Source organism: Hipposideros armiger, unplaced genomic scaffold (genome assembly GCF_001890085.2).
Source record: "Hipposideros armiger isolate ML-2016 unplaced genomic scaffold, ASM189008v1 scaffold_1396, whole genome shotgun sequence".
In the NCBI taxonomy this organism is placed as follows: domain Eukaryota; kingdom Metazoa; phylum Chordata; class Mammalia; order Chiroptera; family Hipposideridae; genus Hipposideros; species Hipposideros armiger.
Window position 1 is genome coordinate 130,926 of NW_017732746.1, and position 69,197 is coordinate 200,122.

A 69,197-nucleotide genomic window follows, 5' to 3' on the forward strand; every position below is an offset into this window, starting at 1 on the left:
TCCTTCTTATGTCCTCTTTAAGTTCCTGAAACATTCTTATCATCAGTGTTCTAAACTCTGTCTCTGAAAGGTTGGATACCTCTGTTTCATTTAGTTGCATTTCTTGAGGTTTCTTCTGATCTTTTACTTGGGACATGTTTCTTTGTTTCTTCATTCTGGCTGTTGCTCTGATTGCTTCGATGCATTAGATCACCAGCAAGCAATTCGGTTTGCCGGCTCCACTGTTTCTCCAGACGCCCCCAGCCTCACCGAGCCGAGCAAAGAGAGTCCTCACTATTTTCTCCTTCCAGCTATTGTAGAACTCCTCTTCCCGGCAACATAACTCTGGGGTGGTAAGCACGGTGTGGGGCCGGAGGGTCTCGCCCCCAACCGGAGAAGCCTCCCCACGCTGAGGTGACCCTCACGGGGTTCACCCTCTTTAGTCTCCGCCCCTCCTACCGGACTCGATGTGGCCTCCTCTTTAAGTCCTTCGTTTAGAGGTTCTGTTCATCTAGGGTCCAGGGGACTTCCGAGGTTGAATATCTTATAAATTATTTGTAATTTTGTGGTGATCCTGGGAGGTAGTCGGCACAGCATCTGTCTATTCCGCCATCTTACCGGAAGTCTTGTAGCTTTTTTTTTTTTTAAACATCACCAACAGGTTTTATTTGTCACTGTGAAAAGTCTGAATTTCAAACAGATTCTTGGACTGGGGGCTCATATGCATCAGCTCGTTCAACTTTAGCGCCTGTGTCATCCCCAGTAGCTTTTCCAGAACTGCTACCTTCACCATGAAGCTCCATGAGTTTTCCCAATTCAAATTCGGCTTCTTCAGCATTTTGACTTTTCTAACAAAGGCATCATGGAGCGGATAAATAGATTGGCAAGCCTTTTCTATGTCTTTTCCAATGCTATCTGGAATCAATTTATTGACCACTTATTCAAGTCATTTGTCTGCACCTCTCGGGTCATCATTTCCATCATCTTCTTCCGGATTTGGCGGACCTGTTGATGCTGAGCATAAGAGGTCTTCCGAATCCGATTGTTGCGTTTTTTAGTGAAACCAACACAGAATAAACGAAGCAAATAACCGTCAGTAGTCTTGACAATCCACATGAGCTTCAATCATAGTCTGCCATTTTTTGACCATGGAGCACATTTTGTCATGGGTAAGATCCACGCCATGGAAATTAGTCAGGCAGTTTTTGCCCTGAACATCTTCGGTTATTAACTTGAATTTTCTAAATGCAACTTCATCATTCTGCAGATCAGCGAGGCTCACTTCAAAAACACGACCCTTGAGATCATCAGATGCAATTTTGGTTCGTTGAGTTCTCGTGACTAGTGTTTTCCCAATATTTCTTATATTGAACATAGCTGGTGCTTTGACATCATACCAATCTTTCTTAGAAAATGGGTCAACCACTTTTTTCTTGGCTCCCTTTTTGCCGCCTTTCGTAAGGTGCTTATTCTTGCCGACTGCCATGGTGCAGCTCCAAGGGACCTGTAGCCTTTTTTTTTTTTAAGATTTTTATTAGGGAATTGGGGGAGGGGGAACAGACAAGTTGCTGTCCTTTTATTCTTCTGTCTAGCTGTGGAAGTTGTCGCTTCACTGGCCCATGTTGGTGTTATCATTGCGCTCTTCCCGGGTGAGGCAGATCGGTCGCCGGCTTCTGGACCGCCGCTCACGGCGGCTGCTGGCCGCTCACGCTGGCTGCTGGCTACATACAGTAGCCCATGACAACCCACTGCAGCAGGGGCTGCAGCCTACGCCGTCCCCGGTGACTCACGGCAGCCCAGCTCCAGGTTGAGCTGTTGTTCAGCATCGTAGCTGTGGAGGGCAGTGTCACTGGCCCTCATATGTGGGACCCGAACCGGGGTCCTCTGGTGTCCCAAGCCAGCTCTTAACTAATGCGTCACTCGCCCGGCCTGAAGTTTGTTGGTTTTGACTCCTTTCATCCATTGCTCCACCTCCCCACCTCTGATAATCACCAGTCAGTTCTCTGCATCTATGAATTTAATTTATTTTTTTAGATTCCACATATAAGTGAGATCATATGGTATTTGTCTTATTCTGTCTAACTTATTTCACTTAGCATAATACCCTCAAGGTCCATCCATGTTGTCAAAATAGCAAGATTTCATTATTTTTTATGGCCGAGTAATATTCAAGAGGTGAGAGAGAGAGAGAGAGAGAGAGAGAGAGAGAGAGAGAGAGAGAGACGTTTTCTAATCCATTCATTCATGGATGGACACTTACATTGTTTCCACATGTTGGTTATTGTAACTAATGCTGCAATGACGAGTGGGATGCATATATCTTTTCCAGTTAGTGTTTTCATTTTCTTTAGATAATTACCCTGAAGTAGAATTGCTAGATGATATAGTAATTTTACTTGTAATGTTTTTCAGGAATCTTCAAAACTTACTTTTAAGTTGTTATTTTGAAATAAATATAGATTCACAGGAAGATACAAAAACAATGTCATGTGTACCTTCACTCAGTTTCCTGCAAGAGTTATATTTTTATGTAATGATATTCAAATACTTAAACCAAGAAATTGATATTGGTACAATGTATGCATTTAGTTCTGTGACATTTTATCACACGTACCATCTCCTGTAACTGTCACTGTGATCAAGAGCCATAAACATTCAATCGCTACAAAGATTCCCCCTCATGCTACCCCAATATCCCTAAACCCTGGGAGGTCTAAAACTACGGTGTTTTTATTCTTCAACAACACTCAAAACAGCCTTATATTCAATATTTACTGATTAAAGAAAACATTTCTGATGTTTTAAAAAATAAGAAAAAAATATCCCCCCAAATTTTCCAGTATTCTGTGTGGTGAATTTATGGTGATTTTTTTGGTTTGCATTTTTTACATTTCCTCTTTTCTACGGGTCCATGTCTATTAGCTGGTTAGGGCTGCTATAACAAAAAAGCACAGACTGGGTGTCTTAAACAACAGAAATTTATTTTCTCACAGTTCTGGAGGCCAGGTGTCCAAAATCAAAGTGACAGCAGGGTTGTTTTTCTGGGAGGGCTCTATCCTGGCAACAGATGGCTGCCTTATCACTGCATCCTTACAAGGCCTTCTTTCTGTGTGTAAAGAGAAAAAGAGGGAAGTGAAAGGATTAAGAAGTACAAATTGGCAGTTACAAACAAGTCATGGGATGTGAAGCACAGCATAGGTAATATAGTCAATAATATTGTAATAACTGTATATGGTACCAGGTGGGTACTAGACTTATGGAGAGGAATTACTTTGTAAGTTATATAAATCTCTAACCACTACACTGTACACCTGAAACTAATATAAAATGTTGAATGTCCACTATAACTGAAAAAAAAAATGACCAAGGAGGAAATGAGATGTACCAAATAAAAGCCTTCATTCTCTAAGTAAGGTAAAAATAGTAAAAGTTTCTCTAAAAAATAGTGTTAAGGAGAAAAGCAAATTGCCAAATGATGTAGAGGGTATAATGCTATTTACATAAATTTTTTAAATATAGAAAAGATTATTTAGTGTTTTACCTTTCATATTATGTATATGTATATACGTGCACATGCACACACACACACAATTAAGTTCATGAACTTGTTGTAATGATGTTGCTAAACTTTTTTTGATATCAGAGGGATTATTCATTATGAATTTGTACCAACTGGGCTGTTATCCAAGTTTACTACTTGAAAGTGCTGAAAAGGTTGCGTGAAACAGTTAGACGACCTGAACTTTTCGCCAACAATTCATGGCTCTTGCATCATGACAATGCACCAGCTCACACAGCACTGCCTGTGAGGGTGTTCTTTTTTTTAAAAAAGATTTTATTGGGGAATTGGGAGAGGGGAACAGCATATCGGGGAAGGGGAACAGAAAAGTTGCTGTCCTTTTTATTCTTTAATCTAGTTGTGGAGGACGTTGCTTCACTGGCCCATGTTGGTATTATCATTGCGCTCTTCCTGGGTAAGGCAGATCAGTCGCCGGCCTCTGGATGGCCGCTCACTGCAGCTCTTGGCAGCTCACGCAGGCTGCCGGCCACTCATGCTGGCTGCCGGCCACACACGGTAGCTTATGGCAGCCCACTGCAGCAGGGACTGCAGTCTACGCCATCGTTGGTGACTCACGGCAGCCCAGTTCCAGGTCGAGCTGTTGTTCACCATCTTAGCTGTAGAGGGCAGTGTCACTGGCGCTCATGTGGGACCCGAACCGGGGCCCTGCTGCTCAGAGCTAGAGTCCCAAGACAGCTCTTAACCAACATGCCACTCGGCCGGCCCCTGTGAGGGAGTTTTTAGCCAGTAAACAAAGAACTGTATTGGAACACCCTCCCTACTCACCTGATCTGGCCCCCAAATGACTTCTTTCTCTACCCGAAGATAAAGGAAACATTGAAAGGAAGGCATTTTGATGGCATTCAGGACATCAAGGGTAATAAGACAACAGCTCTGATGGCCATTCCAGAAAAAGTGTTCCAAAATTGCTTTAAAGGGAGGACTAGGCGTTGGAGTCAGTGCATAGCTTCCCAAACGGAATACTTCGAAGGTGACTGTAGTGACATTCAGCATTGAGGTATGTAGCATTCTTTCTAGGATGAGTTCGCAAACTTAATTGTCAGGCTTCCTGTGTCCTCACGCGTGCGCACGCGTATCTGTGTGAGTTGTGGGTTTCTTATATATGACTTTTATTATATTGAGGTAGTTTCCTTCTATTCCTAGTTTTTTGAGTGTTTTTATCATGGAAAGTGCATTAAATTATGCCTTTTATTCCCCTGCGTCAATTGAGATGATCATATATGTGGGTTTCTCCTGCACTCTGTTCATGTGGTGTATTACATTGATCAATTTTTGTATGTTAAATGTATGTTTCACATGTTCTCATATTCCAGGAATAAGTCCCATTAGGTCATGGTATATGAGAGACAGAAGAGAGATACGGTATTTCCCCATGTATAAGACGCACCCTTTTCTGAAAAAATTGGGGTCTAAAAACTGGGTGCGTCTTATACAGTGGTTGTAGTTTTTTTTACTTGCATTTCCTGCTTTTTCGCGCTTGTTGTCTTTGCGCTCATTGTTTCGCACTTGCTACTGGTATATTAGGTTACGTTTTGCCATGTTCTGCCCAGAAATGGCTCAGAAAAGATTTTCGTACAGTGCTGAATTCAAGTTAAAAGTTATCCAGTTTGCAAAAGTGAATGGAAATCGTGCTGCTGAACGTGTTTGGTTCTCCTCCAACTGAGAAAACAATCTGAGACTGACTATGGTTGGGAGTTTTGACAGTGATGAGTTGTATGAATTTTACGATGACTAAAACTTGAGTTCAATAACTTTATGTAATACTTTTGTTTTTAAATTTCGGGCCCCAAAATTAAGGTGCATCTTATACATGGGAGCGTCTTATACATGGGGAAATACAGCATCTCTGGTGACTTTTTGTCTTCTTTAAGGACATCAATCCTATGGGATTAGGGCTCCACTCTTCTGACCTCATTTAACCTTTATGACTAAGAGGCCTTATCTTTATATACTGTCACAAAGGGGTTAGGGATATGAATTTTAGGGAGGCACAATTTATTTTATAATATCATGTTTTATTTAATATATGGAAAAGTAAATTTTATCCAAAAAATAAGTTTTGATTTTCCCTTAATTCCTGAAGAATATTTTTTCTGGATATAGAATTCTGAGCTGACAACACTTTTCTTTTAATACTTGAAAAATGTGCTACATGCCATTGGCACCCATGATTTCTGATGAGAAATTAGCTGATATTTGAGTTGTTTTTCCCTTATGGATAAAGTATTATTACTTATTCACTCCCTCACTGCTTTCAAGAATTTTTCTTTGTCTTTAGTTATCAAAAGACTGTGATATATCTTGATGAGGATTTCTTTGAGTTTATCCTGTTAAGTGTTTTCTTAGCTTTTTCAATCTATGTGTTTTTATCTTTTGGAAAATTTGAGAAATTTTTAGCCATTTTTTTTTTCTGAATGATTTTTCAGTTCCCTGTTCTCTATCTACTTTGGGAATTTAATGACAGAAATATTAGATTTTCTTATAGTCCCACAGGTCATGAAGATGCTGGGTGTTTTTTTGTTTTGCTTTGTTTTTGTAGTTTATTTTCTCTCTGTTGAAACTGGGTAAATTATAGTGGTCTGTCTTGAAGTTCACTGATTGTATTCCCTCTTTTGTCTCTATTACACTATTAACTCCATCCAGTAGTTTTCATTTCAGGTATTTTATTTTTCAGGTCTAAAATTTGAATGTCAGTCTTCATTATAGCATGTGTTTTTTTGTCAATGTTTTCTACACCTTTGCTGAGACTTTCCATTTTTTTATTTATTCCAAAAAAGTTTGTAATTGCTCATTGAAACTTTTTTTTTAAATGATGGCTGTTTTAAAACAGTTGTCAAATAATTCTAATTTGTGTTATCTAAAGTTGAAATTTTCCTGGTTCTTGGTATCATAATTATTTTTTATTGTATCCTGGATATTTAAGGTTTTGAAACCCTGGATTGTATTAAAATCTTCTGTTTTTTCAGGCACCTCTGACATGCTGGAGAGAAGGAAAAGAGCTGCCATCTTGTTGCTGGAAGTGATGGTGAAAATCCACGTTTCACACTTGAGTTTACAACACTCCAGTGGGGGAGGGATACCTTGTTATTGCTGGGTGGAGTTGGAAGCTCTCCTTTACAACCAGGCCTCTGCTTACACTAACCTTTCCTGGGGTTGTAAGGTCTTGTAACTGCTCACCACATGGTCTCTAGTCACAGGGTTGAGAGTAGCAGTTTACTAACGGGTGTGATGAAAGTCCCAGCTCCTTCTCTACTACAACCGCATTGGGATGGGAGGGAGTGCTTCATTATAAGTGGGTTAGGGTAGAGCTCCAGGCTTCCCACTTAACTATTGCTGATGAGTGTAAAGGTATGGCCAGTTTTTCTCTGTGGTGTTTGGTTGGAGTAGGGCAGTTACTGTTGAAATATTTACTGTTTTGCTAGGCTGCCCCCTTCCTGTTCTTTGGCTAGGGAAAGTAGATACAAACTAGATGCCCCGTCAAACTGGGATCTGATTATTAATGGACTGGCCTACCTCAAGGCTTTCCCCAGGGATAAGAATCAGTAACTAGGTTGGCAGGGAGGACAGATACTGAGGATGCTAGCAGTCAAAGAGTTGCACGCTGTACACTGGGTCCAAGATGACTTGCACACCCTGTTCAATGCACAGTTTTGGATCACCATGGATAGGAGTATTTTAGAACACCAGTCTCACTTGATGATGCCACATGTCTGTGCTTACATTAATAGTAAACCGTGTAAATATTCCCATTACAATTGTAATAAAGATGAAATTGGGAATGGTGTCACTATAAACTTTTACTTTTATTTTAGTCCAGTTTTTCAATTATTTACTGTATGAATTTTGCTGTAGACTTGCCTAGGATATTGTTCTTCATTTTCTAATGTTTTAATAATTTTAGTCAATTTTAATATATACCTGGAATTTGTTCAGTAAACAATTATTTCCTAAATGAATAGACTATTGCCCTGATATCATTTCTTGGAGAGAATATTGTGACTTCCCTGACTTCACATGCCATCTTTCACACTTGATTTGAAATGCCGTTTCTATTGAACATTGTATTGCTACATATGATATATTCTCTATTTTGTTTTGTTGGTTTATTTCACCATTCCTGGAATAATACCACACTTTAAAAAATGCCATAGTTTTGTTTTTATTGGTGTTTTGAGGCAAATCTCTGTGTTTTATGTGAAATAAATTCAAATCTGGGTTTGGATAAAGAGAGACTTTAATTAGAAAAATTATGCAATAAGGAGAATTCTCTGATCTCAGAAATCTGGGAGCATCTCAAAATCATAAAGACAAAGGTTTTTTTTTTAATAGGATAAAGGAGGAAGCAGGCAGAAATTAGCAGAATCTTTGTAAGGGAAGCTGGACAAATAAGGGGAAATTATCAGTGTATTGTGACAGTAAATGGGTCCCCCTGTGGTCAGTCAGCTCCCAAGAGAAGTTGATAAGTGGGGCATGATGTTTCACTATTTTTAGGCTTGTTCAGGCTTGGGGGTAAGCAGGTATTATTTTATGTTAGTTTCAGATGTACAACATAGTGGTTAGACATTTATATAGTTTATGAAGTGATTCCCCCCAAGTAGATTAGTACACCCCTGGCACTATACATAGTTGTTGCAGTATTATTGACGATATTCTCTATGCTGTACTTTATATCCTTGTGACTACTCATATTTTGTAACTACCAATTGTATTTTTTTCTCTTCACCTTTTTTCACCCAGCTCCCCAACACCCCTCCTTTTTGGCAACCATCTGTTTGTTTTCTGTATCTATGACTCTGTTTGTATTTTATTTGTTCATTTATTTCATTCTTTAGAGTCTACATAGAAGTGAGATCATATGATATTTGTCTTTCTCAGCATGACTTATTTCATTTAGCATAATATCCTCTAGGTCCATCCATGCCGTCAAAAATGGTAAGATTTCATTCTTTTTTATGGCCAAGTAATATTCCATTATATATGGAACACACACACACACACACACACACACACACGAAAAAATGTAAACACATTTTAAGAAAGGAAAACTGTATTAAAATTGCAATACTCAATATATACTGATAACAAGAGATGAGTACAAATCACATTTGACTTCTGCTATTACAAGAGGTGCTCAAAATGGTTACCATCAGTGTCCAGATGCTTCTGATTATGGTGATCTACTGCTTGAGCAACGTTGACCAAAGTGTCCACTTGTATACATTTTTTTTGGCATCCCTGATACACACACACACACACCCAGGGTGTGTGTGTGTGTGTGTGTGTGTGTGTGTGTGTGTGTGTATAGTCACATTTTCTTTATCCAGTTGTCTACCGATGGGACACTCGGGTTGCTTCCATATCTTGGCTATTGTAAATAATGCTGCGATGAACATAGGGGTGCATATATCTTTTCAAATTAGTGTTTTGGATTTCTTTGGATAAATACCAGAAGTGGAATTGCAATAAGGTGGTTTTCTTTTTAAATTTTTGAAGAAACTCCAAACCATTTTCTATAATTCCTGCACCGATTTGCAATTTCACGGACAGTGTACCAGGATTTCCTTTTTTCCACATCCTCACCAACACTTGTTGTTTGTTGATTTGTTGATGATAGCCATGCTGACAGGTGTGAGATGATATCTCATTGTGGTTTTAATTTGTATTTCTCTGATGATTAGTGACATTGAGCATCTTCTCATATGTCTATTGACCATCTGCATGTCCTCTTTTGAGAAATGTCTATTCAGGTCATCTGATCATTTTTTAATTGGATTGTTTGTTTTTCTGGTGTTGAGTTGTATGAATTATTTTTCTTTTTTAAGATTAAGTGGCTATTTGTATTTGTTATATTGATGTAGCAGCATTCAGGATCCAGACGGGAGGCAGAAACTTCACCAATATTTAAACAGGGACTATTTCTTGTTCCCTATTAAACATTAACAAATATTTTTTTAACTAGTACAAGGCAGTAAGAAGACTTAAGCAGTATTGTAGTAGCAAACACAGAATGCAGCTGTGATCCGCACACCCCTCCCCACCAAAGGCAGAGGAAGAGTAAAGAAGGAAGGAACTAAGAATGTAGAAGTTCCCACCCCACCCAAGGCTGAGATTAAGACTTCTTGGGAGAGGATGTGGCTAATTTTAGAGAAACTTGCCAGACAGTGCTAGCCAGTGCTCGTTCATGAGGATGGCTTGTCAAGTGGCCAAGGAATGCTGAAAGATGCATATAGGTTCTTTACTCAGCTTGGAGATCCAAGTCTTTATTTGAGAAAGTCCTGAGTCCTTAAAAGTCCTACTTTGTTGTTGTTGTTGCCATATTTTCCCATTAATCTTTACCATTGTAGGGGAGGAAACATAATTTTCCCTTTAACCTTCTGGGTTCTTGGCTAAGACTTCTCTGTAATAAAAGACAAATGAACAGGAGAAAAACAGAAGTTTAATAACATGTATGCCTCCTATATATGTGGGAGATACCCAGGAAAACTGAGTAACTCCAAGTTGTATGGATTTTTATGAATTTTGGATATTACCTCTTATCAGATGTATCATTGGCAAATATTTTCATCCATTCAGTAGGATGCCTTTTCATTTTGGCTTCCTATGCTGTGAAAAACTTTTTAGTTTGCTTTAGTCCCACTTGTGACTTCCTGAGACCCTGCCTCACCCAACTCACATACTGCATGAGGTTTTATCAGTGACTGAACCTTAAGAGAGCTGGCAGGTGGCAGCAGGCCCTCGGGGTATCCTGGCTTTTTATGGCGCTTCCCCAGGTGCATAACTGGTGGCAGCCATTTTTGATACATAGCATGACCTCTCCCACATGACTCCAACTTTAGCACAGGCATCGAACAACCACAAATCACTTTGCAGCTCCTACAAGGTAGTCTCTGCCTAGTCACAGGCAGCAGGTAACCTGGATCTGCACCAGAGCCTCTCCCAAGAGGCCCTAGAACCAACATACTTGGAGGTTGGTTTCAGACCACAGCAGAGCACTGCCCAATTAGCCCCACAAGTAGCACACCCAAAGGGCAGTCTCAACAGGTACCAGAGCCCTGTGGGACAATTCCCACTCTGTGGGGTAAGCACCCTAAACAGATGCCCATAAGCTGTGGATGTGGCCAAACTCAACAGCTAATCAGCCTGAGGGCCAATACACCCACTGATGTGCCAATAGCAATCAAGGCTCAACTATAACAGAAGGGCACACACAGCCCATGTAAGGGACACTCCTGAAGCACCCGGAGCAGGTGACCAGGGAGAATGTGTCAGGGCCCCACAGGGCACCTACTATATAAGGTCACCTGGCCAAGGCTGGGAGACATAAAGGATTTACCTAATACATAGAAACAAACACAGAGAGGCAGCCAAAATGAGGAAACAAAGAAATACATCCCAAATGAAAGAACAGGAGAAGACTCCAGAAAAATAACTAAATGAAATGGATGAAAGAAACCTACCAAAGACAGAATTCAAAACGATGGTGATAAGGATGCTCAATTAACTTAGTGAGAACTTCAACAAAGAGATATTAAGCATAGGGCTGGCCGAGTGGCGCATTGGTTAAGAGCTGGCTAGGGACGCCAGTTCTGAGCAGCAGGGCCCTGGTTCGGGTCCCACATGAGGGCCAGTGACACTGCCCTCTACAGCTAAGATGGTGAGCATCAGCTTGACCTGGAGCTGGGCTGCCATGAGTTGCCGGCGATGTCGTAGACTGCAGCCCCTGCTGTAGTGGGCTGCCATAAGCTACCATGTGTGGCTGGCAGCCAGCGTGAGTGGCCGGCAGCCGGTGTGAGCTGCCAAGAGCTGCTGTGAGTGGCCGTCCAGAGGCCAGAGACCAATAAGCCTCATCCGGGAAGAGCTCAATGATAATACCAACATGGGCCAGTGAAGTGACGTCCTCCACAACTAGACTGAGGAACAAAAGGACAGCAACTTGTCTGTTCCCCTCTCCCAATTCCCCAATAAAATCTTTAAAAAAAAAAAAGAGAAAAAGAAATATCAAGCATAAAAAAGGACATAGAAAACATAAAAAAGAACCAGTTGGAAGTGAAGAGTGCAATAACTGCAATGAAGAATGTACTAGAAGGAATCACCAGCAGACTAGATGAAGCAGAGGATCGAATCAGTGATTTGGAAGACAAAGTAGCATAAAACACCCAATCAGAACAGCAAAAAGAAAAAAGAATAAAAAAAATGAGGATAGTTTAAGGGGCCTCTGGGACAACATCAAGCGTAAAACATTTGCATCATATGGGTACCAGAAGAAAAAGAGAGGAAGCAAGGTATTGAGAACCTATTTGAAGAAATAATGACTGAAAACTTTCCTAACCTGGCAATGGAAATAGACATACAAGCCTAGGAAGGGCAGAGAATCCCAAACAAGATGAACCCAAACAAGCCAACACCAAGACACATTATAATTAGAATGGCAAAGGTTAAAGACAAAGAGATAATCTTAAAAGTAGCAAAAGAAAGGCAACCAGTAACTTATAAGGGAGCCCCCATAAGACTGTTAGCTGATTTCTCTATAGAAACTTTGCAGGCCAGAAGCAATTGGCAGAAAATATTCAAAGCGATGAAAAGAAAGAATCTACAACCAAAACTATTCTACCCAGCAAGGCTATCATTTAAAATCGAAGGGCAGATAAAGAGCTTCCTAGACAAGAAAAGGCTAAAGGAGTTCATCATCACCAAACCAGTATTACAATGAATGTTAGAGGGACTTTTTTAAGATGGAAAAAAAGATAAAAAATATGAATAATGGTAATAACTACATATGTATTAACAATTACTGTCAATGTAAATGGATGAAATGCTTCAATCAAAAGACTAAGGGGGAGAGGGTGTGACCGGTTAGCTCAATTGGTTAGGACATCGTGCTGACAACACCAAGGCTGCTGGTTTGATCCCCGCGTGGGCCACTGTGAACTGTGCCCTCCTTAAAACAGTCAACTATGCCATTGTAGCATGAAAGCACTGTGTAACCAATGACCATGGCTGTTCCCCCCCCCAAAAAAATATTAAAAAGCAACTTAAAAAAAAGAAGACATAGGAGGGCTGAAAGGATAAAACCCTTACATAGGCTGCCTACAAGAGACTCACTTCAGATCAAAAGACACTTACAGACTGAAAGTAAAGGAGTGGAAAAAGATATTTCATGACAATGAAAAAAAAGCTGGGGTAGCAATAGTAATGCCCCAAAAAATGGACTTTAAAACAAAGGCTATAACAAGAGACAAACAAAGACCTGGTAATCCCACTTCTGGGTATTTATCTGAAGAAACCCAAAATACTACTTCGATTTTGTGTGTATCCATGTGTTCATTGCAGCATTGTTCACAATAGCCAAGATGTGGAGGCAGCCTGGGTGTCTGCCCATGGATGAATGGATAAAGAGGAGGTGGTACATATATACAATGAAATATTACTCAGTAGTGAAAAGAAATGGGTTCTTGACATCTGCAGTGGCATGGATGGACCTGGAGGATATTGTGTTGAGTGGAGCGTCAGACGGAGAATGACAGATGCAATGTGATTCACTTATATGTGGAATCTAAACAAAATAAATGAACAAATAAAACAGAAACAAACTCATAGATACAGAGGACATTTTGATGGTTGCCAGATGGGAGGGAGTTGAAGGGTATGTGAAAAAAGGGAAGGGATTAACAAGTACAAATTGGTAGTTATGAAATAGTCATGGGGATGTAAGGTGTAACACAAGGAATGTAGTCAATAATATTGTAATAACTATGTATGGTGTCAGTTAGATACTAAATTTATTGGGGTGATAGATGGGTGGGGAGTTGGGGACAGGGTGAAAAAGGTGAAGGGATTAAGAAGTACAAATTGGTAGTTACAAAATAGTCATGGAGATGTAAAGTACAGTGTGGGGAGTATAGTCAATAATATTTCAAAAACTACGTATAATGTCAGGTTGGTACTAGACTTATTGGGAGGATCACTACATAAATTATATAAATGTTTAAGCACTATGCTATACATCTGAAACTAATATAAGATAATATTGAATGTCAACTGTAATTGGAAAAAATAGTCACAGGGATGTAAACATTCCCTACAGCATAGGGAATATAGTCAATAATATTGTAACAACTATATACACTGTCAGGTGGGTAATAATAGACTTATTGGGGTTATCACTTTGTGAGGTATATAAATTTCTAATCACTGTTGTTTTGTACACCTGAAACATAATATTGTATGTCAACAGTAATTAAAAAATAAATTTTAAAAAATAGCAGTTATTGAAATGCATAAACCAACTCAAAACAGCTCTGATGCTTTACATCTAACAAGTCATCTTTCACCACAAACTGTAGGAATGTCAAATTTCAGCTACATTCTTGCCCTGCAAAATCCTTCCAACTTTTCCAAGCACTGAGGCCAGATTTCTTGGTAGAATATTTAATTAAGAGTCCTCAGAAAACTCTAAAAAACATTATTTTTAATTTAGAAGTATATATTTCTACTCTGTTAAAATTATTTGTAATTTATTATTTTTTATGTAAAATGAATTGCTATTGATGTGTACACTTAAATACCCAGAAAAGGGATTCTGTTTCTGGATTGGATTCAGTCCTTGGGAAGGATTCTCCCAATTCACTTTTGGGCTTAGAACCAAGATGTAAGAATGACCATGTTAGTGAAGTAGTTTCAAGGAACATCTTAGAAAAGAGAAGAGCAAGTGAGAAGCTACAAGACATTTGGGCCAAAATGTTTTTTTATAGAAAATAAAGACTTTATTATTTTAGAGAAGTTTTCATTCACAGTAAAATAGAGGAAGATACAGAGATTGTCCCATATACCCCTTGGCCCCCCACATATGTATTCTCCCCTGTTATCAACATTGCTCACCTGAGTCGTGCATTTGTTACAATTGATGTTACAATTACCCACACTGACATATCCTAACCACTCAATATTCATAGCTTACATTACAGTTCACTCTTGGTGTTGTACATTCTATAGCTTGCATAATTTTTAATCTTTTACTCTTGCAAATGTAATGGAAAGAACCTTTTTGTAAATACCTTCTTATGAATATGAGAGTGTTTCCCCAAGGTAGATTAAAATAACTATTACTGGACTCTAGGTTATGTGCATCTTAATTTTTCATAACGTGCAATAAATTGCTGAATATAGTATTTATATCAATTAACTCTCAGATCTGATGGGACTATCCATTTCACCTTGGTCTAACCAATGTTGAATGTTATCTAACCCTGTAGATTTTTCCAATATAATGTCTGCAATATTAGCTTATTGTGTTAATTTTAATTTTTATGATTGCTGTGTATTTATTTGCAATTTGTTTTTCTTTTGCTATTAATTACCTATAATTTTTTTCTTTCTAATATTTTGTTAGCCTTATCATTGAATTTTAAAATGTCTTTGTACAATGCAGATATTAATCTCTTATTAACATTGCAAATATTTTATCTTGTTTTCAGGCTTTCTTAAAAAGTGTTTTTTTGTCATCTACAGACTTTTATTTAAGTAATAAATCTTGTCAGTTTTTTTCTATGCCTTTGGATTTTGATTAAAAGGATGTTGTTAATAAAAATTTAGTTGTAGCCTTTATTTTCTTTTGACATTATCCATATGTTCATACTATTGTCCACTTTTTCTGGTAGAAGGGATTTTCAACATTGGGGATGCCAGAAGAGAATGTAAAACTTTTTGTTAAAAGTTACTCTCTTTCTTTTTTATCATTAGTTTCAGGTGTCCAAAACAACATAATTATTAGACATTTACAGCCCTCACAAAGTGATAATCCCATCAACTCTACCACTCCCCTGACATTGTACATAGCTATTACAACACCATTGAATATATTTCTTATGCTATATTTTACATCCCATGGAAAAAAATATATAATTATAGTTGACATTTGATATTCTTTTATATTAGTTTCAGGTGTACAGCATAGTGTCAACTATAATTGAAAAATTTTTTAAAAGAAAAAATATGTGAAGGGGAATAAGAGGTTCACATTTTCAGCTATAAAATAAATAAATTGTGGAGATGTACAGCATAGGGAATATAGTCAATAATATTGTAATAACATTGTATGGTGTCAGATGGTTACTAGACTTATCATAGTGATCACTTATTTAGGCATATAAATGTTGAATAACTAAGGTGTACAGCTGAAACTAATATTGTATGTTAGCTATACATATTTTTAATTAAAATTTATTGGGGTGACAATGGTTAGTAAAATTGCATAGGTTTCAAGTGTACAATTCTGTACTACATCATCTATATATCACATTGTGTGCTCACCACCCAGAGTCAATTCTTCTTCCATCACCATATATTTGACCCTGTTTACACCCTTCTCCCCACTTAATCTCTGGTAACCACTAAACCATTGTCTGTGTCTAAGAGTTTTTGTTTTTTTGTTTGTCTTGTTCCTTTTGCTTTCAGTTTTATATCCCACATAAAAATTTTTGTCTTGGCCATGTTATCTATATTTTAATAAATTTTTTAAATTAAAGTTTATTGGGGTGACAAATGTTAGTAAAGTTACATAGTTTTAACAAAAATTTTTTAAAGAAAAAAAGTTACTTTCTCTTTACATCTTATATGTTGCTATAGAAATTTTCTTGTTTCTAATAGTGGAAAGGAAGACATCTGTTTTTAGCATCTGCATAATGTAAGGGAGTTTAGAACAGAGTTTCCCAAGCTCAGCATTATTAATATTTGGGGGATGTAATAATTCTTTGGTTGGGGCTGTCCTGTACTTTGTAGAATGTTGAGCAAAATCCCTTGCCTTCACCCACTACATGCCACTTGGTACCTCTTCAGCTGTGAAACCAAAGATGTCTCCAGAAATTGTCTGCCAAATGTTCCCTGGGACAAAATCATCACCCAGGTGAGAGCTGCTGCTCTAGAGCCTTTAACATATTAATCATAGTTATTTAAAATTTAGTGTCTGCTAATTTAAGTCTGATTGTGTTCATTTCTTCATGGGTTGTTCTTTCTTGCTTTTGTTTGTGTTTCATATTTTTTGATTGAATGTTGAACAATGTGTGCAGGAAGGTAGATATTGAGGTATATATTATTTATTACTGGCAATAGGCACACCTTTTCTGCTACGATAATTTTGAGGGATCTTGAGTCTGTCTAGGTGGAGTCATTGCATCCTGGCCTTCACTTTGTTCTAGTGTTGTCATGTTATCTTGTGCTTATCGTGCTCTATTTTGACAGAGGTTTTTTAAAACATTTTTTTCATTTATTTTTATTTTTATGTTGCTCCACCTTTTGCTGTAGACCTTCTTTATGTGATTGCACCTCAGAGAGGGTCTCTCCACATTCTTGCCACTCCCTCAGAGATTCTGTACTCTCATGATTTCCCACATGGCCTTTAGCAATTCATTTAAAAATGTAGGTGAATTCCTCTTTACTATTTGTATAGCATCCAGATTACTTCCTTTCATTCTCCACTATAGGCAATTCAGTGCCCCTGGTAGTCTCTCATTGGATGAACCTGTTTTTCATTAGATTTTTAGGCTACTGTTACCTCAGCTGTCTTGTGAATTCAAGAAAATGAATGATTTTGTAGTTACTATGGATTTTTCTTACTGTTAGGTTAGAAGAGATACTCGTTTGCATTTTTTATTTCCTAGAAAGAAATACAGATCCCCTGTATTTTCTTCTGATATTTAAATAAATTTATTTTATTTTTAATTTAAATCTATTACCACATAGTCATGTAAATTCAAAGTTTCATAAAATATCTATTTATAAAACATTATTTGCAGAGTAAAAGCATTTGAGCTGGACATCTAGGAATTTATTATGGTATTACTTTAATGATTTAATAACTAATTAATACATTTGTTTACTTTTCTGACACATCTTTTTACCCTTTTTAAACATAGAAAGAATTTGGAAGAATGATAAAAATAAACACTCAAATACCCTCCATCTGGATTCAATAATTATCAACATATCGTTACATTAAAACCTTTCTCAATTTACATACACATATACATTTTCTTGCTGGAACATTTGATAGTCATCAGGTGACATCATGAAACTTCAATAATTCTTCAACAAATATTGAAGCATTTAAAGAATATTCCTTATATAACCACAATACTATTATCATTCCCAAGAGAATTAACAAACATTTCATAATAACTTTTAATGCTTAATACATATTCAAATTATCCCAATGGTCTCCAAAATGTCATTTATAACTATATATCTGAACCAGATTCTCAGCAAAATTGACATTGAATATGATTTTATATAATTTTTCTCTATTTTAATGTAGGGAAGACTCTAGTCACTTTTAAAAATGATAATGACTTTAAAAGTGTCCAAACTAATTGGTTTGTTGAATGCCCCATGCTTTTAGTGGCCATATGGGATATTGAATAAAATCATGATTTTTCTCATTTTATCATATCTTTTACATTTATTGGCTGATATTTTAAGTATCACTATGGATGCATGGATTTTAAATTTTAATATGTTGTAATCATTTATAGTAATTTTCTTTGATGTTCAAATTGATTCAAATTTGGTAAGTGGGACCTCAAAGGGAATTTCTTTTAAGCGTAACTGCTCTGGATTTAGCTCTTTTGTAGATCACATGCCGAGGATGAAATAATATGTTTTGTACAAGTACATGCTACAAAATGTGCAGTAGCAATATACACCTTTTCCTACAGATCACATTATAAATTATAAAGATGTAGACGTTCTAGTCATAGAGATCTGATTTTACTCTAACTAAAGAAACTAGGTTTTTTTTATTTCATGTAAGCTCTATGAAATCAGGAATTAAATCTGTTGTGAGCTGAATGCAGCACATGGTGAGTAATAAAAACATAATTTTTGAGTAAGTAAATCAGTAAGTTTTTATGAATGAAGAGTGAAGAAAGTGAGGCATGTAGATAGGGGTAAACAACAGTCCTTGTTGCCTGGCACTGAGGAGTTGCCTGGGACATAGGACTTTCAGTGTTAAAACTAGGAATGTCTTGGGTAACTGGAATTAGTTGTTTACCCTATATGCAGGTATTGGAACATTACATTCCTCTCTTATGCTATTTTAAGAAAGTCATTTGAGTATTCCTTAGTAAATATCTTCGACTTGAGGAACACATTTGTATACAAAAAGGTTGAAGTAGAGGGCTTAACCCAAGGCAACTGGAGAATTGGGTCATAGTTTTTTTGACTGTGCTGAGAGTGAGCTGAGCATACTGTATAGACCAGAAAACCCAAATTCTTCAGCAACTGAATGTCAAACTTTCTCCCACAATGGTGTCATGAAGAGTTACTTATAACAAACATGAAGAAGTATTTTTTATACTCTTTGCCCAAAAAATGATAGTTCAGAATTTTCCTCATTTTCCAGGAGACAAGACCATCTGGTGTAGCTGTTCATTATAATTCTTCCTGAGAAAGAAGGTGTAAAAATGATACTGTGTTCAAAAATGCAACATTCGTACACTGGAAACAATAAGACATTGGTAAAGAAGTCAAATAACCTAAAGAAATGGAAAAACAACTCATGTTCATGAATCGGAAGTCTTAATATAGTTAAGACGGCAATACCCCTCCCCAATTGGTCTACAGACTCAACACAATCCTTATCAATATCTCATTTAAATATTTTTCAGAAATTGGCAAGCACATCTTAAAATTTATATAGATCTTCAAGGGGCACAGAATAGCTGAAACAATCTTGAAAAAAAATTTGTAGAGTCAATCCCCCAATTTCAAACTTGATACAATATAGATTAATAGAAGAGAGTCAAGGGTCTAGAATTAAACCACTGTATTTATGGTGTATTAATTTTGACAAGGGTCGAGACAATTCATTGGGGGATAAAAAATAATATTTTCAATAAATGATGACAGGATAACTGGATATCTATATATAAAAGAATGTGCATCTCACATCATATTAAAAAACCTCACACCATTTAAAAAACTAATTCCAAATAAATAATATACCTAAACATAATAGCTAAAACTATAAAAATCTTGAAAGAAAACATATCTGTAAATCTTTGTGGCCTTGGGTTAGGCAATTCTTTAGATATGACACCCAAGGAACAAGTGAACAAAAAAATAGAAAACAACTTTTGTACATCAATTGATACTATCAAGAGAGTAAAAGTCAAACCATGGAATGGGAGAAAATAATTGCAAATCATATAACTGATAAGAAACTTGTATTCAAACATATAAAGCATTCTCACAGCTTATCAATGAAAGACAAATGACTCAATAATAAAGGATTTGACTAGATATTCCCCCAAAGAAGATATGCAAATGGATAATAACCACATGAAAAGATGCTCAACATCATTAAATATTAGGGAAATGCAAATCAAAACCATAATGAAAAACTACTTCATTGGGGCAGCCGGGTGGCTCAGTTGGTTAGAGCACATGCTCTGGACAACAAGGTTGCTGGTTTGATTCCCGCATAGGATGGTGGGCTGCTCTCCCTGCAACTAGATTGAACATGGCGACTGGACTTGGAGCTGAGCTGCACCCTCTACAGCTAGATTGAAGGACAACGACTTGACTTGAAGCTGATGGGTCTGGGAAAAAACACACTGTTACCCAATAAAAATAAAAAATAAAGTAAAATAAACACCTTTTAAAAAAAACTAATTCACACACCCTAAGGTATAAGAAAGAAAAACAATAACAAGTTTTGGGGGGATGTGGGGAAACTTGGAACCTTCATATATTTTGGTCTTGCTCCTAGGGACAATTGGAAAGAATTTGGAGGATTTTTATGCAAGTGGCACACGATCAAATTTTTGTTTTGAAAATATAACTCTGAATTTTACGTGGCAGACTATTGGAGGAGTGAGGAGAGTAGATGAGGAGACCACTTAGGAGGATATTGCAATCCAGCCAAGGAAAGAGGTCAGCTGAAATTAGGGAAAAGGTGATGGTAATAGAGATGATGTCAATAGGGTATATTTGTGAACTACTGAAAAAAATTGTGGCACAATTTAGCAATGGATTGGTTTGGGGTGGAACAGGATAGGGACAGGATAAGTTCCCTGATGTTCCAGGTACAAGGAAATAGATGGAGATGCCACTCAAAGAGATGAGAAACTCTGAAGAGGATTAAGATGGTGGAATTTATCATTGTAAATTTTGTTATGAATATGTTGGGCTGCTCCTGAGAAATCTAAGGAGAAGGGTCACGTAGGCAAATGGAAATAGTGGTGTGAGGCTCATAGATAATTTAGGGCTACAGAAATATATTTGGCCATCATTTCCTTCTGCATGGCGCATTCAGCTTATGTAGACAAGATTGCCTATGAGGAAGGTATAAATGAGAATAGTAATGTTTCCAGAATCAAGACAGGTACAGTAGTTGAAATGTAAAAGAGATGAAGGAAGCTCAGCTAGAGAGATAGCAAAAATTCCAAGGGGTGTTGACACAGAGGAACCAGGGACACATGTGGAATATTTCAAAATGGAGGAAGTAACCACAGCATCCATTCCTGCTAAGAGGACAGAAGATATTTGTCAGTGGAGGTCATTGGAGGCTTAAGAGAGAGGTCTCTTGGTGGAATAATGGAGATAAAATACAGTTTTGAGTATGTAGAGAAAGACAGGAATGAATACAATTTTTAATATTAATAATTTTTAATAAGAGAGACTTAGTCTCTTGAAATTAAAGTAGGAAAAACGCTGCTGCAAACAGGAGTCTGAATATACTAGAGAGAGATTGTAAGAGCAATGATATAAATTTGTTGAGAAGTCAGGAGGGCTCAGAACCAAAGTGTAGGTGGAAGGATTAGCCTTAAAAAGTAGGAAGCACATTTTGTCTGTGGTAACAATATGGAATGAGGGAAGAATGAAGCAGATGCCAAATGCCTGGTGTTTCAAGAGCACAAAATTGACCTAGTTTCATCCTGCTGACTTATATTTTCTCTGTGAAGGAGTTCGTAGGAATATCCACTGGGAAGAGGAAAGAATTAGAAGGATGAGACCTTCAAGGAGTAGACGGTTTGTGAAGTAGTAGTTATAGAGGGTAAACAAGCAAGTGGGTTAGACAAATGCAGAAAGCTTGCCAGGCAGGGGGGCAGGGGTGGGTGGGCACAGTGAAGCTGGGGGAATGTTGAAGAGGATAAAGTCATTGCATGATTCATGTAAACCCCATGAGTCTCACTTTCTTTATCTCCAAAAGGGAACTTCAAAATACTTACCTCCAAGTGCTGATGTGAAGAACATGTGAACAAAAAATACAAAAGGTTTGTAAACCTGAACATAAAAATGTTTGGTATGATCCACACTGCCGGGATCCTGCCCCTGTCCTCTGTAATTACCCTTCCTGACTTTTTGGTGTGTATATGTGCTGAAAATACCAGGAATGACTGCAGAATTAAAAAAAAAGTCAAATCAAACAATACTTATTTCACTTAAGTTTTACGACTATATCATGCATTTATGTTCTTTCTATAGTGGGGTGGCTTAGGATGATTTAGGATAAAGGATGGTGCTGTGACTCTGAGAAGATTGAGCACCATTGCTTCAGATCATTAGTTCCTGCTTGTTGGGCTTGCTTATGAGGAAGTGCTTTGTATCCTCTCACCAAGTAAAATTAAAAACCACATGCACCAGGGCCGGCCGAGTGGCGCGATGGTTAAGAACTCGCTTGGGATGCCAGAGGGCCCCGGTTCGGATCCCACATATGAGGGCCAGTGACACTGCCCTCCACAGCTAAGATGCTGAACAACAGCTCAACCTGGAGCTGGGCTGCCATGAGTCGCCGGCGACGGCGTAGGCTGCAGTCCCTGTGGCAGTGGATTGCCATGGGCTACCGTGTGTGGCCAGCAGCCAGCGTGAGCGGCCAGCAGCCGCAGTGAGTGGCTGTCCAGAAGCCGGCGACTGATCTGCCTCACCAGGGAAGAGCGCAATGATGGTGCCAACTTGGGCCAGTGAAGCAACATCCTCCACATCTAGAGTGAAGAACAAAACGACAGCAACTTGTCTGTTCCCCTTCCTCCAATTCCCCAGCACTGTTCCCATCCCCCCAATTCCCCAATAAAAATCTTTAAAACAAACAAACAAAACCACATGCATCATGTTGCACAAAGATGGTGCTCTGCATGTGTGGGGAATGAGAAGATAGTCACACGTAAGGGTCAGGCGAGCATAAAAACACGGTGAATGAAAGTAGGCAAGACCTTCTTTCATGACAGGGAAATGCCTAGATTTAGTCCAGAAGTCAATCCAGTGGGCATCACCTACGATACACCCAGGTTGTCCAATGTGATCAACAGAAAGTATTCAGTGGATCAGTTAGTGAAGTGCTCTGGGATCTACGCATAATCTTACCATGCTAGGTTTGGAGTCATCAGACATGGCCCTGCTGGAGAGGGTGTACTTTTCAGACTCAGCTTTGGTTTTCTTGACCCCTTTCAACCATTTCCTGTATTGCTCCCGGACCTGCAGAGGCAAAGCACGCTGAGTCAGCTCACTGAGAGGAGTGAGGAGGGAAAGAGTCCTGAGAGGGAGTCGGACAGTGGTACCTGCTGGCTGAGGAGGCAGTACACCAGGAAGATGAAGACGCCCTGCAGACTGTTGATGATGGTGAAGAGGTAGGCCATGGCGCGGGCAGCTGGGCCCACCTGCAGGATGCCCAGACACCACGTGCAGCCCAAGATGAAGAGCTGAGCTGTTGCTTTAAATGTCAGCATCCTGGGTAGGAGGAGAAGGGGGGCACGTGGTGCACCCAGAACAAGAGAATCAAGGCCATTTTCATCTCCACTTTATGGACGCCTCTGACTAAGCAGTGATCAACTTTGGTCTTTACCCTCAATGATGCCCTCAACAGAAATACTATTTGGGTCCACGATGGCATTTTGACTTGGACTGAGGATGGTAGTGACACTCCACGATGTGGGTTTCAAAAATATTATGATGTTTCATGAATGTCCCTAATTTTATTTACCTGACATTTCTGAGGACCATCTGTGTACCTGACTCTGTGCTGGGTCCTGGGCATTAAAAATAACAAAGACAAGATTTCTGTTTTCATAGACCTTACAGTCCAGTGGAAAGGCTAAAACAAATGGTCTTTTATAACATGTGTGAGGTACCTCTGCTTGGGTCCCATCCTATATTGTTCCCATCTTCTCACTCTCTATGAACTGACTCAGGGCATGCTTTGCCCAAAACAGAAGCCATTCATTCTGTGGAAAGTTGAGGGAAGCAAAGGACGTCCCTAGTCTATTAAGAGACGTGATACCTGGATGAGGCATCTGATTCCACCAGGTGGAGGAGTGGAGAGGGCAAAGGGAAGAGCATCCATGAGGGTGTGAGTGTGAATGGGCTCTGGGGACGCTGATGCGATTGCCTAAGAATGTTATAAAGATGTAAATGTTTTTAAGAAGTTTTTCAGAGGACCATGGAAGTAATTTCTCTTTATCAAGACAATGTCAATTCTCTCTGAAGCTGAGGTAGTTTCATGCTGGGGTTATGCAGGAATGAAATGTTTCTGGCTTGGGTGTCAGCAGCCAACCACAGTATCTGAGCTGGTTTCCAGGGAGGGCGGCTGCACCTCTCTCCTCCAGCCCCATTAGAATCCCTGTGAAAGGACATCAGGAGCTTGGAACCGTGTGGCCTTGCTCCTGGACCATGCCTTGTAGGGGGCAGTGTGCCCCTCTGACCCATCTCACCTCGTGTTCTGGAGGGTGGACACATCACTGTTGAGTGAGGAGAGCTTGTTTTTCAGAATCCAGAAGGTCATCAGAAAGAAAGCCAAGTTAATCTGCAGAAACCCCACAGGCTTACTGAATACATTCCACATCTTAAACCTTAGTCCTAACTCATTCAACACCTGAACTACTGGTAAGAAACTTTCGTATTTCATATCAGTCATAGAAAAACAGACCAAACCTCCAGTAACCCAGGCACCTTCTTATCCTGTAACGGGTGACCAAATCGTCCCAGTTTGCATGGGAGTTTCCAAGTTTTAGCACTGAACACCCAACATCTCAGGAAACATCTTCAGTCCTCCTTTAAAACTGAAATTGTCCCTCTTGTTCGCCCCCTCAGTCCTTAGCAGACTGGAACAATTGCTCTCCCTGCATGTAGCCCTCCTTATACACCTGCTCTGACTGACCCCCAGCCAGGCAGGAAGGATGCTCTGATGTCACCCGTTACTCACAGAGAAGATGGTGCAGACGGGGCCAAGGAAAGTCCATATAAATCCTTTGTGTGTATGGAGCCAGCATCTATGAGAGAGATGGAAAGAAACTGAAGGGTGTGTTTGCCTTTGTGGATAAAGAATCAATAAATAAACATATCCCTTTTCTCCCATTCTTCCCCCTGCCTCCTTTATTATTAATATTAGTTACTTTTTTTAGTAAGAACCTTTAACCTGAGATCTACTCTCTTAGTCAATTATAAGTATACAATAGTTAGTTATAAGCACTATGCTATATTGATTTCTCAAACTTATTTATCTTTCATAATTAAAACTTTGTGTATGCCCTTGATGGTGGTAACAATTTCATGGGAGTATATGCATCTCCAAACTTATCAGGTTCTACACATTAAATATGCACAGGTTTTTTTTTCACCTTAAACAGCAACATATTTATTTTTTCTACAATATCATCTGACTTTATTTTTTAAATTAAATTTATTGGGGTGACATTGGTTACTAAATTATACAGGTTTCAAGTGTACATTTATATAAAACATCATCTTTATATTGCTTTGTGCGTTCACCACACAAGTCAAATTGCCTTCTGTCAGCATATATTTGACTCTCTTTACACTCTTCTACCACTTGTTACTTCCCTTTCCCTCTGGTAACCACTAAACTGTTGTCAGTGTCTATGAGTTTTTGTTTGTTTGTCTTGTTCATTTGTTGCTTTCAGTTTTATTATACCCCACATATCAGTGAAATCATATGGTTCTTGACTTTTGCTCTCTGGCTTATTTTGCTTGGCATGATGTTTTCAAGATTCATCCAGGTTGTTGCAAATGGCAGTATTTCATCCTTTCTTTTGGCTTAGTAGTATTCCATTGTATATATGTACCACATCTTCTTTATCCAATCACCTATCAAAGGACACTATGGTTGTTTCCATATCTTGGCTACCATGAATAATGCTGCAAAGAACATAGGGGTATATATATCTTTATGGATCATTGTTTCCATATTTTTTTGGGTAGATACCCAGAAGAGGGACTGCTGGGTCATAGAGTAAGTCTATTCTTAATTTTTTTAGGAACTTCCTTACTGTTTTCCATAGTGGCTGTACAAATTTACATTCCCACCAACAGTGTATGAAGGTTCCCTTTTTTTTCATAACCTCTTCAACACTTGCTATTCCTTGTCTTGTTGATAATAGTCATTTTAACTGGTTTGAGGTGGTAGCTCATTGTGGTTTTGATTTGCATTTGCTAGTGAATGCAAATGATTGAGCATCGTTTCATATATCTGTTGGCCTTTCATATGTTTTCTTGGGAGAAGTATCTGTTCAAGTCGTCTGCCCAATTTTTAATTGGATTGTTTGCTTGTTGCTGTTGTTGAGTTGTATGAGTTCTTTATATATTTTGGATGTTAAAATATGGATATAATAAAATATGGATATAAAATATGGATATAAAAGATATGGAATATCTTTCTTTTTGTTTGTGTCTTCTTCAGTTTCTTCTAATAACGTCTTGTAGTTTTCAGTGTATAGATCCTTCACATCTTCTGTTAAGTTATTCTTAGGTATTTTATTCTTTTAGTTGCAATTGCAAAAGGAATTGTTTTTTCATTATTTTCTGAAATTTCATTGTTAGTATATGAAAATGCAATGGATTTTTGTACATTGATTTTGTATCTTGCAACTTTATTGTGTCTGTTTATCGTTTCTAATAGTTTTTTTGGAAAAGTCTTTAGGGTTTTCTATATAAAAAATCATGCTGTCTGCAAAAAGTGACAATTTGACATCTTCATTCCCAATTTGAATGCCTCTTATTTCTTTCTGTTTGATTGCTTTGGCTAGGACTTCCAACTGTGTTGAATAACAGTGGTGCGAGGGGACACTCTTGTCTTATTCCTGATCTTAGAGGAAAACCTTTCAGTTTTTCACCATTAGCTGAGCGTTTGTTATATATGGCCTTTATTATGTAGGGGTACTTTCCTTCTATACCCATTTTATTAAGTGTTTTAATCATAAATAGATGTTGTATCTTGTCAAATGCTTTTTCTGCATCTATTGATATGATCACAACATTTTTATCCTTTATCTTGTTTATGTGGTGTATCATATTGATCGATTTGCCTTATGTTGAATCATCCTTGCACCCCTGAAATGAACTCCACGTGGTAATGATGTATAACCTTGTTAGTGTATTGTTGCATTCGATTTCCTGGTATTTTGTTTAGAATTTTTACATCTGTATTAATCAGATATATTGGCCTGCAGTTTTCTTTTTGTGTGTTATCCTTACCAAGTTTTGGTATCTGGATAATGTCGACCTCATAAAATAAGTTAGGAAGTATTGCCTATTCTCTCATATTTTGGAAAAGTTTGAATCATCTTTGAATCATTAAATCATTATTTAAGTATTAAATCATCTTGAATGTTTGGTATAATTCAGTAGTGAAGCCATCTGGTCCCAGACCTTTGATTTTTGATAAGTTTTTGATGATTGTTTCAATTTCCTTGCTGTTAATTGGTCTATTTAGATTCTCCAGTTCTTCATGATTCAGTCTGGAAAGGTTATATATTTCTAAGAACTTGTCCATTTTTCTAGGTTATTGAATTTGGTGGTATATATTCTTTCATAGTATTCTTGTTTGATCCTTTGTATTTCTTTGGTATCTGTTATAACTCCTCTTTCATTTCTGATTTTTAAAAAATTGTGTCTTTTCTCTTTTTTTCCTCACTGAATCTAGCCAGGGGTTATGTACAGCTTTTTACATGTAGGTCTCAACTTAATAAATTGGTTTTAAAAAATTTTAATTCTCTCAAAATATCTATTTTAATTCTTAGCCCACAGAAATAAACATCAATGTTTTAATTAAAAAAAGATTTGATAAGTTAATTTATGGTTTAGTGGATGAATATTATGTCTCCTCTATATGAGAGTCTGTGATTGTCTCTGAGGACCCAATTATGATTAACATAGGCTGGATTCGGTCTTTAGAAATGTGGGAAAGTCAACAATTAGATAATAGTAACAATCAAGATGATGAATTTTATGATCAAATATGAGGAGCTATAAGTACATGAAGCTGGATCCATAACAGTCTGGGGTATAGAAGATTCAGATAGTTTGCAAGGGTTCCCTGAGGGAACTGATTATGTTTATGCTGATATATGAAGGATAAGTAGTTGTAAATAAGGTGAAAAAAATTGAGACATGAAAGAAGAAATAGAAAAAAAGTAACAGTAACCGAAAGAGTACTAAGTCAGGGTTCATTTGCATTACATAACTTGTTCCTCATAACAACATAGGGACTCAGTTGACCACATGTCAGCATCTGATGCTTAAGGAAACAGAGTTAGTAAGTCAAGGTCACATTGATAGAAATGACAGAATTGGGGCTTGTCACTGACATGGGAGGTGTGAGACCATGGAGAGAGTTAGATGGATCTACCAGAAGAGTCAAAGAGAAGCTACTAAGACAATGTTGGTAAACCACAGCCTGTGGGCCAAGTTGGGTTGCCACATGATTCTGTAAATGTGTTTAACTAGAACATGGTGATACTCATTCCTTTCCATAATGTCTGTGGTTGCTTTTGTGCTACAAGTACAGAGGTGAGTAGTTGCAACAGAGACCATATGGCCCACAAAGCTGAAAAGATTTAGTATTTGGCCCTTTACAGATAAAGTTTGCTGACTATTATGCTAAGTCATTTGGCCAGGGCTCATCCAATGCAGGTGAAGATTAATTTTATCAGCATAGGAAAATGATGTGAACACCAGACTGTGTGGATTTGATCCCAGCTCTGCCACCAACCAGCTGTGTGATCTTGACCATGCTAGTAATTTCTTTGCCTCAATTTCCTCATCATATAATACTAGTTTCTACTTCAGAGGGTTGTTGGGAGAATGATTTGAGATGATAAATGAAAAATATTTAAAACAGTGACTGCGTGTCAGAAGTTACTTATAAATCTTACTTTCGGTAATAATAATTATTCACCATCAAAATCATCCTTCATTTCTTTTAAAATTAGAAGAAATAGATTACACAAACCAATGCCATCCCTTTATTTCGATTTTGCTTTCTAGAAGATATGAAACTGTCTCTTCAGTGGGGGGGATGAGTGAAAAAACTAAGGGGAATGTAGTCAATAATAATGTGATAAATTTGCACAGTGACAGATGATTACTAGAATTAGTGGGGTGATCACATTGTAAGGCGTAAAAATGTCTAATCATTATACTGTACACCTGAAACTAATATAACTAATATTATATTGTATAAGAACTATCTTAAATAAATAAACAAGTAAAAACCAAACAAAAGTCTTCTTAATTAATGCAATAAATATTTAATATACATTTACTAATATACAAGATGAAATTAATTTTATACCAAGTCATTAATATAATATAAAATTAATATATAAAGCAATTAAATCTAAAAGTTCAAAAATTATCACCTCAATTATTTTAAGTATATATTAATTTATAATCATTAGTAATCATTAAAATTATATTGGTGTATTGTTAATATTATACTCAATGCTATATAAATATATAACTATTAAATATTTTATATAATTAATATTTAAACAATTAAATCTCTAGGACTTAAAAACGGTTACTTGAATGAAGATAATATTCCACCAGAAAGACGTCTTTGGAGTGATTACTGAGTGTTTCTCTATTCATCATATTTTTGTGAAATTAAAGCACTACATTGGTTTCTTTGCTGGCCATGGTCATGTGGTGAAGACAAAGACAGTGGGAATTTGCACTTACCGGTTGGGCGTTCCATATAGGTGAGGTCTGGATGCTGCCGAAATGGCCACAATCACAGCCGGGACTCCGTAGCCCACAGGGAACATGAACTTCTTCATGAACCTGCTCACGCTGGAGTAGTTGACAACCATCAGGTTGCGTGCAGTGAGGAAGAGGTGCAGGCCCTCCAGCAGCATCCAGGTGAAGGAGGCCAGGTAGAGGTAGTGTAAGGCACCCGCGATGATGGTGCACAGCACCTGGGGGAGAAGTGTGTCCCAGGACCTCTCCTACACCTTGCCATTGGGGAGAACTCTGATGTATGTGAAGAGGTTGTTAGAAGAGAGTTTGTCTTCTAGTTGCCTCACTTAGTGTGAAAGTAGCTATTCACCGCTCTAACCTTCCCGCAACCCAAGACCATTTTATTAAGGTGTCAATGCAGCATGGGCCCATGAACTCCACATCATCTGGGCAGGGCAGGGGGTCTTTTGGGACAGAGTCAGTACCTTGGGCTCAGTTCTGTCGATGGCCGTGAGGAAGAGCAGGTGAGCCAGGAAAAGGCAGAGCGAGAGCTGCAGGTGGAGGGAGGTGCTGGTGTTCTGGATGGCTTTGCACAGCAGGAAGGTGAGGGCCGCCAGGAGGAGGCACAACAGAGACAGGCTCAGCCCCACATAGGTGATCACAGCCAGGGCGGGGTCCTCCTCCTGGGACCCAATGAAGAGAGATCATAGTCACACTTTCCTGCTCTGGAGTAAAATTGTGCTTTTCAAAGTACACAGACTAGAATGGCAAAACAAACAAACAAAAAACAATAGTGCCAAGTGTAGGCAAAATGGAACACTTGGAACTCTCATATACTGCTAAATGAGAATGTAAAAGGTAACATCTGTACTGGAATGGAATTTGGCAGTTTCTTATAAAGTTAAACATATACTGACTATATGACCTGACAATTACATTTCTGAGTATGTACCCAAGAGAAATGCAAATAAGTGTTCACAAAAAGAAAGTTTAAGAATGTTCATAGTAGCTTTAATCATAATAGCCTGGACTGAAAACAATGCAAATATCCTTTAATTGATGAACAGATAAATTGTGGTGGAGTCGTACATTGGAATGCTCTAGAGCATTGAAAAGGAGTGAACTATGGTTACACACAATATAACATAGGAGAATCTCATAGACATTATGTTGAACAAAAGAAGCCAGACATAAAAGAGAATGATTCTATACTACTAAATTATTCTAGAACAGTCAAAATTAAACTACGGTGATAAAAATCAGATCCATGGTTTCCTGGGAGCGTGGACAAGAGCATTGACTGAGATTGGAATGGACTTTCTGGGGTTATAGAAAGGGTCTATCTCTCAACTGGGGTTGTAGCTACATGGTGCTTATTATTGTCAAAACTCATGAACTGTATAATTATAATTTGATTTTTTTGCAAATATACTGTACCCCAATAAAGTCAATTAAAAAATGAATCAGTTGAGGATCTGATGTCTAGAAGGGAGCTAGAGCTCCTATGACCAACTTATCTACTCAGTGGTACTCATGTAATATAAGTCCAGACAATTAAGTTTGTGAACTCATCCTAGAAAAAGTGCTACATACATCATTGCTGAATATCACTATGGTCACCTTTGAATTATTGGGTCGTTGGGAAATTCATGACACATTTTTGCTTTGAAAAACATAGAAAAATACGTCATGACTTTCACGATGACCCAATACTTCCCTTGGGAAGCTATGCACCAATGCCAGCGCCTAGTCCACCTTCAAAGCAATTTTGGAACTCTTTCTGGAATGGCCACCAGAGCTGTCATTGTATTACCCTTGATGCCCTGAATGTCATCAAAATGTCTTCCTTTTAATATTTCCTTTATCTTTGAGTAAAGAAAGAAGTCATTGGGTGGGGGCATAGTCATTTGTTTACTGGATAAAAACTCCCTCACAGACAGTGCCATGTGAGCTGGTGCATTGTCATGATGCAAAAGCCATGAATTGTTGGTGAAAAGTTCAGGTCATCTAACTTTTTCATGCAGTCTTTTCAGCACTTCCAAATAGCAAACTTGGTTAACTGTTTGTCTAGTTGGTACAAATTCACAATGAATAACCCCTCTGACATAAAAAAAAGTTAGCAACATCATTGCAACAAGTTCAGGAATTTAATTGTCAGACCTCCTTCAAGGGTAGCTCTCCTTCAAGACACTAAGCGTCTGAACTCATAAAAGTTGTATTTGACCCTGAAATTTGTGCATCACTAAGCTTATTAGGTTTACATGTTGCTTTCCTAGAAGTGATGCTCCATTTTAGCCCGATTTCCTACCCACCCCAGTTACCTGAAGTCACCTTCATGAGTATTTGTATTTGCTAAGCTGAAAAAGAATAATATTCCTGGGGTGAGAAAAATAAGATGAACCACAAAAGCATAAGCATTTATCTGTCTCTCTTCTTCTCCTCCCATCTTTCCCCATTCTAAATTTAAGTATTTTTCAAGTTTTAAAAGAAACGCTTGGCTAAAAAAAAAAGTCAATTATTTTGGTATTGAAGATGGTGGCCCAAAGTTTGTGTGTATGCATGTAAACACACACACACTCACACACACACACACACACACACACACACACCTCTTCTTGGAAATAATCCAAATGCCAGAAATAAAAACATCATTTCAATTTTCTGTGAAACTATAGAACAATTGGAAGAGATGCTAAAATTAAAGAAGATTGACTAGAGGTTCACATGGAAGGAAAACGGAATAATCTGTTTCATGATTATAATAGAGGGAATGATGCAGGCAGGAGTTTCCTTATATCAATTGGTTTGAAGATTCAGAGGAGTTGAAGCTATGTGTATTATTGCACAAATAGACCATATTTGCAGAAAGAAATTTGACTGCCTGTGGAGGAAAACAGATTTTGCTCATGAAAGCTTCACTAGTGACATTTCATTTTGTTTGGATACATGTTAAAAATTCACATAAAAATCTCTGTGCTAGATTGTAATATAGCCAAAACCATGTTTTCACAGAAATGTCTTGACAATAACTCCTCCAGGAACCATCTGCTTTAAAGATAAGTAATCAGAAGAAAAAACCACAATATTTATACAAAATATTACAAGAAAAAAAAGAGGAAGGGAGACTCACCAAATAACTGTTACCATAGAGCAAATAAAAGTTGTGATATTATTTACCATGAATATGTAAGGAAGAACTTGCTTTTATAAGCAAGAAGCAAAAGCAGAAGTGAAAGATTTCAGAAAAGAGAGGTCTTATGAAATTTTGTATGAGAAAAGCTAAGTAAATAAATGGCAGGGAAAAAATTCTACAGTAATAAAGGCAACATTTAAGGAAGTTGTATTAAGAATAGATCTTGATGGAAACACAGCTTGAGGAACATAGAGAACAGAAATAGAAAAAATAAATTAGCAAAATTAGCATTAAAAAAGAGGTAGAAAAGAATCAGAGGAAAATCACAAATATGGGCATTAAGCAAAGGAGCGCCACAATATGCATAATTGAAGTCTTCAACGAAGAAAACCAAATTAATGAAGAGAGCAAATACTGAAAAATAGATTTCAAGACATCATTTTCAAAAATAAAAGAAAAGTTGAATTTATACCCTTAAACACCTTGCCTGGGTGGATGCGGGGAATAGCCAAGAATGATAGTACTATTACCAAACTTTAAAATGTAAAGGAATCCACTAAGTAGCTATATAAATGTGTTGAAATGTGGCAATAGCTATCAAAATTGTAACTACAAATTTCACCCATCATTGTTATTGCAACAAAGTAGAAGCCAAATATTGAAAAGAAAATGTTTATCATTTGAGACTTGTTAGAGTATAGAACATCCATAAATGGAAAGCTATACAGATGTAAAAATGAATGAGAAAGTTCTTTTATGTGCTGGTATAGAACATCTCAAATATTTTAAGTGAAAAAAATGCATGAGAGTGAATGGTATGCAATGGCTTGATTGAAAACAAAATTGTATATTATGTGTATGTGCTTGTTTATACATAAAATACTTCTAAAAGGATTCAGAAGAAACTGATATTTTTTCTAAGAAAGGCCCTGATCACTGAGGAATATGGGTGGGAATAAGACTTTTCAATGTTACCCTTTCTGTTTCTTTTGAGTTTTAAACCATGAAAATATTTTTATCTCTTCAAAAATTTAAATTAGGAAACTTGCACCATGCACTCTATTCTATAACAAAGTGTCATGAAGAAACACATTTTTTGAGGGGGGGAGGATTGAGTTTTTCTGGATTCCCATAAAGTCTGGCCATTTAGTTAAGAGTTTTCATTCTTATATCCAAGTGTATGCCCATTACCTGAGGTAACCTGGGTGAATCTCAATTCCTGGTGAACCCACAAAAGAAGCAACCATATTGCCTGGCCAGGAGAGAAGGATAGTTTGGCTGTTGATGCAACTGCTCTTACTGGCTCCCCTCTGACCTCTCTTATCACATCTCCTTCTGGTCCCTGCAGTTCCAAGCATTCCTATTTCATGGTCCTTCTCGGAGCTCTCACCTGCACATCGTACTGGGCCATGAGGACAGCAAAGCTGCTGAGGTGGGTGCATTGACAGGTGGTGCTGGTGTTTCTGGTGCCCACCATCCAGCAGCCTGTGGTGGCCCAGTGACCACATCCATCCTGACCACGTTCCCAGAAGACACAGAGCACCTCCTCCTTTGGCCCAGAGATTACCAGCTGTAGGAACAGGGCACAGGAATGAGCTAATTAGTGGCTCTGGTGCTCAGAGATGCTGAGTCAAAGATGACTCAGGAAAGGCTGACTTTCCTGGAAAAAATGATGCACCTGTAGACGAGGCCCCCTGAACTGCAAGGCTGAGATGAGCAGCAAGGCTGTGCCCAGGATTCAGTCTCGTTCTGTACCCACAGCCCCATCCCACCAGCACTCACATTATGGGAGAAACTGAAAGTGACTGGGGAGCTGAGGTTCTGGGTGTCCTTGTTGCTCAGAAAGGCAGAGTTGACATCTGAGAGCAGGACAGGGGAGACTCTGTGCCACAAGCCCTTGTATGTCTCATGCAGAACTGCCTGCTTCTTAGGCTCCAGGACCAGGGGGGCCTCAGCCAGCAACTTGCTCATCCCTGGAATGGAGACAAGGCCCACCACAGAAGGGCCTGCAGGACGAGGCCAAGGTTGACATCTCGGGTTCACCACCAGGACTCCTTCCTCCTCACATGGACTCTCCCTAGTGGCCCTACCCATTCTGCACTTTATTTTAATTTTTAATTCTCTGTGAGTCACATCCTGGATGTCTTCTCTCATGGCAAGTTCTCAGTGGCCTTCCCCTCCCCATCTCAGTCATTACCCAAGTCACCGGATTCCTGCATCATGTCCCAGTTCAACAGCATCTTTGCCTGGCTCTGGCCCAAGGTGACATCTCCAACTCCTTGCTCCTGCACCTTCAGAGAAAGTTCTGTAGTGGTGGCGATGGCATGAGGGATGGGAGAAGTCAGGTTATTGCCTGCGATACTGAGATTAGATTTTTCGGTATGCTGGTAAATCACATACATTTTAAGTACTAAAATAAGAGTAATGTGGCTGGTTTAATACTGTTACTTGAGAATTTTTAAAAGCTGGAAACCTAGTGTTTTCAAAGGTTGCACTTATTTAAAAAGTATTTTACTAAAACTGCATGATCTCAAGTAATGGAGGAATATGCTCATGGACAAGGCAAGGCTTCTGTTGCAATGACAATTCTAACTATAGCTCAAAGGTTTAAAAATTTTAGATGTATACAACACTACTGTTAAACCTGATGTAGGCAATTTGCAATTCAAAGTCTGACAAGGGTCTAGTATCCAGGATATACAAAGAGTTCTTAAATCTCAACAATAAGACAAATAACCCAGTTTAAAAATGGGTAAAAGATTTGAATAGACATTTCTCCAAAGAAGATATAGAAAGTTCCAATAAGCACATGAAAATATATTTAACATCATTAATTACTAGGTAAATGAAAATTAAAACCACAATGAAATACCACTTCACATCTACTAGGATGGCTATAATAAAACACTCAAAGAATAACAAATGTTGGCAACAATATGGAGAAGTTGGAACCCTCATACACTGCTGGTGGGAATGTAAATGGTGCAGCCACAATGGAAAAAAAGTTTAGCATTCTTAAAATGTTAAACATGGTGTTACTATAATATATGTCACATCAATTCCACTCCTAGTTATCTTCCCAAAGGAAGTGAAAATGTATATCCACACCAATACTTGTATATGAATGTTAATTCATAAGAGCCAAAAAGCAGAAACAACCCAAGTGCTTGTTAACTGATGAATAGATAAATAAAATGTGTATAACCATATAATGGCATATTATTTGGCAATAAAAAAGAAATGAAGCACTAAGGCATGCTACAACATGATGAACTTCAAAAACATGCTGAGTGAGAGAAGTCAATGACATAAGACCACATATTATATAATTCCATTTATATGAAATGACCAGAGTAAGTAAATCTGTAGAGGAAGAAAGAATATTAGTGGTTGCCAGGGGGTGGGGGTTCCAGGAATGGGAGTGACAGCTAATGGGAATGGGATTTCTTTTTGGGATGATGAAAATGTTCTATAATTAGTTTAGTGGTGATGGTTGCACAACTTTGTAAATATGCTAAAAACTGTTAACTATGTACTTTAAAAGGTGTACTTTTTATGGTATGTAAATTATATCCCAATAAAACTGTTGAAAAACACCTGATCAAAGTAAGCGTGCCTAGTAATTGCCATCCACATATAGTGAAGTTAAAATTAAAAAAGTCTGGAAATGCTGTCTTTGAGGCAAAAATAGCACCATTAATAAAATAATTGCAATGACCAGATTATTTGAGGATGAAGGAATCAGAGGAAAATATTTGTGGCCAGTTTTTAATTCTCTCTTCATCATCCCCCTGGGCAGTATAGCTGTTAAAAGCACTGAGAAAATTGCACAAAAATAAACGTTTTTCAATAATGAAACCATTGATGTAATGTTATTTAAGATTGTACTTAAAATAGATTAAATAAGGGGCAGCTGGTTAGCTCAGTTGGGTAGAGCGCAGTGCTCATAACACCAAGGTTGCCGGCTCCATCCTCACATGGGCCACTGAGCTGCGCCCTCCACAACTAGATTGAAACAACTACTTGACTTGGAGCTGATGGGCCCTGGGAAAACGCACTGTTCCTCAATAAACCATTACATATATATGTATATATTTATATTAAATATATAAATAAAAGATGAAATAATATGTAATTTTCAATGTTTCAAGATTAATTCCATTTTGTTCATTTGCAAGCAGTGTTTATTTTTGAATTGCTGGTATTTTATGTTATAATTATATAAATGATGTATTAAATGATGTGCTTATCATTGATATTTGTATATATTTATTTTTGCTTATCATTAAAATAATTTTAAGCTTTGTGCTTGAAACAAATAAAGGACTTAGTTTTGCAGGACTTTATTTTATTATATGAGTAATATCTTCTTTTAAATAAAATTCTGAGATGTGAGCATGGTCACTTGACTCCAATGGGGCAGTCTCTAGGAAGATGGAGGAATTAGATGGTGAACAGGTGGAGCAGGAGCCTGGTGCAGACCCAGGTACTTACCTGTGCCTGCAGGAGCACGCAGAGTCAATGGCCCATCGGGCAAGACCTGGCTCAGCCCTCTCAGAACGTCCTCCAGGCCAGTGAGCAGGTTGCTGGCCACACAGTGCTGCTCTGAGAGGGGCAGGCTCTCCAGGTCCCCAGGGGTCTCCAAAAGCTCATCCACCTCCTGCACGAGGTTCTGAGGGAATGGGGACACAGAGCCAGTGGGCAACAGCCCAAGTGAGTTGCATGAAGACCCTGATTATTTAGCCCCAGAGAACTTTCCCTACAAACTGTTTATTTGGAAAATAACAATGGCACTTAATTCAATTCCTCAGATGATCCATGCTGTTTAGATATCAGCCACTCAGAGGTCAACTTGGGCCAGGAATTTCAAAGGATGACATAAACCCAAAGTCCAGAATCAACAATAGGGAAAGAACCTGATAAACTAGTGGACCTGAGTATCTTTAAAAGTGCTTGTAGATATCAGCGTGCCCCAGTCCTCTCTCCATCATGGGTGAGAGGCCAGTTGCAGTGTCCACTACATGGGAGCTTGGCTGCACAACTACCAAAGTGACCCAGGTCTATATGTTATTCCCATATCTTGCCACTTTCTTGGTTCTGACTTTACCTGGATGCTGTTCTTGGCCAAGGCTGGATTAAAGTCTTGAGATAACTGCTGAACTTTGTCAAAGAAGCGGGAGAGGCTCTGGGGAGAGGGGACATGTGGGTAGATCAGAGATCATGAAGAGGAGCTTGGGGAGAGGGTAAAGACACAAGATAGTGCTGGCAAGGGTCTGTCTGTTTCCTGGTCTTCCGCTGAGTCCTTGCCTACCTGGCTGTTGACTCCAGAAGGTGGTTTCCATGAGGAGAAGGGGACCTCTGTAGGGAAAAAGGGCAGGACAACCATTAGCATGTGTGTATGTGCATGCTTGTGAGTGTATGCATATGTGTGTATGCATGTGTGTACTTGTCTCTTGTGAGTGTGCATGCATGCACATATGTGACAATGTGGTTTGAATACATGCATGTGTGTGTGTGCACACGTGGGTGCTTATATGTGCACGCATGTGTATGTGTCAAGACCATATACCTTTACAGATTGTGGTGTTTAGATCATTCGGAGGCATAGACCTGGTCACCCAGTCATGGTGACAGTAGCACTTATAGCTTCCCCTCACATTGATGCAGTGGGTGGAGTTGTGGCATTGGTGTAGTCCTGAGCTGCATTCATCCACATCTGGAGACATAAAAAAGAAAATTGGTCCCTTATCCAAGCCATGCTAAGGCCTCCCTTCTAATCACCAACCCCAATCTTATTACTCTCCACCAGCTTTTCTAGGCATCAAGGAGTCCATCATAGCTGAAGTAGATACCACTTGGTGATGGCACTCAGAGCAAGGGTTGGCAAACTATGGTCCTCAGACCAAACTCACCTGCTGCATGTTCCTGTACAGTCCATGAGCTAAGAATGGTTTTTATATTTTTAAATGGCCAAAAGTATCTAAGAAAGAGCCATATTTTGTGACATATGAAAATTATATAAAATTTAACTTTCAATATCCGTAGATAAGGTTTTATTGGAATTCAGCCATGCCAATTTATTTATGCACTGTCTATAACTGCTTTCACACTATAATGGCAGAGTTGAGTAATTGTGACAGGGACCTTGAGGCCTCCAAAGCCTAAGATATTTACTACCTGGTCCTTCACAGAAGGAGTTTGATGCCCTCTACATTCCAGAAAGGGGAGCAAGACAAGAACTACGTGAGTGTGTGTGTGTGTGTGTGTGTGTGTGTGTGTGTGTGTGTGTGTGTGTGTGATCTCAGGCCAGGGCTGCTTGGTGGATGGTGAATATAGTAGAAAGAATAATGGCCTTTTCAAATATGTCTAAATTCTAATGCCTGGAATGTATGAATATGTTACCTTTTGTTCAAAAGAAATTTTGAACTTTGTGATTAAGGATATTGAGACTAAAGATTATTCTGGTTAATCTGTGTATGCCTGGTGTAATCACAAGTGTCATTTTAAGTTGGAGGGAGAAGGTCAGAGAGGAGAATAGGTGATATATATGCTTTTGGCTTTGAAGAGGGATGAAGGAACCCAGAACCAAGGAATGCAGGCAGCCTCTAGAAGCTAGAAAAGACAAGGAAGCAGTTTCTCTACTAGATCCTCTAGAAGGAACCATTTAAAACTTCTGATCTCCGGTTTCCAATAAAGATGGTGGAATAGGTAAACACTATGCTCTCCTCCTCCCATGACCACATCAAAATTACAACTAACTTACAGAACAACCATCATTGAGAATCGCCTGAAATCTAGCTGAACAGAAATCCTATAACTAAGGATATATCAGGGAAGCCATAATAAAACTGGTAGGAAAGGTGCAGATGTGAAACAGGCTAGTCCTGTAACCACATGTGGTGGTTAAAATTCAGGAGGGATATCTCAGCTGCAGAGGTTCCCCCTGAGAAGCGAGAGGTCCCAGCCCTGCACCAGGGTCCCAAGCCCAGGGTCTCAGTGCCAGGAAGAGAAGTCCCCATAACTTCTGTCTATGAAAACTAGTGGAGATTGTGGCTGAGTGAGATGGAGGGTTGCTGTTCTTAAAGGGCCCATGCACAGACTTAATCACTGGAGGACTCACTTGCTCTGAGCTCCAGCACCGGGGTAGCAGATTGAAAAGTGCAGGGACATATGGGGAGGAACTGATTTGTCTGGCCTTATGTGAGGGCTGAAGGAGCAGCTTTCTCCCAGACAGAAGTGCTGATAAGAAGCCATGTTCCATTGTTAAGCCCTCCTCCCACCCAACAAGCATGCACAGGTGGTGGCCATATCTGAGTCTCCATCAACCTGGCTAACAACCTTCACCCTGACATGGTGACTTCCTGTGGCCCCATCCCCACCCATCTCTTGAGCCCAACTAAGCCACTTCCAGCGACTTTCCCATACAAATTTCTTGTCTTGGCTCATGCTACAGACTTCCCTAAATTCTCTCAAAGGTTCACAAAACCCAAACAAGCAGCATCTGACCTAGGCATGCCTTGTATTTCTTCTTAAGCAGTCCATAGCCAGGCACTAGTGACAACAGCCTCAGTTCACAGCTTAGCCTCTCCAAGTTACCTCCAAGCCCAACACAAGTGGCAACCATCTGCAGATCACTTTGTAGCACATACCAAGTGAGTCTGGGCAGGGCACAGGCAGTCATTGACCTTGGCCTGAACCAAAGCCCCTCCCAATAGGCCCCATAACCAACACACCCAGTGTCCAGCTTCAGACCACACCCACCACCCAACCACCTCCACAAATGACACATACAAAGGACAGACTGAGCAGGCACCAGAGCCCCACTAAAGTGAATCCTGCTCAGGAGGGTCAGCCCCTGCACAACAGCTCCTCCACTGTAGTCATATCCAGTCCTTACAACCAATCAACCTGAGGGTCAATCCCTCCTATTGACATGCCAACAGCAATCAAGGCTCAACTGCAACAGGAGAGCACACACAACCCACACAAGGGGCACATCTGGAGCATCTGGCTCAGGTGAACAGGGAGACTGTGCCACTGGGACCCACAGGACACCTACCACATAAGGGCACTTTACCAAAACCAGGAGATGTAGCAGCTCTATCTAACACAGAAACAAACACAGGGAGGCAGCCAAAATGAGGAGACATAGAAACATGTTTTAAATGTAAGAACAGAACAAAATACAAAATTCTAGAAAAAGAACTAGATAAAATGGAGACAAGCAATTTACTAGATGCAGAACTCAAAACACTGGTTATAAGGATGCTCAATGATCTCAGTAAGAACTTTAACAAAGAGATAGGAAACATAAAAATGGAGATAGAAAACATAAAAAGAAAGTCAGAAATGATGAATACAATAACTGAAATTTTAAAAATACATTAGAAGGAATCAACAGTACATTAGATGAAGCAGAGGATCAAATCAGGAATTTGGAAAATAAGATAGCAGAAAATATCCAATCAGAGCAGAAAAAAAAAGCATCCAAAAAATGAGGATACTTTAAAAGGCCTCTGGGACATCAAGCATACCAACATTCACATCACAGAGGTACTGGAAGGAGGAGAAAGAGAGAGAGAGAGAGAGAGAGAGAGAGAGAGAGAGAGAGAGAGAGAGAGAGGTATTAGGAATTGAAAATTTATTTGAAAAAATAATGATGGAAAACTTCTCTAACCTGGTGAAGGAAATAGACAGACAAGTCCAGGAAGCACAAAGAATCCCAACCAAGATGAACCTAAAGAGGCCCACATCAAGACACATCATAATTAAAATGCCAAAGGGTAAGGACAAAGAGAGAATCTTAAAAGCAGCAATAAAAAATCAGTTAGTTACCTACAAGGGGGCTCCCATAAAATTGTCAGTTGATTTCTCAGCAGGCTAGAAAGGATTGGCATGAAATATTCAAAGTGAGGAATACAAAAGACCTACAACCAAGAACACTCTACCCAGCAAAGCTATCATTAAAATTGAAGGAGATAAAAAGCTTCCCAGACAAGAAAAAGCTAAAGAAATTAATCACCACCAAACCAGTATTATAAGAAATGTTAAAGGGATGTCTTTAGGAACAGAAAGAAAAAAATATGAATAATAAAATGGCAATAACTACATATGAACCAACAATTTCTTTAAATGTAAATGTAAATGAACCAAACGCTCCAATCAAAAGACATAGGGTGGCTGAATGGATAAGAAAACAAGATCCCTACATATGCTGCCTACAACAGACTCACTTCAGATAGAAAGACACACACACACACACACACACACACACACACATACACACACACACACACACACACACACACACACTGAAAGTAAAGGGATAAAAAAATATATTTTGTGAAAATGGAAACAAAACAAAAAATAAAGCTGGGTAGCGATACTTATGTCAGACAAAGTGAACTTTAAAATAAAGGCTATAACAAGAGACAAAGAAGAACCCAGTAACCCAGTAATTCCACTTCTGGGGGGTATTATCTGAAGAAACCCAAAACACTAATTTAAAAACACATACACATCCATAGGTTTATTGCAGCATTATTTACAGTAAGCAAGATATGGAAGGAACCTAAGTGTCCATCACTAGATGAATGGATAAAGAAGAAGTGGTATATATATATATATATATATATATATATATATATATAAAATAGAATATTATTCAGCCATAAAAAGAAATGAAATCTTACAATTTACAATGACATGGATGGACCTAGAGGGTATTATGCTAAGTGAAATAAGTTAGACAGAGGAAGACAAATACCATATGATTTTGCTTATATGTGGAATCTAAAGAACAAAATAAACAAACAAAACTGAAACAAACTCATAGATATGAAGAACATTTTGATGGTTGCCAGATGGGAGGGGGGTTGGGGAGATCAGTGAAAAAGGGAAAGGGATTATGAAGTACAAATGGATAGTTGCAAAATGGGCATGGAGATGTAAAGTATAACATAGGGAATATTGTCAATAATTCTGTAATAACTATGTATCACATCAGATGGATACTAGACTTATCGGAGGATCACTTCAGTCATATAAATGTCTACTCACTATGTTGCACATCTAAAACTAATATATTGTATGTCAACTGTAATAAAAAATAAAAAAATATTAAAACTTCTGACTTCCAAACTGTAAGAGAATATATTTACATTGTGTTCAACTACTAAGTTTGTGGTAATTTGTTATATCAGCAATAGGAAACAAATACAGTGATCCATTCAGGAATCTTGGAATTGCTTCCAGCCAAGTGGTGTTGGTAGAGTCCTTAGTGTTGCTGCAGGAGTCTGATGAGTAACCTGAAGCTGTGATTATCCAGCTCACCAAGCCCACAAACCCACTGACTAATGCTTTTCCTTGACCTTCTATGGCTGCAGCCACAGCTCTACCCTCCAGGGCAGCTTCAGTATTGCCCACAACCTGTGGGGTGGGTGGTAGGTCTGTTCTAAATGCCACACCCAGGGGGAAGTTATTTTGGCCTTAGGATATATCAGGCATCTCTGCTATGTCTTCACCCAGGGGAAGTTCCTTCTTAGAGAAGTTTGTGTGTGAGAAATGAGGAAGACATGTGATTGTGGTCACAGTGTTGAGTAAGTGTTGGGTGTCTTCAAATTTATTTGGCCCCAAGCTAATCTTTCTCTTTTCTAATTAAGAGACAAATTTGATAGTCTTTTGCTAACTTAGAAACCAATAGAGTGGAGCTTAAACAATATTTACTACAGCTTTTTCTGCCTGTAACCTAGGCAGTGGTGTGGGAGGAGAACCTCTTAAACTTAAGATTAGAGGTTTTTCTCCTTTAGGGATGGTGAATAGCTTATAAACAGCATAATGCTCCCAAGATTGATATTTTAAAGTGAAATACAGTAATACCTTGGTTTGTGAGCATAATTCATTCTGGAAACAAACTACTCGTATTGCAAGACATAGCTCATTTACCAAGTTAAAATGTACTAGAAATGTTTGCTCGTCTTGTGGAACACTAGCAAACCAAGTTACTCACAATCCAAGGTTTTACTGTAATTTCAAAGCAAATATATTGATGTCACATTTCTTAATGTTGAAAATTTTAACATTTTACTTTTTTCTTTGTAAATACTAAATGTCCCTTGTATCTTAGTTATTTTCAATACTTTAAAACATTATTCAAACAACTATGTAAATAATAAAAAATGGGTAGTATGAAATGATTAATGCACTGAAAAGTCATTAATTAATATAAGTCTGTTAAGCTTTTCTTAACAGTACATTGTATGATATAATGGAATATTATTCAGCAATAATAAAGAATAAAATCTTACCATTTGCAACAACATGGATGGACCTAGAAAGTATTATGCTAAAATGAAATAAGTCAGACAGAGAAAGACAAATGCTGTATGTGGAATCTAAAGAAATAAAACAAACAAATAAAACAGAAACAGACTCATAGATACAGAGAAAAATATGGTGGTTGTCAGAGGGGAGGAGGGAGGGAGATGGGTAAAAAAGGTGAAGGAGAATAAGTTCTAGTTATAAAATAAAGAAGTTATGGGGATGTACAGAACAAAGGATATGATCCATAATATCATAACTTTGTATGGTGACTAGATTTATGGTGCTGATAACATTGCAAGGTATATAAATCTAGAAACACTATGTTGTACACCTGCAACTAATACAATATTATATGTCAGCCATACTTTGATAACAGAGTGTATTGTATTTTATTTTTTAATATAAACAACTTAATATTCAGTTTTTTAAAAAAATTTCAATTTCTTTTAATAATGTCTTATAATTTTCAGTTTTTAGGTTCTTCACATCCTTTGTTAAGTTTATTCCTAGGTATTTTATTCTTTTTGTTGCAATTACAAAAAGATTTTTTTCATTTTTTATTCTAAAGTTTCATTGTTAGTATGTAGGAACACAGTGGATATGTGTACATTGATTTTGTATCCTGAAACCTTACTGTATTTGTTTATTGTTTCTAATAGTTTTTGGTGGAGTCTTTAGGGTTTCCTATATAAAGAATCCTGTCATCTGCAAAAAGTGACAATTTTACTTTTCATTTCCAATTTGGATGACTTTTATTTCTTTCTCTTGCATGATTGCGCTAAGACTTTCAAGTACTATATTGAATAATAGTGATGAGAGAAGACATTGTTGTCTTGTTCTTGATCTTAGAGGAAAAGCTTTCAATTTTTCACCATTGAGTATGCTATTAGCTGAAGGTTTGTCATACTCGTATATGGCCTTTATTATATTGAGGTACTTTCTAAAAATGGTCATATTACCTAAAGCAATATATAGATTAAATGCAATACCCATTAAAATTCCAATTATATTGTTTAAAGAAATAGAATAAAAAATCATCAGATTTATATGGAATAACAAAAGACCCCAAATAGCCAAAGAATCCTAAGAGAAAAGAACAAAGCTGGAGGTATCACACTCCCTGACTTCAATTTATGCTACAAAGTGACAACAATCAAAACAACATGGTATTGGCAGAAGAATAGACACACAGACCAATGGAACAGAACTGAGAACCCAGAAACACACACACATATATACTCATATGGGCAGATAATTTTCAACAAAGTAGTCAAAAAATACAGTGGAGAAAAGAAAGCCTCTTCCATAAATGGTGCTGAAAAATTGGAAAGCCACGTGCAAAAGAATGAAACTAGACTGATATCTCTCATTCACCATATACCAAAATTAACTCAAAATTGATCAGAGACCTAAACAAAAGACCTGGAGCAATAATTGCATAAAAAAAGCAGAGGTACTAAATTTATGGACTTTTGGTTCAGAGAGGATTTTACAAATTTGACCTCAAATGCAAGGGAAGTAAAGGCAAAAATAAATGAATGGAACTGTATCAAACTAAAAAGTTGCACAAAATCAAAACCACAATGAGATACCACCTCACACCTGTTAGAATGGCTATTATCAACAAGACAAGGAACAACAAATGTTGGAGAAGCTATGGAGAAAAAGGAACCCTTATATGCTGCTGGTGGGAGTGTAAATTGGTACAACTGCTATGAAAAACAGTATGGAGTTTCCTCAAAATTTAAAAAGAGAATTACCATATGACTCAGAAATCCTCTGGGGTGTCTACCCCCAAAATCTGAAAACATTTATCTGTAAAGATCTACAAGTTCTGACAATTACATTCGCAAACTCACCCTAGAAAAAGTGCTACATACCTCATTGCTGAATATCACTATGGTCACCTTTGAAGTACTCCCTTGGGAAGCTATGCACTGACACAAGCGCCTAGTCCACCCTTCAAAGCAATTTTGGAACTTTTTTTCTGGAATGGCTATCAGAGCTCGCATCGTATTACCCTTGACGTCCTGAATGTCATCAAAATGTCTTCCTTTTGATATTTCCTTTATCTTCAGTAAAGAAAGAAGTCATTGGGGGCCAGAACAGGTGAGTAGAGAGGGTGTTCCAATACAGTTATTTGGTTACTGGCTAAAAACTCCCTCACAGATAGTGTCATGTGAGCTGGGGCATTGTCGTGATGCAAAAGCCATGAATTGTTGGCAAAAAGTTTAGGTTGTCTAACTTTTTCACGCAGCCTTTTCAGCACTTCCAAATAGTAAACTTGGTTAACAGTTTGTCCAGTTTGTACAAATTCATAATAAATAATCCTTGTGATATCAAAAAGTGTTAGCAACATTATTGCAACAAGTTCGCTAACTTAATTGTCAGATCTTATATGTACCCTCATGGTCATTACAGTATTATTTACAGTAGCCAAGACATAAAATAATCAAAGTGTCCTTCAATAGATTATTGGATTAAAGAAGATGTAGTGTACATATACACAATGGAATACTACTCTGCCATGAGAAAAGATGTAATACTGCCATTTGCAACAACAGGGATGGGTCTTGAGATTATCATGCTAAGCAAAATAAGTCAGACAGGAAAAGTTGAAAACCATATGACTTCACTTGTATGTGGGATATAAAACTGAAAGCAACAAATGAACAAGACAAACAAACAAACAAATTATAGACACAGACAACAGTTTAGTGGTTACCAGATGGTAAGTTGGGAGGGGGGTGGTAGAAGAGAGGAAAGGGGATAAAATATATATGGTGATGGAAGAAGAACTGACTCTGAGTGGTGAACACACAAATAATTTTACTAACCAATGTTATCCCAATAAGTTTAATAAAAATTTAGAAAATACTACTATACTAAAAGGGATTTGAAAAGTTTTAAGGTTTAAATATATTGATGAAGAAATGCTTGAGATGGATAACAGGGAAGATAAGGAAGAAGAAAAGCTATTGGCATATTATAGGAACCATCCTGCAGCATGTTTTTCTAATAAAACAGAACTTGGAAAGCATTCTAATTTAGTTTATCAAGAGCTTTGTCTTTTAGCTCTATTCATAATCACCCAAAACTGGAAACAATCCAAATGTCCTTCAACAGGTGAATGGTTAAACGAAGTGTGGTTATCCATACAATGAAATATTACATAGCAATAAAAAGGAAAGCATTATTGGTACACAGAACAACATGGATGAACCTCAAAACCATTACACTTAGTGGGAGACGTGTGACTCAAACACATTGTATTATTCTATTTTTTTATATGATATTATCAGAAGACAATACTATAGGCAAAAGAAAACAGGTTTAGGGTTGCCAGGGGGTAGAAGTAAGTGTGACTATAAAGGGACAGGATGAGGGAGCATTTTAGGATAATGGATCTAATTGTTCTGGACCCTGATCGTGGTGGTGGTAACCCAAGTTTCAACATATGTTAAAACTTATAGAACTGTCCAACAAAACGAAAAAATAAGCCTTGAAAAGGCTCTAAAGCTAATAATTATATGGCTGTACCATAATATGTTAAACTATTCTCCATTAATCAATGTCATTTGTTTTCAATCTTTAACTATTGCATATTATGTTTCAATAAAGAACCTTCTAAATGTACCCTAACATGGAGTTTTAAGTCTGAACAGAAACAGGAAATGGGAGGAATGGGCCCCTAATAGACCCAGGGTGCTCTCTCCTGGGCTTTCAGACCTAGTAACGATAGTTCCAAGGCAGTTCTCAAAGTTTATAAGATGAGGTTGGGCATAAGGGGTGTCATGGGGAGACAGATGAAGGGAACATGTGACATGGGACACCACTTACCTTGACAAGTATTCTCCTTGTCACTTTTGAATTTAGTACCTCCTGAAAGGAGCTCATACCCAGAGGTGCACTCACAGTAATGACTTCCCTCCACATTGTGACAATCTGCAAAGCTCCCGCAAGACACGTATAAAGGTGGGCCACACTCGTTGATATCTGGAACACAATTGGGAACTGCTAGGAATGGCCAAAATTCTGGTTAGGATTGGTGACAACCAGAATTAAATGATTTTACCCCTTGCATTTTCTTTCTAAACAAAATGCTGTGTTCATAGGAGGAAAATGGAAAAGCAGAAAATTCAAGGAACACATAAATATTCAACCACTGAGAATGAAGTAATTTAAAAAAAAGATTTAATTGGGGAATTCGGGAAGAGAAAAGTGTTGAGGGATTGGGGAAGGGGAACATTGTGTTTTTCCAGGACCCATCAGCTCCAAGTCAAGTTGTCCTTCAATCTTAGTTGTGGAAGGCGCAAGCTCAGCTCCAAGTCCCGTCACCACATTCAATCTAGTTGCGGAGGTGCGCAGCCCACCATCCCATGCAAGAGCCAAACCAGCAACCTTTTTGTTAGGAGCACCTGCTCTCACCAGCTGAGCCATTTAGCTGCCCATTGGCAGCTCAGCTGGGGCACAGCTCACTGGCCCATGTGGGAATTGAACTGGCAACCCTGTTGCTCAGAGCTCACGCTTTTAAGCAACTGCGCCACCCAGCTGGCCCCAAAATGAAGACATTTTTTAAAAGGGGAGAATAGTATAATAAATCTACGTGTACCTATCACTCAGCTTCACCAATTATGAAGACAGCATCATTACTTTTTCATCTATTCCCCACCTCCTGTGGGGATCAGACCACAGCTTTGGTTTATGAAAATTCTTCCAGGATTTTAAAATACTTTGTGACTACTTTTTCATATCAAAATAATTTTCATGCCTATGGGATACTCCATAGTAAGAATATTTCATATTTCATCCAACTAATGACCAACTGGACATGAATCAGAATGCTGTAGTTTGAGATTGTGGGTCTAAGTTCTTCTGCTTCTTAGTTGTGTGACTTTGGATAAGTCACCTTTTAGGGCCCAAGTTTCCTCATTTATAATATGGCGCCGGCATTGACTTTCTCAAGGGGATGCTCTGAGACTCTTAGGGGACAGTGTTTGAGAGCTTTCTGAACTTCAAATTAACCCAATTTGAATTCCAGCTGTGTGACTAGCTTTATGAGCCTGAACATGTTACCTCCCAAGGTCTCAGTTTCCTTATCTATAAATTGGGGATAATAACAGTATCCACTCATTTGGTTATTATGTGGTTTAAATTAATTTTAATTTCAGACATTGTGCTTTACAAATGGCAAATAGCCATCCTGGCACAAGATTACATATGGTTATTTTCAGATGGAGGAACTAAAATTCTGGCTTAAAGGGAGTTCCCCACAAACTAGTACTAGAGTTGGTAGAACATTCCAGATCTCTGATCACTGCATGGTCCTCTCCATAGCCTCCTTTTTGTCATGCTTCTCTGTTTTTGACCGATTATAAACAACAACAAAATGTATTGGCTTCTTATCAAGTGCAAGGCAGTGTTCCTAAGTATTTTACATATATTAATTTATCTTTATATTTTTCTTATTAAGGTGAAATTCACACAGCAAAATCAATTTTAAACAAAACTATTCAGTTCTTTTTAGCACATTCACAATGTTATGTAACCACCACTTCTATTTAGTTCCAAAAAATTTTTATGTTAAGTAGTCGTTCCCCATTTCCCTCTCCCCTACTATTTGATTTCTTTCTCTATATGGATATATATATTTCTCTCTCTCTCTCTCTCTCTCTCTCTCTATATATATATATATATATAAATTTAAAGCACACAAGAACTTGATGAGTTGATATTATTATTATTTCTGATTTCAGATAAGGAAATTGAGATACAAGGAGGTGAAATGATTTGCTTGGACTCACACAGCTAGTCAGTAATACAGCTGGAATTCAGATAGTTGAGCTCTAAATTCTAAGCTCCTTGGCCATGATAACTGACTACCCTGTTTCTTGGCAACAAACCTTAGTGTTGCTTCAAGGGCTGAGAACTCTAGATGCCTCCAAATTTCCAATGACCCCTCTACCATCCCTCAGCCTCTTACCTGTACAGACCTCCAAGGGGTTGCTAAAGATGGCCTGTCCAGACAGGGAAGTGAATCCAGGATCACAGCGGCAGAAAGTGGCATCAGTACAATGGGCATTCCGTGGGCACCGACCACAGGGAGCTGTGGGAAATGGACAGTTGGGTTTGAGCTCCCTTATAAGATGCCAGCTGCCAGTTGGGAACAAGGGCATGGGGGGAGGAGAGGGAAGAGACACCTGTCTTCATACAAGTAAGAGCCCTTGTTAATAGACTCTACATTTGGGAAAGATGCAGCGTCAATTTCTCAAAGCCTAAGAAGACCATTCCCAAGAACAAGTCCTTGATAGTGTGAAGTTCCTTTCTTCAGCTTCAGGTGATGGGTGGAATTTCTTTGAACTTACTCACCTCCAGGCTTCCTGGCAATAGCTCCCAATGATATTAGCAGGACCCAGAGCCCTAAAACAGAGAGGGAGGAGGTGAATAAGGCCGAGGAATGAGATCCAAAGCACCCACAGGAATAGCTTCTGCCACCTGGTTAAGTGGCCTTTCCCCTTCTACCACCTGGGTAAGTGGCTCCATGGCTTCTAGCAGCATCCCGGTGTTTCCCTTTAGGGAGTCTCCTAGACTATCCCACAGGACCCTTTTATCTTCCAGAAGCCTCCTGAAGTATTGATAACAATAGCCTTCTAGTGCGGGGATCAAAATCCACACAGATAAAAATAACAGGCACACATATTAAATCATCTATTCCCATCCATTTTACTGGGTACATCTTATGAAGAAACTCCTTGGACCTGGCTGTCTTTATTCACATACTAATATTAGTTCTTTACAGTTCAGGATCTTTCTTCTTTTGAAGTGGCTTAAATCAATTTTCACTTCCAGGCTGGCCTGATATTACACCACTGATCTTAGAGTCATACACAACTAAATTTGAATTCGAGTTCTGCCACCATCAGCTCTGTCACTTTGCACAATCTGATCTTTATTTTTTTAAAAATTTTTACTGTTTAGTAGAAAATTCCAAACATACTAAAAAGTAGAAAAGCAGTCAACTGAACCCCTGCATATCAATTATCCTGCTATAATAATCATAAATGTATGGCCACTTTGATTTCATCTATACCTCTACTCATTCCCCTGCCCCCACTGAATTATTTGAAGACAAATTACAGGTATTATATTATTTCTCAGGATATATTCTAAGAACAAAAATATTTATGGGTAATAATAACAAAATGTATAGGTAACATCCTGAGAAATGCCAAGATGAGTCCCCAATTTCCCCTGGCTTCAAGTTCAAAACACTTTCTTCTTCAAAAGACTAGTAGAACTAAACAAATGCCCTTTTTTGTTATTGTCCTCCTGAGGAATACTACAAGAGTAAGCTTTGAATCAAGCAGAGGACACAGACATTTCTCCAAATAGACAGAGAATACTAAAATGGTTTTAACCCTCTGTCGGGTGCAATTGATCTCACAGATTCACTGCATGCAAATTTTCAAATATCTAACAGTTAACTTAGGTATCATGACTCATCACTTCCGTATCTTCTTCCTCTACCATAACCTATTGCCAGTCATCATTGTGACTTTGTACAGTAAAGATGTATTTCATAGCAGCATCTTTGTGTGCAGTGAACCTATGAGATCAGTTGTGCCTGATAGAGGGTTAATTAAAGATCCTATCAATTGGGCCGGCCGAGTGGCGTGATGGTTAAGAACTGGCTTGGGACGCCAGAGGGCCCCGGTTTGGATTCCACATATGAGGGCCAGTGACACTGCCCTCCACAGCTAAGGTGCTGAACAACAGCTCAACCTAGAGCTGGGCTGCTGTGAGTGGCCAGCGACGGCGTAGGCTGCAGCCCCTGCAGTGGGTTGCCATGGGCTACTGTATATAGCCAGCAGCCAGCATGAGCGGCCAGCAGCTACAGTGAGCAGCCATCCAGAAGCTGGCAACTGATCTGCCTCGACCGGGAAGAGCTCAATGATGGTGCCAACCTGGGCCAGTGAAGCAACGTCCTCCACAACTAGACTGAAGAACAAAACAACAGCAACTAGTCTGTTCCCCTTCCCCCAATTCTCCAGCCCTGTTCCCACCCCCCCAATTCCCCAATAAAAATCTTAAAAAAAAGATCCTATCAATTATACCTACCTGAATAAAATGCAAAATATCTGCTCCTCATTGTACAGAAACATGAAGATTGAGCAGTAGAGGAATTTTATCTTTAGCTGCGAGCCAATAATACTTCCTCTTGAAGCAAATATCTTGTGCCCTAGAAGAACTGACTTCAAAAAGAGCTGGCCGGTTGCTTTCTTCCTCTTCTCTCACCCAATTTAAACTTATCAGATCTTTCTGTTCTGCATTTTATATCCTTTGCTAGCATTACTACTGTTTGGACAGCCCACTTCTTTGGTGTTGTTTCTTAATTTCTGACGATGAAAGACTGATGCTGACTCTATTTAGAGCGTCTTTCTAAAATAGTAAATATGCTGGTTCCTAGCCAATGATACAGTCCAGTACTGTTTGTGTAACAGTAAGACTACCACCTAGCTAATATTCAGAGTACCTTCTATATCCTGGTTCTTGAGTCATACATGTTACTCTTTTTGATTCTTGCTTTTCTCTATTGCTTTCACTCCAGTGATTCCAATCAAATAAGAGTGTGTTGAGATAAGAGGGTGAGAGAATTTACAGTTACTAATTTTATCATATCAGGCACATCCCTTAAGATTTTTGTAAAATGGAAATAGTTATTCTCACCAAGGTATTCGGAGAATTCAATGAGATAAAACAGGTAAAGCACCTGACACATTACATGGTGTACTAGAAAAACCTAAAAGATAATATCCTTCCTACTTTCCTTTGTGAAAAGCAATTAATCATGCATGTTTAGTTATCTTTATTATTCCATCAACATTATATTACCTTACGAGGTCAGACAATTAAGTTTACGAACTCATCCTAGAAAAAGTGCTACATACCTCATTGCTAAATATCACTACAGTCACCTTTGAAGTACTCCTGTTGGGAAGCTATGCACCAATGCAAGCACCTAGTCCACCCTTCCTTCAAAGCAATTTTGGAACTCTTTTTCTGGAATGGCTATCAGAGCTGTTGTCATATTACCCTTGATGTCCTGAATGTCATCAAAACGTCTTCTTTTCAATATTTTCTTTATCTTTGGGTAAAGAAAGTCATTGAAGGCCAGATCAGGTGAGTAGGGAGAGCATTCCAATACCATTATATTACTGACTAAAAACTCCCTCACAGACAGTGCTGTGTGAGCTGGTGCATTGTCCTGGTGCAAGAGCCATGAATTGTTGGTGAAAAATTCAGGTTGTCTAACTGTTTCACGCAGCATTTTCAGCACTTTCAAATAGTAAACTTGGTTAACTGTTTATCCAGTTGATACAAATTCATAATGACTAATCATTCTGTGCCACGTCCAGCGTGGCTAGTAGAACGGGTTGGAGTGGGGGCGATGGAGGATTAAGAAAGACAGACAAAGAAATACTTGAAAGCGGGGGCTAGGTGGACAGCTGTCCCCTGATGGGAGAACAGTGACCCAGCCTAGTAGCCATGCTTTACTTATATAGTCTTGCTTATGTGGGGGCAGGAAAGGGGAGGAGATAGCCTTGGGCAGGGAACTTCCACGTGTCAGCTGCAGATTGTTAGCAACCAATGCATCGGACTCAAGATGTTTACTACCTAATGTAGCGAAACCACCTGCGGGTGCTGGAAACCTCCTCTGTATGCTGAGGTGCTGCGCCAGCCTTGCTAAGGACACAGCCAGAGAGTCTGCCTTGCACCAGCTTCTCCTTTACAGATCCGGATGGGCCTCTCAGTCCCCAGCACTTCTGATATAAAAGAAAAAGTTTAGCAACATAAAATTATATATTAATTTTTGCTTTTAATTTTCTTAAGTTCCTAAAATTGTTTGATTATCTCCATACCATAATCTCAAGATAAACAAGGCTAGTATTGATATCTCACTTAAATGACTTAAAAGTTTTATATCTTATTTTTATTTTAAATTGACAAGTTATACAACTTCACATTTGGCTGTTAAAAATGTTTCTTGTAACTACAGGCCAATATCTCTGATGAACATAAATGGAAAAATTCTGAATAAAATACTAGCCAAATTCAGCACTACATTAAAAGGATCAATCACCAGGATCAAATGGGATTTATCTCTGGGGTGCAGGAATGGTTTGGCATACACAACTTAATCAATAGGATACATCTGATTAATGAAAATGAAAGAAAAAATCATGCAATCATCTCAATGGATGCAGAAAAAAACCATCTGCAGATATTTAACATCCATTCGTGAAAAAAAACAACTCTTAAAAATTTGGCATAGAAGGAAAATATCTCAACACAATAAAATCCACATATGACAAGCCCACAGCCAACGTCATACTCAATGGTAAAAGGTTGAGAGCTTTTTCTTTAAGATTAGGAACAAGACTACAATGAGGTGGTCAGGCCTCTACATCAACTATGAAGTGGACTCCCCAAAAGGACATGGGTCCATCTGGCCCCCTAAGAAATGCTTACAACATTATTGATTGTATTCCTCGGACTGTCTTTTTCTATCCCTGTGGCCATATTACAATTACCCAATTGTATTGTCTCATCCCTTCCCCTTCTCCTTCATCCCCATCCCCTCCCAACTAGCAACCCTAGCAATAAAAAAAAAATGTATGCATTTTACATAGATGTTTAAATTACAACTTTCCCTGCAAATTGCAATCTCCCAAAGGATACTCTCTGGCTTAGCTTGAATATTCAGGAGACATCTATAAGATCTACATAATCAATTAATAGATAATAATGATGCTTGTAAATCAACATTTGCTAAACCTTCTTTAATTGTTAATAAAGCTTGAGAGTTTAAAAAAAAAGATTAGGAACAAGACAAGGGTGCTTACTCTTACCACTTTTATTTAACGCAGTCTTGGAGGTCCTAGCCACAGAAATTAGTTAAGGGAAAGAAATAAAATCTACCCCCAAAATTTGAAAACATTTATCTGTAAAGATATATGTATCCCTATGTTCATTTCAGTATAATTCATGGTGGCCAAGACATGGAAACAATCAAAGTTATGTGTACATATATATTATACAATGAAATATTACTTGGCCATAAGAAAAGATGAAATACTGCTATTTGTGACAACATGGATGGGTCCTGAGATTGTCATGCTAAGTGAAATGAGTCAGACAGAAAAAGTCAAGAATCATATGACTTCACTCATATGTGGGATATAAAACTGAGAGCAACAAATGAACAAGACAAACAAACAAACAAATTATAGACACAGACAACAGCTTAGTGGTTACCAGAGAGTAAGGAGGGAGGGTAGGTAGTAGAAGAGGGAAAAAGGGGTCAAATATGTGGTGATGGAAGAAGAACTGACTCTGGGTGGTGAGCACACAATGCAATATAAAGATGATGTATTATATTGGGTTGTTGGAAAAGTCATGATGCATTTTTGCAACAAAAAACAGAAAAAAATACATCATGACTTCTCCGACAATCCAATAGAAATGTACACTTGAAACCCATATAATTTACTAACAAATTTAATAAATTTAATAAAAACACCTCAAAAATAAATAAAAATAAAACATTTTGAACTATACAGTTCTTTGGCATTAAGTACTTTCTCACTGTTGTGCAACCATCACCTCTTTCTATCCCCAGAACTTCTTTGTCATCCCAAACTAAAACTTTGTACTCATTAAACACTAACTCTCCATTTCCCCTTCACCCAGTCCCTGAAAACCACCATTATACCTTCTGTCTCTAAGAATCTGAGTATTCTAGGTACCTCATATAGATGTTAATTGTATAATATATCTCCTTTTGTATCTAGCTTATTTCACTTAGCATTAATGTTTTCAAGGTACATTCATGTTATAGCATGTGTCGGAATTACATTCCTTTTAAAGGCATTCCTTTTAAAGTGGAATGATATTCCACTGTATAAACTCACTGCATTTTGTTTATCCATTCATTTGTTGATGGACGTTTGGGTTGTTTCCACATTTTGACTATTATAAATGCTGTTATGAAAATTGGTGTACAGATATCTGTTCTACTCACTGCTTTCAATTCTTTGGGTCATATAGCTAGTAGTGAAACTACTGGATCATATGATAATTCTAGTTTAAAATTTTGAGGAATTATCACACTGTTTTCTACAGTGATGGTGCCATTTTCCATTTTCATCAACAAAACTCCAGGGTTCTAATTTTATCACAACCTTGCCAACACTTATCTTCTGTTTTAGTTTTTATTTATTTTTTTAAATAATTTTTTAATTTTATAATTACAGTTGACATACAGTATAGTATTAGTTTCAGGTGTACAACATAATGAGTGGACATTTATATAACTTATAAAGTGTTCACCCCAATAAGTCTAGTACACATTGGACACCATACATAGTTACTAAAATATTTTTATTCCAGGCAATTTGCACATCTTAATCCCATCCCCTTTTTCACCATCCTCTTAATCCCCTTCCAATCTAGCAGTCATCAAGTGTTCTCTGTATCTATGAGTTTGTTTCTGTTTTGTTTGTTTGTTTATTTTGTTTTTTAGATTCCATATATAAGTGAAATCATATGGTATATGTCTTTCTCCATCTGACTTATTTCACTTAGCCTAATACAATCTAGGTCCATTGATGTTGTTGCAAATCGCAAGATTTCATTCTTTTTATGGTTGAGTAGTATTTGTATTTCATTGTATATCTGTATCATTTCTTTACCCATTTAGCTGTAGATGAATGCTGAGATTGTTTCCATATCTGGGCCATTGTAAATAATGCTGCAATTAACATATAGATGCATATGTCTTTTTGAATTAGTTTTTGGGTTTCCCTGGATAAATACACAGAAGCAGAATTGCTGGGTTTTTCTTTGTCTCTTGTTATAGCCTTTATTTTAAAGTCTATTTTGTCTAATATAATTATTGCTACCCCAACTTTTTATTTGTTTGTTTCTATTTGCATGAAATATCTTTTTCCTTCTCCTTACTTTCAGTCTTTGTGTGCCTTTTAATCTGAATGGGTCTCTTGTAGACAGCATATGTAAGGGTCTTGTTTTCTTACCCATTCAGCCACCCTATGGACTATTTAATCCATTTACATTTAAAGTAATTATTGATAGATATGTAGTTCTTGCCATTTTATTCTTTATATATTTATCTTTTCTCCTTCTCATTCTTCTTCTTCTTCTTCTTCTTCTTCTTCTTCTTCTTCTTCTTCTTCTTCTTCTTCTTCTTCTTCTTCTTCTTCTCCTCCTCCTCCTCCTTTTTCTTCCTCTTCTTCAAGAAGTCCCTCTAACATTTTTTGTAATACTGGTTTGGTGGTCATGAACTTCTATAGCTTTTTCTTGACTGGGAAGCCCTTTATTTCTCCTTCTATTTAAAATAATAGTTTTGCTACATAGAGTAATCTTGGTTGTAGGTCCTTGCTTTTCATCACTTTGAATATTTCCTGCCAAACCCTTGTGGCCTGCAAAGTTTCTGTTGGAAAATCAGCTGACAGTCTTATGGAAGCTCCCTTGTAGGTAACTAACTGCTTTTCTCTTGTTGCTTTTCAGATTCTCTCTTTGTCTTTGACCTCCAGCATTTTAATTATGATGTGTATTGGTGTGGGCTTTTGGGGTTCATCTCGTTTGGGACTTTCTGTGCTTCCTGGATTTGTATGTCTATTTCCTTCTTCAGGTTAGAGAAGTTTTCCATCATTATTTCTTCCAATAGGTTTTCAATTTCTTGCTCTTTTTCTTCTCCTTCTGGTACTTCTATGGTGCAAATGTTTGTATGCTTGATGTTATCCCAGAGGTCCCTTAAACTATCCTCATTTTTTTGCTGTTCTCTTTGGGTATTTTCTGCTACCTTATCTTCCAAATCAGTGATTCGATCCTCTATTTCATCTAATCTACTGTTGACTCCCTCTTATGTGTTCTTCATTACACTTATTGTTATTTTTTGTTCCTGACTGGTGCTTTTTTATGTTTTCTATCTCCATTTTTGTTTCCTATTTCTTAGTTAAAGCTCTCACTGAGTTCATCTACTCTTTCCTTAAGTTCACTGAGCATCCTTATGTCCAAGTTTTGAACCCTGCATCTGGTAGATTGCTTGACTCAATTTTGTTTAGTTTTTTTTTCTGGAGCTTTGTTCTGTTTTGCATGTGGAGATATCCAAATTTTTCATTGTAGTTTCTTGAGAAGGCTGTCCTTTTGCTGTTGAGTTGTCTTGGAACTCGTAAAAAATCTTTCAATCATACATGTGAGGGATTATTTTTTCAGCTCCTTTCTATTCCATTAATTTGTATACCTATTTTTTTGTTGAAAACTGATTATTTCAAAATTATAATGTGGTAATACTGAAAGTTATATTTTCCCCCTCCCCCAGGATTTTTTTCTTGTTGTCAGTTGTAATTGTTTGCTTAATGGCTTTTCTAAACTTTTTTTTTTTTAAGACTGTATTCTTTGTTGTGTGTGGTCTCTGAAGTGTTCCTTTAGCTAGTGGTCACCTGCTGGTTTGATAGATATTTTCTTAAATGACTGGATCCTTCTTTCCCCACCCAAAATGCAAACAAACAAACAACAGCAACAACAACAACAACAATGGGAAAGAAACTCCAGGTATTTGGAAATTGGCTCTTTGGTATATTTCTCTCATGTTTAACTACATGGTCACAGCTCTGCCTTTGGCTTCACTTTCTGTTTGTGCGGGCCTCAAGTCAGCAAGAGATGAAAGATTATGGTCTATTTAGATTTTTTTCTGAGAACCAGTCTTGTCTGGGGCATGTGTGTGGATTTGTATATACCCTGGTATATGTGGGAGACTTTCAAAGACCTTATTCCACAAAATCTCATTCCAGCTTTTCCTGCTAGACTTTCATTGTGTCAACTGTTTGCTTCAATTGTTATCTCCTTCCCTCAACTGCAGCACCTTATTCATTAGCCTTCAAAGTTTTCAGGAATATCCTCATTATAGCTACTTCTCCCTGAGAGTGTTCCAAGGTACACACAACACAGGTAAACCTGTTACATCACCTCTTCAAACAACTGCCAGAGAGATTAAACCACAAGCACATTTCCTTGGGAAAATGATTTCATTTTTCTGTCTCTAAAATTAGGAAGCCACACTGGGAATGTGGGCAGCCATCTTCATGAACCCCACAGGACCAGGATGGATGATGGAAGAAGGGCAACAAATTGCTTCAAGGCTCTCCTTTCATGTTTAATTCACCTTTTTCCTGGTTAATCATTTTCTTGGTTTCTGTAAACCTTTTAATATCTTCCAGAGTTCCAATAAAGTTGATTCTGAATATGTTTTTAGACAGCTTTCTTGTGGTGTTTCTGGTAAGCAACTGGCCCCATGATTCTCTCTAATAAAAAACCCCCAGAAATAACATTTTATTATTTTTTGCCCCTCACAAGTACCCAGTCATTCCCCATCTTTTCATCTACACTTACCCTGTGCTCTTTTAGTACTCCTCATTTCCACTAGGCTTTCACAGTAGCAAGAGTCTGTGTCTACCATTGTCCCTGGGTGACCTTTCCATGAGGTAGCTTGATTCTAGACATTCCCTGTCATGAAACCTGCACTGGCTCTCTACTATCTTTATTAATAAGTATCAATTCTATAGCCAAAATACAAGCATCTCTGTTATCTAAATGTTGTCTACCTGCCCAGGATCATGTTTCAGTTTTCATCCTTTACCCCTGGTGGTCAGATAATATGAATTATTTGAAATATCTTGAGTACAGCCTACAGTTTAATTAACTCCCACATTTACTCCCTTGATACCTCTTCCTGAAGAATTCTTACCTCCTTCTCCACCATCAAGGCTTCGTACAATTATAAGCTTGTAGACACAGCCTTCAATTATCTCCACTGGAAGAACTGACCACATTTGGATCCTCTTCACCAGATTTAAGTGCCACCTCATATCATTGCATTCATGTTTTATGTCTTTTTCCCTGTTTAGACTGTGAGCTCCTTAAAAGAAGGAACAATTTCTTATACTTTTCTTCATCACAAGGACATCGTTTAGTGTCTACCATATAGTAATTGTTGCATAAACATTTGCAAAATGCCTGAAAAAGCAAGTGGTTAAGCTCTATTAAACATATATTGCCTACAATGAAGGAGAGAGGAGAAGAGGGGGGAAAAGAAAAGTGCTGTTGTGAGCAGGAGCTTCCATGATTTGGAGACTATACTAGAGAATGCAGATTGGAGAAAGACAATATTTGGATATCCAGACTCTCTCTTCTAAATCAAGGACTGGACAATTATTATGGGGTACTATCACGTCCAGCGTGGCAAGGGCAAATAGGTTTCTCTTAAGGGGCGACGCAGATTGAATAAGAGCAAGAGACAAAAGTAAGATTAAGAGCAAGACCAAGGGACTCAGCCAGAGAAGACTGAGTGAGCCCCGAATCGGGTCAGCGCATGGCTTTTATTGAGTAGTTTGTAAAGAAGTGAAACTGCTGTCAATCAATTTGCAACCATGTGACTTATGTGTGCCTTAAGACCTTTTCCATTAACATTCCCTTTGTGTTCCAGCATATCCTATGCCTTCACACTTCCGCCACATAGCCCCAAGACACTTTGTTACTGTGTCTTCCCAGGGGAGATAACTATTATCATTCCAATAGGTCCCAGTCACCTGAGACAGTCCCCGAGAGAGCTTTGCAGATATCATTCCATCCGGCCTCAGTTTTCCGAGACACTCTCTCGACTAATGTGTCAGAGGCTAATGCAGGGGGGTGGTAACGGAATCGGCTATAATGCAACAGGGTACTAACATAATAATGGGGTACTATTAGAAAGATGATCTCCTTTTAGGATAAAGAAATTTAATGGAATAGAGAATAGAGAGATGATTCTTTTTTCAGTTTAGGTGTCCAGAAAAACATAGTGATCAGACGTTTACTTAACTCACAAAGTGATAACCCCAACAAGTCATGAAATGCCAAAGCTGTTTTCCAACACCAAAACTGGGACAAATTTGCATTCTGTTTTCTCTCTCTTTGCTCTAGAGAACTAAGTCTGTTAAGGAGAAGAGAGACAAAAGAATGCTTTATTAGTGAGACTCATGGGACTTCAATCCCTAAAGCCACAGAAACTGTAAGTGCTTCTCCTATACCCACCAAAGTCTACTCTCCTAATAGCAGGTAATAAGAAAGCAAAGCTGTGTCTTCCAGAGCCTTCATGAGTGGGGCTATCTCCCTTCTCTTTTGGGGAGAATAACGTCAAATTTAATAAATCATACATGGAAGAAACTGGACCAGTGATCTCAGACTGTTCCCTCATAACATCTGAATGATCCATTGCATCTTCATAAGGGTGGGAGAATGTGGTACAGAGTAAAGGACTCCTTTTATTGGTAGTTACTTTGGGCTCATCAACAGGGATAATAAGTTAAGGAGAGTTTAATGCCAACTTCTGCTAATTTAAAGACCCAGATTCTGGAGGGAAATTCTAGACACCAAAATATCTTCTTTCTCTCATCTGTTTCCTTTGGTTTTGGCACTTAATCAAAGATTTTGTTCTCCATCCCTTAATTGTACTTTTCTTTGTTTTTCTGTTTGTCTTTACTTCCCTATTGTTGGGAGTATCTGTTATTTTCATTCAACTATTTGTGCTTTCAGTCATTCAACAAGCCTTTTTCAGCAATTAATGTATTGTAGACACTAAATTTCATTTTGGGGATAAATAAATGAGTGGGAGATTATTTATTCTCTGAAGGTACTCACTGTGTAAACACAACAGGAACTATAAAAAAATTAAATGCAATATCCTGAGGTGAAGTTGAAATCTAGTGAAGAGGATTCAGAAAAGTTGTCTCTTCAATGGGAGGTTAGACAAGCTTATAATTGCACTGAGACTAGAGGTAGGGATTGAAGTACTTGCAGACAGACAAGGGGTATGAGCACTCTAGGATGACACAGCAGAGGAGGAAATGTACTTTAAGGTAGGTATGTTTATGAAATTGCAAATATTTTTAAATATCTGAGCAACTATTCAATGCAAGGAGCGGAAGGTGAAACATGAGCTTAGCCAGGTAGGCAACAGTCAGATTAATAAAAATCCTTATATATTTATTACAAGATTGAAATTTAATTCTGAAATTAGTAGAGAGTAAGTGCAGGTTTATGTAAGGGGTTAACAATACATCTTAGGATGCAGCTTTAGCAACTATAGTATAGTGCTTCTACACAGTTTATTTTACCTTTAGTTTTGCAAACCTTATCCATTTCCAAAATGACATAGTTCAGCACCTTTCCCCCCTCCAACCCATTCATCAAGGTTGTTTCATAGATTTGTTTTATAGTTTGATGTAATGTACAGCATAGGAAATACAGTTAATAATATTGTGATAGTGTGGTACAGTGTCAGATGGTTGCTGGACTTATCATGTGATCACTTCTTTAGGTATATAAATTTTGAAAAACTATGGTGTACACCCAAAACTCACACAATATTGTATGTTAGCTATATTTCAGTAAAAGCCTCTTTAAAAGAGCTATTTGTAATTTTCTAAGCATACCTTACAGTATAATTAATCTCTCTCTGTCTTTCCCTGCTGCCTCTTATGCTTTATTCACTGGAAAAACTCAGTACAATTATAAGCTTGTCTTTAAAGCCTTCACTAGCATCCCCAGAAAGAGTTGACTACTTTTGGATCCACTTTACCAGGGTTGCACTTTCATCTCTGGATATTTCCTTTGTTTATTTCCATGTCTCTTCCACTGGTTTAAACTGTATGTCCCTTGAGAGAAGGTACAATGTCTTACACTGTTCTTCAACCCCAGGATAGAGTTTAGTGCCTTTTATGCAATAATTACTGAATCAATATTTGTTGAACAACTGAAAGGACATATTGTGGAATGTTAGATAGATATTTCCATCAATGAATGGGTAAGGAGAAGCAGTGAAACAAGAGGCAATGTTATGGAGGGAGGTCCTGAGATGGAGAGCCAACATCAGAGGAGACAGATTGAAGAAAAAAGATATTTTAGTGTACTTAGAGTCTCCCACCAGAATTAGGGATAGTAACTTTGCAGGGCTCTGTACCATTAAAATTTCCTTTACTTGTTATCCCTGTTGATAACCCCAAAGTACTACCAATAAAAAGAGTCCATTATGCTTTGCCACATCCCCTAAGACCTACGAAGATGCTGTGACTCACTTAGATATGATTAGGGAACAATCTGAGTTCACTGATTCAGTTTCTTCCTTGGATGATGGATGAAGTTGGAAGCTCTGCCTCCAGGAAGGGCAAGCAGATGAAACTACTCATGAGACCTTCAGAAGTCACTGTTGGGTTCTCTCATCACTGGAGATTAGTAAAGTAGATGACAGAGTGTAGCGGAAGCATTTACGGTTCTGTGGCTTTAGGGGCTGGATTCCCATGAGCCTCATGAATGGAGTACTCATTTGGCTTTCTAATCCCTGAGAGATTCAGTTCTCTGGGGGTGAGAGAGAGAAACAGAATGCATACTTGTGCTAATTTGACTCTTGGGACATGTCATTGCAGCTCCATGTTCATCTCTGATCCCATTGGACTCCTTCCTTCCAGGCAGGGCACGCCACAACGATTGCTCCTTCCATTGAAATACTCATTTGGCTCTCCTTCCAAGTGTGTTTCCCTCTCCATTGAGCTAAAAAACACAGTTAGACATCATTCACTGACATCCTAGATTTTTATGTAAACCATTCTGACCACATCAACCACACACAGGCTCACCACTATATTTTTATCATGGCTTCCAGCTTGATTAATCAACAATAAGTTCATAATAAAGGGAAAGCATCTTTGTCAAGAGGGCCTAGATAAAAAAAAAACTTATAGGATGGTCTCACGGTCATGGACTCTGGGAATAGCTACACATACTGGAACTAAAAGTGATGTGAGAGTCGACATTACCTTTTTTTTAAAGTTGCAGAAAAGGAGTTTATTAGAAGTAAAAATACATTTCAAAGAAGCAAAAGAAGGAGGATCCTGGGGGAAAACGGGGGCTGTGAGAAGGGCTCCCTGAGTTCTGCCCCTGGAAATGGCTGCAATTTGAACTGCTGAAACTCTTCAAACAAACCTCTACTCATCACACAGAGCAGCTAAGAGACTCCCACGCAGAGTACTTAAAGGTGGGCAGACCCTGCGAGTGGGGGAAGAGGGAGGCGAGATGCGTGGAGGCACAGCCCGCACCTGTGGCTGCTGAGACACGGGACCTCAGAGAGCACATTGGAGAGTGTTCCCGCTGCTCGCTCCCTGGGCCTCGCTGCTAGCCTAGAGAGCAGCAAAAGCCTGGCAGTTTGCTGTCTGAGACAGAAGCCTTGGGCTGGGCGAGTGGGGGAATAGTGAGAGGAGACCTGAAAGCAGAGACGTGGTCCGTACCAGCGGCTGCAGAGCTGGGGGAACCCAGGAGGCAGAGTGGAGAGCGTTTGCAGCGCCAGGGCGGGCTCGGCCCTGTGCCCACCCAGCCCTGCTGTGAGTGTGACAGGAGCCCCTTAGGCAGAAACCTCAAACCAGGCGAGACGCATGGAGACTCAGCCCGCACCCCTAGCAGCGGAGATGTGCGACCCCAGGAGGCAGAGCGGAGAGCAGAGCGGAGAGCGCTGCATTGCCAGGGTGGGCTCTGTCCCTGCGCCCCAGCGGTCCCTCCTGGAGCGCAGCAGGAGCTCAGCTGGAGTGCCTGAGCTCAAAACGGTGGGGGACCTTTTTCCCCCCCTCTTTTTTCTAGGACAGAAAGCAGAAAACTGCATAGATAGATAAGAACCCCCACCCTCTCCCAGAAACCTTTGCCCCTGCCAAGCCAAAGCCTTAAGCTGACCCCTGAATGGAGGAGTAGGGTCAGATTACAGAGGTGATCCTACTCCCAGGGGGCTGAGAAACTCCACATGAGAAGAGGCTGCTGGAGTGTGCGCCTACACACCCCGTCCCCACCCCTCCTGCACGGCTTGGGAGGCAGGACAAGTTCAGCTGCTGAGTCACACAAAGACCTCTGGCAGGTGACTTTTAGAAGCTCTGAAATCTCCACCCCTCCCCCACAGCCTCCAGTGGAAAGAGTGCCCGAAGACGTACATCCAGCCTTCTGGCTGCGCAGCACTCCATGTGCCTCTGGGCAGCTGAGAGTAGAAACAGCATTGGCTTTGTAAAAACTACCAATCACACCTCATAACTCCATTCATCCAAAATAGACCTGCATTGCCAGGGTCACTCTAGGTACCAGGTGGCTGGCTCTGACCCCACAAGATGCAGAGAAGTTTGGGTATAGCAGAGGAAAACCTGGGGAGAGCTTGGCGGACTTCAGCTAAGACTGGCACTGGTTGTTTATTGTTTTTTTTGTTGTTGTTGTTTGTTTGTTTTGGTGTGTTATATTGTTGTTAATTGGTTCTTTTGGGTGTTTTGGGGTTTTTTTGTTGGTTGCTTGTGTTGGTTGTTTTTGTTTTTTTTCTATTTCATTATTATCATTTTTACTTTTTAATATAGGCATATAAAAAGGTGCATATATGTGGATATATATGTCCATATATATGAGGGTATATATATATATATATATATTTCTCTCTTTCTTTCCTTCTTTCTTTTCTGCCCTCTCTCTCCCTTCTTTTCTTTTTTTTTTCACTGCTCTACTTTCCCTCCTTCTTTCCATTTTTTCTGCAATTTTATTTTTTTGGGTGTTGTTATTTTGTTTCTCGTGTTTATTCTATTTTTTATTTTTATCATATTTTATTTTATTTTGTTTTGTTATTGGTTCCTTGTTTTTTTTTGCTGTTGTTTTGTTTCTGTTTGTTTGTTTTCTTCTTTTGTATGCTTGATATTTCTGTACATGTTGAGTGTAGGTTGTTGGCTGTTTTTTACATGTGAGAGTATCTGGTTTCATTTGGTGGCTGTTGTGGTTGTGCTTGTTGATCTGTTTTGCTCTAAAATCACTCTGCAGCAGGGTCCAGCCAAAGAGGCACAAGAAGCATCACACACAGAGGCCAACTTTAGATAAAACCATGCATAACGGGGTTTGACTTACAAGAGTCACACCCAAAGAGACATTGCTACAGGCACAAGATCCCATAGGGGCCAAGCCTCATTGGAGGGGTCAACCCCCACACAGCAGCTCATAAACTGTGGACACAGCTAATCCTCACAGCTAGTCAGCCTGGGAGTCAATCCCACCTACTGACAAGCCAAAAGCAATCAAAGCTCAACTTCAACAAGAGAAGACACACAACACAAGAAACACCTCTGGTACACACGCACAGGAGAAAAAGAAGACTGAGTAATTCAAATATAAAGACACATGCCACATAAATCCACCCAGAAAAGACTGAGAGACCTAGGGGATCTACCTATTATATCAATGTAACCACAAAAAGTAAGCCAGAATGGGGAAACAAAGAAACACATCCCCAAAAAGAAAGGAAGAAAACTCTTGATTCAATGGATCTAGAGGAAATAGAGGTAAACAACCTACCTGACACAGAGTTCAGAACACTGATTATTAGAATGTTCAAGGAAATTAATGAGAATATAAAGAAGGATAGAGAAATCATGAAAAACAACCAGCTAGAACTAAAGAATACAATAACCAAATTAAATAACAAACTTGATGGAATTACTAACAGATTGGATGAAGCAGAGGATTGAGTCTGTGACCTAGAAGACAAGATAGCAGAGATCTTCCAAGTGGAACAACAAAAGGAAAAAAGAATAAAAAACATTGAAAATAGTATAAGAGAGCTGGGTGACAACATCAAGTGCAACAACATGTGCATCATAGGAATACCAGAAGGAGAAGAGAGGGAGCAAGGGATCGAGAACATGTTTGGAGTAATAATGTCTGAAAACTTTCCTAACCTGGCAAAGGTAATTGACATACAAGCCCAGGAAGTGCAGAGAGTTTCAACCAAGATGATGCCAAACAGGCCCACACCAAGACATAATATAGTGAAAATGGCAAGGGTTAAAAAAGACAAAGACAGAATCTTAAAAGCAGCAAGGGACAGGCAACAAGTTACTTACAAGGGCATGTCCGTAACAATATCAGCCTACTTTTCTACAGAAACTCTGCAGGCCAGAAGGGAGTGGCAGGAGGGCTTCAAAGTGATGTAAAACAAAGGCCTACAACCTAGATTGCTTTATCCAGCAAGGTTATTATTTAAAATTGAAGGAGAGATAAAGAGCTTCCCAGAAAAGAATAAGCTAAAGGAACTCATTACCACCAAGCCAGCATTGCAGAAAATGTTAAAAGGGTTTCTTTAAGCAGAGGAAAGAGGAAAACAACCTAACTAACAAAGACCAGGAACACAAATAACAAAATGGCAATAGTACACACCTATCAATAATCACATTAAATGTAAATGGATTGAATGCGCCAATCACAAGACACAGGGTGGCTGAATGGATAAGAAAGCAAGACCCTTGCTTATGTTATACAAGAGACTCACCTCAGATCAAAAGACACACACAGGCTAAAAGTAAAGGGGTGGAGTAAAATATTTCATGCAAATGGAACTGAGAAAAAAGCTGAAGTAATGATACTTATATCAGATAAAATGAACTTTACATTGAAGAATATAAACAAGGACAAAGAAGGCCACTTCATAATAATAAAGGAATCAATCCAACAAGAAGACATAACCCTAGTAAACATCTATGCACCTAACACAGGAGCCCCTAAATATATAAAACAGTTATTGACAGACATAAGACAGAGATCAACAGTGGTTGATCATAGTAGGGGACTTCAACACCCCGCTGTCACCAATGGACAGATCCTCCAGACAGAAAATCAATGTGGAAACAGCGACCTTAAATGACACATTAGACCATCTGGATTAAATTGCTATTTTCAGAGCATTTCACCCCAAAGCTACAGAATATACATTCTTCTCAAGTGCACATGGAACATTTTCCAAGATAGACCACATGTTAGGCCAAAAAACAAGTCTCAATAAATTTAAGAAGATTGAAATCATATCAAACATCTTCTTTGACCACAATGCTATGAAATAAGAAATCAATTACAAGAAGAAACCTGGAAAGCACACAAATACATGGAGGCTGAATAACATGCTACTAAATAGCAAGTGGGTCCAAAATGAGATCAAGGAGGAAATCAAGATACCTCAAGACAAACAAAAATGAAAATACCACGACCCAAAATCTCTTGGATGCAGCAGAAACAGTCCTAAGAGGGAAGTTCATAGCAGTGCAGGCCTCCTTAAAGAAGCAAGAAAAATCTCAAATCAACAGGTTAACCTTACACCTCAGGGAACTGGAAAAAGAAAAGCAAAATAAGCCCAAAGGGAATACAAGGAAGGAGATAATAAAGACCAGAGCAGAAATAAATGAAATAGAGACCAGAAAAACAATACAAAAGATCAACAAAACCAAGAGCTGGTTTTTTGAGAAGATAAAAATTGACAAACCTCTAGCCAGGCTCATCAAAAAAAAGAGAGAGAGAAGAGGACTCAAATTAGTAAAATCAGGAAAGAGAGAGGCGAAGTGACAACAGACACCACAGAAATACAAAAAAAAAAAAGAAATTACTATGAGCAATTATATGCCAACAAATTTGACAATCTGGAAGCAATGATACTTTTCTAGAAGCATACAACCTTCCAAAGCTAATTCAAGAAGAAACAGCAAACCTGAGTAGACTGATTACTACCAAGGAAATTGAATCAGTAATCAACAAGCTCCCACAAACAAAAGCCCTGGACCAGATGGCTTCTCAAGTGAATTTTACCAAACATTCAAAAAACAATTATCACCTATTCTTCTCAAACCACTCCAAAAAAATCCAGAAGGAGGGAAGGCTCCCAAACTCTTCCTATGAAGCCACTATCACCTTGATTCCAAAACCACATAAAGGCAGTACAAAACAGGAAAACTACAGCCCAATATTCCTGATGAACATAGATGCAAAAATCCTCAACAAAATATTAGCAAACAGAATTCAGCATATATTAAGAAGATCATACACCATGATCAAGTCAGTTTCATCCCTACTATGCAAGCTTGGTTCAATATCTGCAAATCAATTAATGTGAGCACCACATCAACAAAATGAAAAATAAAAATCATATGGTTATATCAATAGATGCAGAAAAAGCATTTGACAAACTCCAGCAGCCATTTATCATAAAAACTCTTAGCAAAGTGGGAATAGAGAGATCATATCTCAATATAATAAAGTTGATATATGATAAACCCACAG

At 38.4% G+C, this 69,197-nt stretch overlaps 1 protein-coding gene and 2 pseudogenes across 2 annotated transcripts; 1 reads left to right on the forward strand and 2 right to left on the reverse strand.

The window, feature by feature from the left end:
- Positions 1-612: 612 nt before the first annotated feature.
- On the reverse strand, positions 613-1,465 carry LOC109377425 (40S ribosomal protein S3a pseudogene; annotated as a pseudogene).
- A 15,781-nt stretch (positions 1,466-17,246) lies between these two features.
- Positions 17,247-52,257, reverse strand: LOC109377424 (adhesion G protein-coupled receptor E2-like). Of its 2 annotated transcripts, none has more exons than XM_019633764.1 (18): positions 52,095-52,257; positions 50,346-50,396; positions 49,960-50,082; positions 47,817-47,972; positions 38,224-38,370; positions 37,966-38,012; positions 37,762-37,839; positions 37,149-37,326; positions 34,852-34,959; positions 34,437-34,660; positions 34,045-34,224; positions 30,007-30,204; positions 29,525-29,760; positions 24,750-24,816; positions 24,259-24,350; positions 23,110-23,278; positions 22,916-23,026; positions 17,247-18,994 (listed from the first exon to the last, which is right to left on the reverse strand). In XM_019633764.1, exons 1-18 carry the CDS (start codon positions 52,123-52,125, stop codon positions 18,983-18,985), a joined length of 2,208 nt encoding a protein of 735 aa, XP_019489309.1. In that variant the 5' UTR covers positions 52,126-52,257; the 3' UTR covers positions 17,247-18,982. The 2 variants fall into 2 exon arrangements, with proteins under 2 accessions (XP_019489309.1, XP_019489310.1); XM_019633765.1 differs by having other exon boundaries at positions 17,247-19,086.
- A 12,262-nt stretch (positions 52,258-64,519) lies between these two features.
- Positions 64,520-69,197, forward strand: part of LOC109377420 (eukaryotic translation initiation factor 4B pseudogene) — a 10,843-nt pseudogene continuing 6,165 nt past the window's right edge.

Coding starts and splice junctions, on each gene's coding strand:
- LOC109377424 (XM_019633764.1), bottom strand. CDS start 52,125: ATGAGGAGCAGATATTTTGCATTTTATTCAG. Junction 47,973..49,959: donor CCCCTTGGAGGTCTGTACAG/GTAAGAGGCTGA, acceptor ATTGTGTTCCAG/ATATCAACGAGTGTGGCCCA. Junction 29,761..30,006: donor TCGACAGAACTGAGCCCAAG/GTACTGACTCTG, acceptor CTTCTCCCCCAG/GTGCTGTGCACCATCATCGC.